The following is a 72,089-nucleotide window of genomic DNA, read 5'->3' as shown; positions in this document are numbered from 1 at the left end:
TGCAATTTTTCGGTGTCAGAATGACATATTCAAGAGCATTATTTATTATTTTATTATTATTATTTATTTGCAATCAGACTCAAAGTCCATAGAATTCAAATTTTTAACAGTCATCACACAAAATATCAGACTAACACAACATCAAGCAGGCTACATCAAACAACGTACAAAATACTGTTTTAGTGAATGTAAAATGTAGAATTAAAGTAGTCATCAGAAGACATAACATTGCGCAACAGTGGAGCCACAACCTTTCCATAATCACGAGTCAAAAACTAAATTCTTCAAAGTCTCACAAGATCACATCTCTCTATTCTGTGACATACTTTTTTTTATTTTATTTTTACTATGCAGCTATTGCAACATTCATTTCAACTTGGTTAAACAAACAATGTTATAAAAGATTAGATTTTTGTGCAAAAGGTCAGCATACCCAAAGCGATGATTGCAAATGAGCAGCTATTTACTATCTACTGAATGAGATACAAAACTATTCCACACAAAGACCGTTCAAACTTAAACCATTGCTTTGGAGTTAATGCTATCCCAAGTCTCTGTCCCAAGTTCTTCCAAATGCCTTCAACAAGATCCTACCTTTCAGAGAAGGGAGTGGTGTTTCTTGAAGGTTATTGAAACTTGGTTATTGAGACTCATCCAGCAATTGATGATGCGGTAACTCCACTGTTGTATACAATAAGCTTACATCACAATAACATACAATTTACCAACATAGATTTACTCTTTAAATACGCTTAGTGTTGAACAATTCAATCTGATTAGCTAGTAGCAGCGAAAGAACGTTTGTTCATCCAGAGTGACAATAAGTTTTTGATCTTTTTAGGCCTATATTGTATTAACAATGTGACCACTTTGAGCTATCCTCACTACTTTACAAAAGAAATAAAAACGATCAAGTGTCAAAATTGTTCTGAAACTTTGAAGTTATGTCAATTACAGAATAGCATTATTGACTTGAAAAGTGCAAATCTATTTGATAAAATTTTGCAAAAACACCTTGAGATCTGAGTTGGCGGTTAATTTATGCTCAGGATGTTATGCATTTAAGAAATTAAGGAATGTACCTCAGTGGGAGTGCAGTAGAAATTCATTCACTGAATAATTTTGTGATTGAATATTATACGCAGGTTAGACGTGGACTATCATGTGGTTGTACAGTATTGCCAAAAATTTTTTTCGTCGAAATTGAACAATGAAGAGCCCGTTTAAGTCACGTACACATGTGATACTTTGAGCCACGAAAATCTCCCAACTTTAAAATAGCGGATAGAAATCAGAAAATCTTCTTTTCTCCAGTTCCGAGCAATGCTCTAATCACTTTAGTTCTGAAAATAAATTTAAAATAGTGACCGCGTGTCCAAACGCACAGTTTGACAATTACAAAGCATTCCTCTTTTTCGAATGCGTCTGAATGAGCACCATTTGCATATAAGTCATAGAAACACTCCGTTCTTTTTGCACATAGCCTACAATCAAGCCCGTTGAGAGGATATTTTGGGGCCAGTACCAATGAGACTCTTAGGCCCCAGATCAAGATACTTTTAAGAAAAAATAAGATAAAAAAACACAAAAAATATAACATAATTAAAATAAACTCAAACGTTTTCGACACGTACGTGTATCTTCATCAGGAATTGCATATCTGCAACATACATCAAATGAAAAATCGTAAGATAAATTTGACTTTGCACTATCACTGTAACGGCACTCTGGACTGAAAAGCACAAACTGAATAAATGATACGAGAATGATTACGAGTAAATTATGCGGTGGGAAACAGATCACATGAGGTGTAAACTACAGGCATTGGACAAACAATTAGAACACACACAAAAGGAACGATGAGACACAGGCGAATAACTTCCGGTTGAGAGATAGATTGTTACGTTTGATTCTTAAGGCTTCCATGATACAGTTGTAGTACAAAGTCAAATTTATCTTACGATTTTTCATCTTGTGTATATTGCAGATTTAATTCCTGATGAGGACACACGTACGTGTCGAAAACGTTTGAATTTATTTTAATTATGTTATATTTTTTGTGTGTAAAAAAGTATCTTAAACCCGCTAAGGTTATTCTGTTTTATTTTTCTATGGTTTAACAAAGCAAACTCTCTATCAAAGCTTTATCAAAAGCTTATTTAATGCAAAATTTACCCAAATTTGATTCACGACGACATTCAGTTATGTTTTGTTGTTCTATTGAAAACTTCTGAAACCAAAAACGTCTTTTCACAATGTTATTACAGCTTTTATTACATTTCCTCTAATTACTATTTTCATTTTCTATCAAGTTTGGCTAGATATCATAGGAGAAAAAATAATTAGAATAAGCTACATTTTTGCATTTTCACCGATTGCATTTATTGTAATCTTTTATAGCTTTAGTGAAACCGGTTTCAGTGACGTGGTTGATGCTGCATCTTTTTGACAAGCTTTTTAATGCGTGAAACTGTTGTTGAAAGAACTTTGACTATTGTTGAAAGAAAGAACAAAGTAACCTACACACTGAACTTCCTTCAATGCCATTGGAAACGATACTGGTAAATCCATGTTTGACATAAGATTGCAAATAACTTTGCTTTTTTGTCATAGCGTAGTTACTGATTAACTTTAGTTCGCACAAAGCAACTTACAAGAACTAGGTGAAATATATTTAATGCTTTTCTATTGTTAAAGCTTCTGCAACGTCTGAAAGCTTGAACAACAGAATGAACTCGGGTCGAGGAATGGTCGATTGCAAAAAAACAGTTTTTAAACTTTTCTGGCAAAAAAGAATTTAAACCGATACACTGAGTGGATTCTCAGGCGTCTCGTGACCCCCTGAAAAACGACTTGCCACTCCCAGGTTGAAAACCCCTAAACCAGATCAAATAACAATATCCAATAAAACCCACTAAACCTTCCCACTATTATTTACTTCTAATAAACATTACATCATGATTACATCATCGCGAAATCTACAAGAGATAACACAGTGATGTAAACTTTAAGAGCAAAATAGCAAAATCCCATAAATGTCAATTGATGTTTTATAGCAGCGCTGCAAGCTGCAAAACTTGAAAGTCTGTGAGCCTGAAACTTGAATTAAAATCAATTTCGTTCGCCTTTTTGGCTCTAATTTCAAATGCTTTCAATTACTTTTGCCTTTATTTTTGCTAATTAACCTTTTTGCAGCACTTGTTTTAGATTATAATCGTTTGTGCACTTTACATTTTGAAGCATCACTGGAAAATTACACGAGTTTTCCACTGCTACTGCTTCCAAACATCGCTTAGGGAAATTTTAAACTATTTTTATTTGTTTGGTGAGCCGTAAGACTTGAATAGTTAATAGTTAATGACGTTAGTGATGCAGAAGATACATTGACTCGCCTGTGAATTGTTTGTTTTTTTTTCCAAAACCAAGGACACACTAAGTTTGACTTTCCACTGGAACTAGAGTTTGTTTTGTTTTTTGTAACTATAGCAACCGTTTGTTATGTTCTGAAGAATTGCTTATAGATAGGCCTATAATAGTAACGCTCGGTGGCAATTTGTTCAGTTGGTGTTTTAGGAAATGCCGACAGGACAGAATTTTGAAGACCGTTCTGAAAGCAGAAGATAATCGGATAAACGTTTTCAGTTTATGTCGTTCGTTGTTTCACGAACAATATGATTTTTTTTAAATTAAAATTTTTACAATCTTAAAAAATCTCTATCTCCCTTTCGAAATGCTAACTTTTGTGATGATTAATATTTTCAAGTGTTTTAACCGAAATCTCGCTTTCGTATTTTAAGTTGTCTGCGTAATTGATATGGGGTGGTTTTCCTGTAGACCAGAACATAAAATTAATCTAAGAAAAATCTTTCTATCTGCCAAAGTGATTTCTTGTTCACAACAGGTAAGATGGTTAATTGAAAGAACCTGCATTGCCTTCAGTTAGCATCTTTAATTTCATCTGGTTTGTATATCGAGGATTTAATATTTTTGCGATATTTCAAAGAGTGGGTGTACTCTTTGGTAGCTTTGCTGAATATTGTCACAACAAACAGAAAGCACGTTATTGCCAAAACTTGCTTCGACACAAAATTAATTAACTTGCAAATTGCAGTTTGACGAATATTTACAAGACATTTGTACTTTTCAAGCAACACTTGGTCTCCGTTGATTCAATCGACAAAATATTTTACTTTGAATAACTTTCGGTTGCAGTTGAGCTTGCGTCAAGAGAACTTAGAAGCATATGCGTGCAAGCCACAGATTGGATAAAGGGCAAGACAAAATCTTCTGGGCATTCGAGCTGAAAATGTTGTACAAACTTTAAACATATTAAAAAATAAATTGTAGATATATTCACATGCAAACCCAAGAATAAACATAAAATCGATTAATCAGCGATGCTCAGCAGCTTAGGTTAAATTTCACAACGTTTTCAGTATTTCTTTAATCGTTCGATTGCATATCAATAACTGGATCATTAAATCAAACATAGTTATTACTATCTGAAGCCTTTACAAATTGTTTCACCTAACGGATCATCAGAAGGTCTGTAAAAACATGCAAAAAAAGTAATGAATCGATAATTCCTGAAAAGATATTAAATATTACAACTGTAATTTAATCTGCAAAAAAATCTTTAAACCTGTACTTCCTGTTTTATTATTGTAATATTTAATATCTTTTCAGGAATTATCGATTCATTACTGTTTTTGCATGTTTTTCAGACCTTCTGATGATCCGTTAGGTGAAACAATTTGTAAAGGCTGCAGATAGTAATAACTATATTTGATTTAATTCGCTCTGCTTTGCCTTTTTGCTTAGCATTGAGCACTTTTTGTAGTATTAATATAGTTTTCATTGTTTTTAACTGGATCTTTATATATTTTATCATTCTCTTCAACACCGGGAAGCCAGAACAGAGGTTTAAAATCGTAAATTTGAATATTGCTACTCATAAGTTTAAATGTTGTGATAGGATAAATCTGAATTAAAGTTTTCCTATTTCGATTCCAAACGCCAGTTACAAATGAGCAAGTTTACATTAATGCGATCAAGGACTGAAATACGACGAACTTTAACATAGCAAGTTTTTGCAAGCAATTAACGGTACTCGACAAGTAAAAAGCGAAAGAGATGAGCGAAATTTGGGGAGGACAAATTTCAAGTGCAAAAGTTTGTATCAATGCTGAAAAAAATCATCAAATTGTTTTACTACATCATCGGCAAAGATGAATATCTTGCAACAACCGCATAACGTCTTTTTATCGTAAAAGTCTGCGGTAAAATGATTATGAAAATATTTATCGTTGGAATAAGAAAGCTTAATTCTGGTTGGTTCACATCATTTTAAACGGTTTGAACAACTACCGTAAACCCGGTTACCGACATGCTGATAGAGCTGCTGATAGAGCGAAAGTTATGCCGGTTGTTTTGACTGTTGCTGCACGCGAATAATTTCATCCACTAGGTGCCGCTGAGTGGTAAGCTGGTCAATGATCAACATTGGTCACATCCAGGCTTACCTCAGGTGGTCGAAGATTTAGATTAAGTGGACGAGAAGGCGAGGAAACCAATTTTCGTGTCCACCTTTAAGCATCCTTTAAGAGTCGTGCCAAAGACAAGCTTCATGCTTTTGAGCGGTGTCGAACCGGTGCTCTACCACTCCGTTATGTGTGCTCAACAAACGTATTGGTCGTAAGTCGAACCTTTCTCGTCTGATGACATGTTATAGTTTTGCAGATTAAAATGCTTGCTGGGTTGCAAAAGTAATTACTACCTATGGCACAATGAGAGAAATTTTCAGATTCCAGAACTTAGATGCCAGATGGCCACACTTTGTGGTAACATGTCAAATAAGAAAATAATGAATTAAACTAATAATAATCCGCTGAACTTCCTTATAAACTCAAAAAGAACGCGCACGATCATAAAATAGACAAGCAACTTATAATCTAACCTTATACTGTATCGTTTTTTTTTTTTTAATAATTTGGCTAGAAGTAAAACATCTTTTAGCCTCAGTAATTAGAAAGTTAATTGACAGTGTGCAATAATATGAGATTGATTCGATGTCATATAATTCTGCTTTGATGTAGGAAATATATATAAAAAAATATTGTATTATTGTAAACACATTGACAGACTTACAAGAAAGGCGTTAATCCAAAAATAAAGCGATGTTGGCCAGTTGAGTTAATTAACGAACGCATTCCGCAACTTATCTTTTGACTGACAAATCAAAAGGAGTAATCCTGTTCCGTCTTAACATTGGTTTTACAAGATTACAACCATGTTGCTTTTGTGAATGACATTCAGAGTGCACTTGTTATGAATAAAACATAATTCTCGCGAAAGCTTTCTTTAGTTTTGATTTTTGCCCTTTTTGCTTTGTCAGTGAACAGAAATTTAATGTTGGCATCGACACTTTGCAGGAATGGCAGGCGTTGTTGAATCGTTTGAGAGGAAAGAGTAAGGTAGACCCGGTCGAGCTGGGGATCCAGGAACCACTCAGTTACCTGCCTCCCCTAAAACAAAGAAAACAAAATGAACCAAGCAAAGTAAACAAATCAACTTTTTTTCAAATTGGCAAAATCGTATTTTTTACTTTTTGATAGCGTAGTGACCAAATGCACTCTTTAGATCTGCTATTGGAAATAGACCGTTACATTTTCTTCAGAAACGCAGTGGTTAAACAAAAGATCTGGGCTTAGCCCAGGGGTCACCAAACTTTTTTCTGTGAGGGCCGGATCGCTGCGAGATTAACAGCTGCGGGCCGGATGCAAATTGCGAAAAGATATACAACTAATTAGAATCTCCATTGACTTGAATTGAGCACAATAAATAACAAAGTCAGCGGTGGAATAGCAAAGTTGTGATGAAAATCGAAAGATTGCTTGAAAAGTTATCCCCTGCTGTGATACACTGATTGGCATTGTAGGCCTACTCTTGAAAAAACATTACATCTTTCCAAATTTGGCATAGGCTGTCTCTATTTGTGGTGGCCTAATGATAAAAGAAACCAAAGAAGAAGCAATATGGAAAAATCATTAGCAGGTTGTGTGTACTTGTTGCATAGTGCAGCTGTTACTTCCGCAGCACGTGGCGGGCCGGTTGAAATCAGTTCGCGGGCCGTAGTTTGGTGACCCCTGGGTTAGCCTAAGCCACAGACGTTTCTTAATTGTTCCTTTTAATTATGCCTTTTCTCTTGTACAATGCAATAAAGTTAACGCATACAAAATACTTTTTTTTTTAAAGGTTTGAAATAGTTTACATCGTTAGCAAAACAATAAGATTTTAACACAACATTGACAACTTCTAACTTGAAATATAATTTCTATTTTAAATCAAACAATTTCTGTGGTAAACAGACGATTCCTTTGGGTAAGATGGCAACGAGTGAATGAAAACGTAGGCCCACAGTAAATTCATATTGACGGCTGCCAACAATTTTAAGTGTCTAAGATTGTATCTGGTATAAGATAATGCGTAGTATTGTTGCATGCAGATCAGTGCTGTAACATGTTGAAACATACCAGAAAATACCTTAAAGCTTGTTTGCTGCAAAATAAGTAGGTTATGTCTATTTTTGATATTCACTGAACGTAGCTTGCGCCATAAACCATCAGTTCAACAAAATCGACAAAGAGAGCGCATGTCGTTCAACTCAGTCAGACTTTTTAAAAGAAATGCAAAAATTAATGTTTCTCGAATAAAGCGCACTGTCGTACTGTATATCAAGAAAAACTTTGCAAATCGGCAAAACATGTAAATTCTATCAAAAAGATCGGCAGCTACCAACTGACTTCAACCTAAACTCGACAATTGAAAACAAGATTTCTTTTGTCTAAAAGCTGTGTTGTCGGGTTCCAACATCACCATAGCTTACAAATCATCGATTGAATAACACGCTTTGTAGCTTCTTTGAGCCAATGACACTCTTTTCGTGTTTATGTCTTTTTGTACAAGTCATAGGCCGTCTGTAGCAATGCACAAAACATCCGCAGGTCTTGCCCAAGAGTGATTTTCAAAAATCGGCTTATATCAAAATACCATATCAAAATCTTTACTTAATTGCTTGCGAAAATCGTGTAAATGGAAGCGAAATAGGCTCCGTATATTATAAGAGTCTTAGTTAGTTTAGTAAAAACACGTAAAGATTGCAGTCGGCTATCTCTAACCAGACAATTTATTACCCCTGCGGGGAAAATGCTAAATTCCTCTTCGGTTGACCAGATTAGCAGATATACTTGGAACAGTTACAAACGCTTTGTCCAACTTAATTTCTCATTCATTGATCATGGAACGTTTTGCGGTTTACGTCACGGCTCTACGTCATAGAGCTTACGCAGAGTACGCGACGTGTGTCTCGCTTTTCAGACCGATTGCGTCATCATTGAAAAATGCCGGAACCGTATTTTTGTTTCTTCTTTTCATAATATTCAATCAATCGTCGAAATAAAATATGGATCTTATCCGATTCTGACTTTCCCAGCCTTATTAACTGTTGAGAAAGTTGTTTATGGTTTAATGCCGGTTTAACATAGAAGAAACAAGTAGGCTAATCTTTTTTTGATCCGAACAATTTTCCAGTCGTTTTTTTTTTTCTTGTAAAATATGTTCTTTATTCTTTTATCTTTCGTTTTTTTTTTTGGTAATTTTGCGCAATTGAAACACTTTCTAAAGAAACAAGTAGCCTACAGTCCTGCAGTTATCCATCTACTTCTTATGCACCTAAGTCCTAAGTGAAAGAATTTTCACAGTGAAACAATTTTCGTATCACATTTTAATTATTTGTAATTTTTAAAACTTGGTTTTTATACTCTGGTAGCACTGAGTGGCGACAATCAAACTGAGGTTAAGACATCCGCATTCGACCTTACAAACAGCGACGCTTAGAAAATATATTGGAATTCGATGTGATTATCAAATAAGCAAATTTTCTTATACATTGCGATAAATGCAAAGTAGCCTTCTGCAGGCTGCTTTGCATTGTGTAATTTATAAGAAAATTCAAAAAGTTCCAACTTGTTTTTGTAAGTTATAAGGGAAAAAATCCAAGAAATGTGCAATTTGCTTAGGAAAGTTAATTTTCTCAATCAAAAAAATTGTTTGTAAAAGTTAACTACATTTTTGTTGGGACTTAAATCGTATCACTTACTGTTCCCAGTTATTCTTGAATGATGAACAACCTAAATGCGCAAACAAACACATATCCAGAGGTTTGTCAGTCCCCCTATGTTTAAGACGTGTGTGACGTCATTGGAGTCCCCAATCTCTTTTTTACCCCGTCTAAGCAACCTGTAACAACCAAACCCAGTATCAGTGACGTAGCTATAAAGAAAATTTTAGGGGAAAAAATCAACCGTTGGAGGGCAAACGTCATTTATTGTAATAGTGTTAAAACATATTTTGGGAGGGCAAAATAAAACTTTGGAGGGGCGCGATTACCTTCCCAAGCCCCCTTGGCTACATCTCTATTGTCGTACTTCGTTTTACAACATTTGATAGGCTGCATCCCAAACCACAAATTTTGTTTCCCAACATCGGTGTAAAGACACTTTGAATGTCCATAAGAAGTTGTCTTGGAAGTATTTATGTTTTTTTCTCAATCATTATTTGGGTTTAAAGGAAATATTTGATTTTGATGCAAAATTCCATGTTTTAATTTTATTTCGAAGGCAAAGCGATTTTGTTTCGAATTGATATCGTTCACAACAATTTTGATACAATTCAGGCCTGTGTGTGTTAAGCGCAAACATATTTCAAGGTATTTTGTTTGGCTTTGGCATAAAACGCTTTGTCTTCACTTTGTTTCAAATTAAAATATTTGTGAGTAGTTTGTTGCGACCAAAACAATGGAGCTGCTTTAACGTTTGTAAGCCTGCAAGAAGCTAAAAGGCACCAGGACAGTTTATCGCCAGTACAGCAACCTTGCTTAGCACTACGTCAACCACCCAGCCAGCAAATTAGACTTTTCTTACATCGATTCAACGTCTACAAACAACCATTAACCAATTTTTGAATTTGCTACAAACCCGATTAATTGAATAGATACTGAAAAATAGTTTACCTTACCTCAAGGTTGATGAAAAAATATGTTTTTTATGAGTAAGATCCGTTCAAAACCACATTTAAACCACATTCTTTTAGAGTCGTGCGGGTAATCTTGCTAGCTCAGATGCTCAATGTTGACGGACACACTTTTGAGGGAAAGTATCATTCTTTGCGTTTGACACGATAGCATAAACAACAATAGAACATTCATCTACAAAGTTTTCATAGCCACCTGCTACTGATTACGCCGTTAGCATAACAACTAAACAAGAAGTTTAGAAAGAGCATGCCTGTGCTTGGAAAACTTTTTAAACATGAATTTAAAGAAAGACAAAGCAAGGTTTGAGGTGCCTGATCAATTTTCATAAAATAAACTCTACTTTTTCATAGCAGTAAGCAGAGCTACATATTAAACTGACGTGAGCAAGTTTTGTCTTTACACTTTGCTAGCTTGTTGGCCAGCACATTTTGTTGTTTACACACATGGTAAGGTGATTGATTAAATCGAATAACTTTTTGTTTCTTAATTTTTGCATTTTTTGCATAAAATTTACCGATTTTAGTCATTTAATCACTGGTATTTGAAAAATAAAAAGCTCTTGCATGTATAGGTACAAAGCACTGTAGTGTGAATACATTAGGTTACATTGTTAAAACGTTTAGTTTAACCTGACCTGGAATCAAATCTACTGTCACCAGAAGCAAAGCACAAATTAGTTATCTGGTTGGCAAAGCAATAAAGAAAACGCAAAGCAGAAAGATGAAAAAGTTTATCAAACTATATCATTTGCCACGGGCAGGAACTTGAGCAGTTGAATTTAGCTTCCAGGCGATTAAGGTCACCAGTGTACAGTTTCTTCATTCGCTTCAAGCGCTAGCAACAATCGGGCGCGTGAACTCATAAGTTCGAGAGGCGAGTAAAGAATCAGACGAAAGAAACAGTGATAGCGCCGAAGTTATTTTACACAATCAGAAACAACTTTGTAAACTTTTTACAAAGTTAGGTTTGTTTTTACATAGATTCAGTATCGTAGGAGTAGCATATGAAGATTGTAATATAACGCCTTGTCGTCATAATGCTAAATATTATTAGCGGCTCGTAAGGAACTGACAATCAAAACCATGAGACAGAGGATTTGCTAGATTGGTAACCTATATCGGAATTTAATGAAAATGATCAAAAATTCAGATCCAGGAGGCTTAATTCCATTACAGGCTAGTTACCACAATAACATGTGTTAGACAAGGTTTAACAATAAAAACAATAAGGTCGTTAGCAAATCTAAACTCGTGGTTCACTGAATGCTTTGTTTTTCGTAAATTGGTAAAGGTTGCGGACAGCCAACCATCTTGCAAAATACGTTATTTTGGATTAATTTAACGTCTGCTAAAAACTAAAGACTTTCGGTCAGCCACCCTTTCAGTCAGCCACCTGAAGATTCATCAGCTAACAAATCTCGTTTTTCGTTAATTCAATGTCGCTAGTTTTTAATAGATGTTGAATCAATGTAAAGAAACAAACTTTGCTAGGTTGATATTTCTTGAGCCAGTGCCTAAGTTGTTAATGCGTAAGATACCTCTGGTCCGTTTCCTATTCGGAATATTTTAATCAAGTTACGCCAGTCGTGTTTTCGATCTTTTACTGTTAACCATAGCGTTAGACAGTTGGCATTGAATCAAAACATCTCAAATCATTTCTAAGCCGGTACCGATTGATTTTTAATTAAGCCATAAAAGTTCAGGTATAAAAAAACGTTCCGGTAAAAAATACAATTTGGGGAGTTTAAATTAAAACCAAGTTATAATTTTGTCCACGTAGATGATTCGTGCGAGACGTTATCTTGTTTTGCGAATACATCATGCTAGTGTTGGTGGGGTAATAATTTTTGACAAATTTCATAACGTAGCTACTGAGCGGTTCATTGCAAATAATTGCTCAATGAAATTGAATAAATTTGCAATGCTTTAAGCTCACTTGTTCGACAATTACCACTGCTTAGCGCAAATGCAGCAAAAACCCATGTTGTCTTGGACTAAAAAATATACCGGGCTAGGCCTACTATGAATGACACAGTTTCGCCTAAAATTAGGTTAATTTTAATAATAATAACACGCCTTTGGGTCCTATTTTCACACATACCGGTGATTATCTCATTATCGAAACACGCGGCGATTGAAACAAGGAACGGACAACGTCCATAAAACACATTTTTTATCTTGTTTAATTTGTTCAATCAAAAAAAATTGCTATGAGAAGACCAAAGTGTGGTGATTAAGAGTTTTCGAAAAAAAAATGTTTTTTTTTTTGACGTAAAACTTTTTGTTGTGACTTTACCTTATTTGGAATATTTTTTTTTTTGAATAATTTATTTCGACCAGAAAACGCTTCGAACAGCTTTAATGGGCACCTTGACTGAAATAACCGCATGGTTTTTTCGATGGCCCCATGGTGTAGCTTCCAGCATATGAATAAAAATATTATGTTATATTTTTTGCTATTGCACATTGAAATGAATGTGGATTTATGCCAAAATAAATTTGATTGATTGATCATGACAACGCTTATGTTTTCATAGTCAGTTGGACAATATACAGTAAGTTGAGGTGATGTGGTATGGACGACAACATTGACCCGCACAAAATAGTCCGTTTCCAAAAATTGAACCTTTTCTTTAAGAGTGGAAAAAAGTAATCAGATTAGCAGATTAAGCAGCTGACAAAAGTTATGGGTTCGAATCTTCCCTTAGACGCGTATTGGTAGCAAAAATGGGATTCTTTTGACTGTTTTGTCATAACTAAGCTTGTGTCATTTTGTCTTCATCAACATTTGGCCGACTAGCCGCATAGTTGAATTAATAAAATCAGTGAGTTGTCTTATTTTGACACAAGTTATATTTTATCTTTATAATTTGTTTTGAAACAGCGTGTTTCGAATAGTTGTCCGTGTTTCGAATAGTTGTCCGTGTATCGGTTAGAATTTTGTAAAATTAAAATAACAATTTTATTGTTGGCGAGTGCTATGAGAAGGCACATAGATTTTTCAAGCAAACAAACACAACTTCAACTTCATTCTTGCACGTAGTATTGTATTCTGATGACTCCGAATAGAAGTGTAATGCCACATTTGCCTTATCTTCTGTATAGGAGTGTCTGGTCAACTTTCACTGCTTCGTAGAACCCTTATCAAGTGGAATAAAAGCTAAATGTTTTCCATTGTATCCAATGCAGAACTTTGGATCTTTATCAAAAAGGCGATAAAACTTTGTAGATTTAAACAGTTGAAACCTAAATTCAAATAGGAAGAATAATTGCAATGTAGTGAAACTATAGAAAACTATACGATCCAAAGCAGAGCGTGACAGCCTTGTTAATACGTTTGTTCAAACATGGGTTAGAGATTGTCTTAAGAAGGGTCAACCCATTATTGAGGGTAACTTCAATCCTCTCTGTTCCCTGAATAGTTTCTGTAACCGTGTGTTCTTGCTTGCATGTTCACATCATTATTCGAAACAGGCGTTACGACAAAGCAAATACTTATAGACGAAAGATGAATTGTAGAATTATGGTTGATGAATTACAGTTGATTGATTGAGTTATTAAAGTTTAATTTGTGAAGTATGTCGGGCAAAACAACTGCTTGTGTTTATGCACAAGTATCCCTTTCTATGTTTACAAATGTGCTTTGAACGACATGTTGGCTGTATACAGTAAATGATCTCACATTATAGTTCATTTGTGTTTGTAGTTGTCTCTTGTTTGCTATTGACATTATGAGGTGTTTTACTGGCCCGCGGAAGACTGTTCGACGAACGGCCTCTCATCAGCGCATTATTGTTGCCACCAGGGGTCCAGCATTAACAGGTTGCCAGCGTTGACAAGGGGTCCAATTTAAAGCCACGCTGGGAATTCTTTCGGCTAACCAGAATTCTTTCCGGGGGGCTCGAAAAATAACAAAACCATGTATATTCTTTGCAGTCTAGCTAATTTCTTCTATAGTGTCTTGTATGGAGGTCTGGGCTTTTTATTGGTAAAAGGACCAAATATCCTCGCAAAGGTCCCAGTTTCTATTGGGGCTACAAGAGACAAGCAAAGCCTTTGCTTTAGAAGGAACAAAACTTTTGCGTAAATACAAATCATTTTCCTGAGAACAATAAGAAAGGCCCTCCCACAATATTATCTGACCCAATCATATTGGAGTGCTATTTCTGTCGCGTTTCTTTTTCTAAAAACTCTTGACGATTGACGGCCAAATATTGTCACAATTGGTGAAGTATTGCCACCGCAATTGCTTCAGTGACTGTATATCTGCCGGCACGTGCCAGCAGTTAGCAACAACTGCGATGGACCAATAGTGTGCATTAAACTACTGTTAGTGATAATTGTAAGCAAAGCTAATGAAATGTACAAAAGATTTGTCAGAAAAGCTTCATAAAAAGGTTTTATCACCAATATAATTAAGCAACGACGTAGCCTATTCATAAAATGAGACTTAAAAGTTGATCTGAAGATGTGTTTATCTGGTAGATTTGCAAATGGATGCAGTCAACTAAGTTGCTGGAAACAAACCTTATTATGACAAATACAGAATATTTACTTTTTGTATGCAGTAATGGTATAATATGCTGTATATAGTTATTGTAGAGTACAGCATATTTGCAAATATACTAGTACTTGACAATAGATAGGCCTGCTTGATATTTATTCAAACGTACTGCAGATGGGGACAGTTTCTACCGCCTTACTTGTAAACAGGTCAATACATGCAATAGTATCGAGTAGGCCCATCAAGTAATCTAGTAAGTAAGAAGCAAGAAAAAGTAAGTAAGGAATCAATTAGCAAAAGTCACAGATAGCAAATTAGTTTTTTTAAGTATCAACGTCTGCAGACACTGAATCAACGCATAAAAGAAGGTTTTGCGATCTGAAATGTTCAAAACCAGACTGAGGCTCCGTATTCAAATGTAGCAAAGTGATTAACCGAACATGGTAGTCAGAATCCAGTCAATGTGGTCGGAAATAAACATTCGTAAAGTGGATGGAATGTCAGAAATTCGTGTCAACAATGCGAAGCGGGTCTTTTCAACTATGAACAATCTAACGATAAAGGAAAACTATTTCACCTGTCACGATTCAACGCAGCAACAGGATAAATAAAAAGGCGTAAAAACACAAACACTAACAAAACAATACCAAAGCTAGCGATTGATTGACCACCGCCTTCTGTGTCGTCTGAAATTTGAGTCAATCGAATTACGTCACGATAATCTGGCGGGATAGACGTTAGGGTTGAGGATTGGATAACCAGATTGAAAAACAAGAGCTTGTTCAAATAACTTCAAAGAATGTACCAAAACAAAACCTTTATAAAGAAAATTTCTTTGTATTAGTGAATAGAATGAACAAATCACCTAATATAGTTATTCCCATTCCTCACTGAACAGTTTTCCAAGGGTTTTATTGCGCTCTATGTGGGCTTCCCTACTTTATTTTGTGGATTTTATTGAAACTTTTAATGTATAAAGAGCCACACACTAAGAAAACAACAATTGTATCACCATCATTAAACTGATGCTTCTGTTCCATATGCAAGCTCTCTCTTCACTGCGTAAGTACAAAATGTTTTCAATAGGAATGCATTCAGAAATCTCACAAAAATTTATTACCTGTTGATTAACTCTGATTTGAACTTAAAACTTTAAAAAATGACCTTTCCTTGAATCTTTTAGTTGTTTACTGGTAAAGTTTTTTTTAATGTAGCGTTCACCTTTTATACAAAATCGTGTTATCGACTGGATGAAATACTGCTTGCAAGATATTAGTATAAAAAGTATTTTCAAGATGTCGTTTTTTCAGTCTGTATGAGTTAAATCGCCCGGCGAGGTTTGCAGACAAGATTACAAGGTAAATTAACATTCAAACAAATTAGATTAAAAAAAAATAAGAAACAAATCTACAGCATTAGTTAGCGACGAAACTAAACCTGACATTTGTCTTGCCGATAACTATAGCAGACTTTTGAAGTTTAAACAATGTATCAATTCAAAGGTAACTTTATAGTTGGACTGCGTCAAGGTTAACCTAACAATAGGTTTTCATCTAAGTCCATTTTTAGAGAAGTCAACAATGTCTCGAAACTAGCTACACAAGCATTGACAGGTTTATTACTGATTCAAGTTGAAAGTTCCTTCGTATAAATTGAACTGTTTTTTGTCTGTGTTAAAAATAACCTAAAAGTTGTGTTTTAGTGGTACTGTATCACACTTACATTGTTATAGCATATTAGTTTATAAGTTGAAGCATTTTTTACGGACTAGGATTGGTGTTTTCGAGCCATACGGATACAGCAATAACAAATACACTATTTTTTATTGCAGTTTTATTATTTGTACACACTTAGCCGCCCGCTTCGAAAATGGGTGATTTTTGTTTAACAAGAGAGTTATATTTTTTGTCGAGATTTGATTAGCCTTGTTCAAAGAGTTCTTCAAATTAAAGCAACTGTTCTCTGGCACACTTCGCCTGCTGCTGTGAACATAATGAGTGCTGTTGTGCACTGGATTCTTTTGTCTGTTATGGCAAATGCAATCCGAATTATTTCCTGTTTAAGCATTCCTTCATCTGGCCAGCTGGATTTGGATTCCACCAACTTTTTTTCATCATCACGTGACGTCACAATTGGTCAAAGGCAAGCGTTGACATCGCAACAGAACAGAGAAAACAAAGACTTTAAACATGTTAGACAGCGAAAGGATTTTGAATCGATTGAAAGTATTATAAATGTTTATTCAGAGCTGTTGACGTCTTCAAACAAGCCAATGCAGCAACGTTTAAGAAACGAACATTCCAGAAGTCTCAGTAACAATGTTTCGACTGTGACATCACAAACTTTGTCGAACGCTAAACTTACAAAAAATGTGAAACCACTGTTTTTTTTCAACGAGCGAAACTCTTTACTTCAAAAGTCCCAAACTAATTTTAAACCGAAAACAAAATTAAAGTTATTACAGAAAATGCTTTTGCGGTTCGACGATTCAAGATTCTCTGAGCAAGAGTCAAGAACTTTCGCCGACCTTTTGAGCTATCCTTCTGAGCAACTGTTTTCTTTGCAAAAGTCAAAAAAAGTTGTTACTTCTGGAAATAAATTGTCAGTTAAATCTTCAATTACCGGTACTTTTTGTCAATGGTTTATCAACCTGGCCAAAAAATTGAAGTCGTCTAGCCCCACTTCAAATCGTGTCAAACGGGGTGCTAACGAAATACCCCTGACTTGGGACACCTTAACAAATCGTGCACCGGCACAAGAATTGAACCCCAAATTAAAAGACGAACTGCAACTGATGTACCACGACTACGGAAGATTTCTTCGTATTTCTGGGGAAGGAAAAATCCATACAGTCCTAAAAGCAAACCTTGATGTGTTTTGTAAGTGCGAAAGTTTATTTTTGCATTATTTGATTTAAAAGTTGTTTTATATTAAATGATTCTGTAAATGTGGATTCTGATCTACAAGTTTCTGGGGAAAGCAATTGATCCCCAATATTTTATCTTACCCGTTAAAATGTGTTTTAATGTAATTACGTTTTAATGACATTTTAGTGTAAGTTGAATGACGCTTTATAAATGTTTGCCTGCCCTCAGTAGCTATAATTTTAAACAAGCTCTTTATTTCGAATATTAAAATATCCCCCCCCCCCCCAAAACGTTTTCATTGCCCCCTAAATTTTTCTTTCTAGTTGCGTCACTAATTCACACAGTAGCAAGCAATAAAATTTCTTTATGATTACGTTCTTTTGCTACGTTACAATTCCAGACAGCGATAGGAAAATAGCCTAATCTGATTAATTAGTGTTGCCAAAATAACGTGTCCATCATTTTTTGCTTTAAGTTTGCCCTATATTAGTCTACGTTGCAACGTTTACAAAACTTACGATAGGTATACGCCGTGCTTTAAGTATAATTATGTGAAACCAGATATTGGTTTAACGTCGAGATAAATATCACAAAGTTGCTGAAACTGATAACGGCTACATAATTATATACAATCCGTGATAAATCAACCACCATTTGAGTCACAGCTTCTGATAAACAGCTTGAATCTGTAGCTTGCCTTGCTTTTGGACAAATAACAAGTTTTGTTTGTCACCAAAAGCAAATTCCAGAGCATTGGGAGTAATGTAGTTTGGATCAAGGTGATATCACGCCACCAACCTACGAAACTAGCAATTTGAAATTTGCAGCATTTGTGAGAACATATTGGTGATTGTGATATCGATTGACTGCGACAGTAGGGTGACTTACTTCAGGGCTTGTCTCCCAAACTTTGGGTCGCGACCCCAAGCGGGATCGCAAATCGCAACTTAAGGGCCGCCAATCAAATTAAAAGTAAGTCTACATTGTGAACTGCCACCAAGGGGTGGCATAGAAACAGTATATTTTGAAACTGGGCCTCATAATAAAAATAAGTTTGAAAAGCCCTGACTTAGTCTCAGTGCATTCGAACGTTGGAGAATTTAAATTTCTTGTCAGTATTTAAAAAAATATATTGTACGTAATCAAAAATGCAACTCTGGGTTAGTAAAGGTAAGGAATACAAGACTCCTAAAATGGTGGGAAATCACCTTTGTTGGGCCTTAATTTGTGCCCATACTAATCACCAATCTGTTGTCGTGAAGTCCATTTCGACAATATAACATCGACAATCACGTTATGTTCTGCGATAACATTTTGCTCATAGAGCCGACTTGAAATTTAGCCTGAAGGGTCGAAAATGATCGTCTGCAATAAGTATGACCTGGTATGTGTTATAAGGTGAAACACGTTGGCCTCGGCTCATTGGATCAACTGTCCCAAATAAACTATCGCAAAATTTGAAGATAATATCAGGTTATCTGGCACGTGAGAAATTCTTTCATTCAAAGCTTTCAATAGATTGCATAAGCGAATAGTTAGAAACTATTCAGCAGCGAATTTCCTTTTGCATGAGAGACCGACAGCTACTGTGGTACCTCTTCGCTTCTCCGAACTCTTACGTAAACCACGTCATAGCAGTTTATTTTTGATAGACGACCAAGGTCTTCGATCATAATCGCATTGAAAGCATGTTGACCATTTGTTGCGAGGTTGGCGACTATGTGTGGCATTGCAAATGGTCAATACTTTCCGGCAATTTGTGAAAATTGATTGGACTTATATTTCTTGTTGCACAATGTTTATGTTTTCTTTATGAACATGTCTCACATTTATTTCAGTTTCGAAAATTAGCTGCTTTTACATTGATCAATGAAGACGTTGAAACAATGTAAAAGTAATTAGATCACTTTTGCTGTCTAGATTATGAGAAGTTTTGAAAAAATACATAACAAAACTAAATTAATCTTTTCTTCAAATAATTGTGAAGTCATAAAGTAAATAATCATATTATCTTTTACCATTCTTGGTATTTTTACAGTTTATTAAAAAAAATTCATATGAGGTACCCATTGTTTGAAGGGCACTCATTGATTGACTAAAACGTCTGTTTATTTCATTTTGCTGGCCTGAAGGAGTTATGCTTCATGGCCACAAATATTCCATCTAACAGCAATTGATTGCCGATTGGAATTAGCTAAAAACAGTTTTGAATAAGCAGCCTATAAATGTAACTTCGGTTTCAGTGAATCAAATTAAAAATGCTGTGAAGTAACATATCAGTAAACTTATTTTTTCTCAATCAGCATTGAAAAAATGTTGCTGACTCCATTACGCCGAGTAGAAGGCTACCCAGATCAATTGTTATTCTGTATGCAACAAGCATGATTTGCAATGATATAAAAAAGTATTTTGTTGATACAAAAAGTAAGCAAGGCATTGATCAAATCAAAGGTTTTTGGAATTTACTTTGGAATGTCGTTTATGATTAATCGCAAGACGTTGCGAAAAACCATCTACATGACCTTTACTACGATTACAAAACTGTATTTCCCACTCAATGTGAATCAGAAGTCTTGGGCTTCGCTTTAACCGGCGACGGTTTCAGACATGTCATAAACTGGTGTGTGCTTTGATCACAAGCGGCTTTGTATTTTTGTCACTCTATATTGGGTTCAAAGTATCACTTTTCGTTCTTAAAATCTGTCACCAGCTTTTCTGGTGTTTTTATCGTAAAGGCTCGAAGCGCGCGGTTTAAAAATTTTGTGCTTTAAGTGAAGTCAGATAGAATTGATGAAAATAAAAATGATTTTTTTTCGACGTTTCTTTATGAGTATGTTTTGTTGACGTATAAAAAAGCGTTATCCTAGTGTTTTTCAAGTTTCAATTGCTTACTGTTTATTAGCACGGCAATCGTTAAGCCACAGCCAATGGTTACATTTTTATCGTCATAACACCCATGTCTATGACATACGACATCGTTTCACCTGGCCAGGGAGTGCTTCAGCTAATGAAGTATCTTGTGAGTGGTTCACACTACATATCGACTTAAAACTAAGTAATACTTTGAAGTGTGTGTCGTCTGAATACATTTCAATAACTTACGCTTAAGTGTGTGATGTCGGCCTGTAAATTTAAAGCCTTTGTTCGCTGAAATATGAAGATTTTGTTAAAAGTGGCATGAGTGTTTAAGTTAAGCGCACCTTTGCAGCCCACGGTAAACTTTAGCTCGAAAATTATTATGCTTAAATGTTTTTTGTACCAATTTGATCGCATGAGATGGTAAGTATGCCATTGTGCACGTTTATTGTACTGCCTGTACACACCATTCCGACTGTGTTCGAAAAAGTTTTGTTTTTATTCCCAATTCATAATCAGTTTGCGAACCTTCAAAACCAGTGGCGAAACGTCACGTAGACTTTTATGACGTTTTTAACGTCTTTTGTACGTCCAGCATACCGGTACTTGACAATAATTGGTCTGTATGTTTATCTAAGCTTTCAGGAATACCGTGCCTCCCTTGTCCCTTTCTAAAACAGAACCCTGGTCTAAGCAAACCCTGGGTGAAGAGAATCTTTAAAAATTGCGGCTGATAAAGCTGAATATTGGCTTTAGTTGCATTCATTGCATGGTAGAAACCTAAAGTTGCCTACTTAGATTACCCAGATGATTTCACCGGAGATTATTTTAATCAAAATGTTCATCTACATGCGTGGGTGATTTAATGGTTTGTCAAACCTTGAATATTTTTTAAACTTTTGTTGAATGTTTGAGAAAGCTGAAAAAGTAGCTTAAAATTAAAGCACAAAGTTTTTACTTGAGATTGTACGTAAACGCCGACCAAGACCTTGTAATTTTTCATTGAATAAAGAATTTGGCTTAACTACGTCAGGTTTAAATAAAGATCTTGGATGAAAGGTGAAAGTGTTGATCTCTGGTGTAGAGAAGCAACCACAACGTAAATAAAATCAGCTCTGCAATATCACTTTTCTTTTTCGTTGTTTTGTGTTTTGTGAGATAGCGTAAACACAAGTTTTCCCATGGCTAAAAATTGCCTTCACAAACTTCAAGGGCTTTGCGGTGATATGATCTCTCACCCGGTAAGGCAATGCTTTTTTACCACATTCAACGTCTGCAGACGTTGCAATAATGCAAAAGGAATTGATTGGCTGGATGGGTGGTGCCATCGCGTAGCAGTCGAAGTTCAATTGATTGTCGTTTTGCGAAATTAAATTGGGATTTTAAGGTTGTTTTTACAGCTTTGAAATTGTAGTACAAAAGCATTATATAGTGTTATGACACACAGATAAGAATATTAGTTATATGTATCATTGCGCCTCTAAGCTAAAGCCTAAGCAATTTTCACTAGCCATTAGAGGAAGTCTTCAAAATATTTTGTATTGCGTTATAAATTAAAATTCAAAACCAACTTGTACAGCAGCCTAGAACAAACATGTCCCATGCCGTAATCTAATACGTAACACACAAGAAATACTAATTTATGCAGTCGAATGCAAAGTTGACAGCTGTTCTGTGGTCATTCGATATCTACGCCATGTTTGCAATGATTTGGGCAGTTCTAAGGGTTTTGATGTTGATACTGTAGTCACGTGACACTGTAGGAGGGGCGGAGAATGTTTGAACAGTTCGGGTTGCCATTTCCTTTTTAAACATTCGATCTTGCCCTCAAACCATGGGAACAGAATTTGCCAATCACTTTTACAAAATCGATTTGTTTGAAACGTATCAGATTGTCCGCACTTGCAGAATTAAACAGCTGTTTCCTTTCAGTTTAATTCTTGCTTCACTGTTTATTTACTTTCTACGCAGGTATCATCAAGGCAAAAACAGTCGAACATAAGACCACACAAAATCACAACGAAACAGAAATTATTTTTAAACTCAAAGGGGAATGGACAGGCTTTTATCTTGCAATGAACTCAGATGGTTATTTGTATGCCACAGTAAGTGATTTTTCATCTCGTAGTCATGTAGTATTCATTAAAAAATAAACTTGGAGTGTATATTCGTGAGACGTCATCGATACCCTGTTCAGACAAAACAATCGAAGACGAACAAGAATTAGTAAAATCTAATTTTCTTTGCTGTACTGTAAATTTCGGTTACAATTAAATTCGAATACAAAGGTAGTCAAATGAATACGAATACAAAGGCAAATGGAGTAAGATGGTATGGACATGTGATAAGGAGGGAGGAAGGAAGTTTTCTTAGAAAGGCACTAGATCTAAAGGTGGATGGGAAGAGGAAACGCGGTCGTCCAAGAAGAACGTGGAAACAACAAGTGAAGGATGAGTTTAAAAAAGTCGGACTGAAGGAGGAAGATGCAAGGGACAGGGTGAAATGGAGAAAAGGGATTAAGACAATTGCTGCGCGGAAACAATCGGCCACCCCCACTAGTGGGGAATAAACCGACGATGGATTATGATGATGATGAAAGGAATTTATTTTCACACGAAAATAAAATTCGTGAGAAAATAAATTCCTTTGCATTACAAGACATGTAACCGAGTCGTTCATATCAAGCATTGTTGTGGGTTTGACACCTGTTAGAAGATATTTCATTTTCTTGACAACTAAATTCGATGGTTTGTTTAAGATCTTCCAAGATTTAATTTTCCCAATAATTCTATTATTTTATGATTATTATTATTATACATGTAGGCTACTATTGTTAGGCTATTACCTTCCTGCAGTAGCGGATTTAGGGGTCACTTGGACACGTGCACCTTACCCCAAGAAAAAACATGTAATTTTTACGTTGTTCATTTTCCTATAGAGTTCTGGTTTAGTGGAAACTCTGGTGCTCGCAAGTATACACAAGTTTAGTTCACTGTTTCAACACACACTTCCTGAATTATATGCTTGAGCGCTAAGCAGAAGCGTAACTTACAAAAGAAAAGGTGGTAAAATTCCAGTAGCTTGCAAGCTACATAAACCAAATATTCCCTTTCTTTTTGTATTCGTACGAAATCGTATTTAGAAACTCGGCCCATTTTGACAAATTTGACGCCTCGTTCCGGCCCTAAATTGTAAATTCACCTCAATGGTAGCATATGATGTACACTGCACAGTCTACTTCTTTACTGTATATTGTTGTGAGAGCTCAGAACTGTTTTACAAGCTTGCAAAATTCGTTTGGTGTTGATAGCACTCGTGACCATGTCAAGTTAATCAAGTGACTTTCAAGCAACTTATTGCTTTGCAGACAGATGGCAGTGATCCCAATACCGAATTCGTTCAAATATACCACTCCCACTCCCATGATGCTTATAAATCCATTCACAAGTCTTACATTGCTTTTGATGAAAACGGAGTACCCATTCTGACGAGGATAATGTCTGACAAACCTAAAAGCACACATTTCCTTTTTCGCGAAATTGAAACGCACAGCAAGACTCTCCGAAGTCAATTGAAAGATAAAAGACCGAGATTTCACATCACAACAACTACAAAAAGGCCTCCAACTACAACTACAAGCGGTGTAGTTACATCACGTGATGCAACTCTTTCAACAACGTCATCATCAGGTACGAGTAGGCTACAATTAAATATATTTTTAATCCAAGTTGTTAGTACAGTATTCTTTGTTCTAGCTGCATTTTTCCTTTGCATGATTTATTGCTCTTCCAAAAAATCTAGACATAAAGTGAGTGCAAGAGAAAACATGGCTTAGAGATAATTAAATTTGTCAACTGCAGAATGTAGAGCTGAGTGGTTAAAACCCCGTTAAGACGCTAGAAAAAAGCGGCGGTTTGACACCGCTCAAGAGCATTTGGCTGTGTCTTTGGCAAGGCACTTGAAGTGTCTGAAGGTGAACGTGAAGATTGCCTTTCCGTGAAGATTGCCTTTTTTGCCTTTCCGTGTACTACTGCTTAATTAATCAATCCTAGAGCTACTTTAATATGCTTTTTATCGTTGCTTATTTTACGAATTATGAAATTGAACCTCCATTAAATTAAAAGATTAAAATTGGATGAAGCAATTTTGTGTTTTAAATATTTAATTTGAAGCTGTTTTGACATTGCGCGTGCTGTGTGTGTCTTTTACAAAAGATTATAAGCAAATTTACAACAGTTTGATTCGAAAAGAACGCTTTCTAATTTTTACTTTTAAAAGTTTATCTTCCAGCAATCAATCAATTTCTTTGTATTTCAGAAGTTTCTTCCTCAAGCACAAGGATGCAAGCCACTGTGAAGTCACCTTCTAAACGGAAAAACGGAAAAAGTAAAGGAAATGGGAAAAAAAGAAAACGAAAAAAAAAACGTTGCAAAGGTCTGAAAAAACGCAAAAGACAACGCTGTCAGAGGGAAAAGGAAGAACACAAAAGACGCCAAAGGAAAAGAAAGAAAAAGGACAAAAAACGAAGAAGAAATCGAAAACATGGTAGACATAGAAAAAGCAAAAACAAAAAACACAAATCAACAGAAACACAGAGAATACACAGAAAAAAATCAAATAGAAAAAGAAAAACTCGATCTATTAACTTAATAAATAATAATCGAATTTTAGAACAAAGAACTTCAAAAACATTTGATTTTATTAATTCAAGCAGTGATTTAGACAAATATGTCTACGTTTCTTCAAGTTGCAGAAAAAGTCTCATGAACAGACTTAGAGGCAAATGTCAAACTTCATCTTCATTTGCATCTGCCATTGTCACGTGACAAATGTTTTTGTTGTTGATGATGACGTAACAAAAGACCTGTTTGTGAGAAGAGCTCAACTTCTGAAAAGTTGTTTCTAAACAAGTTGGTAGCAAAGTTTGGTTATCAATTGACATTTGCCTTGTTTCGTGTGTTACTTTGATAATGCTGCTACCCGACTGACAAATTCCTTTGCAAACAACTGCAATCCTATATGTTTCAATTTCTTTTTTGTCAGTTCATTCAGTGTTCTATTTATTTACCGTACTATTCGTTCCTTACACGTCTTTGTGATTGTTGTTGGAGGTTTGACATATGTCACATCTTCATGATGGAATGATTGTTTGAAATTTAGGATTTTTTTAAGTATTTACATCATTCAGTAGGCTCTACAACTACAAGAAGCAAGAACTTTAAATGATTCGTTATCCTAGCACCTCCACCATTGTTGATCTTGTTTCGTCTATTGATGCCACATTTGTAAAAACAGATAAGGTATACTAAAAGATATAATAATCATTGTTTATCAACCTGCTGAGTTTCGGTGCTTCGAAACTATACTCAATTTTCATTCGTAATAGGCTACCTGCAAAAAAGGACGTGCTTGTTTTTATGAAATTACAAATTACAAAAATTATTACTTTTCTTACTTTTGATTCAATTACCTTGATACCAGACTCAATGGGTGGGGCAGGGCCGTTGAAAGAATAATTTGGGCCCAGTACCTCATTTTCGGGCCTCAAATCAAAACACTTCTAAGAAAAATGCATTATATCCTAAGAATGCCCGGCGGTTTTTTCAATTTCTAGAGCCCCTTGAAAAGTATCCGGGCCCTTAAAATTATCTCGGCCCAGATCTATAAGTACCCTATGGACCCCCTTATCATCGCTACTGAAGTGGGAAATTAAAGTTCATAACCCCTTCTACTTTTGCTGTTTTCATTCTGTAGCACCAAGCCCAAAAAGTTGTAAATGTAAAGTAATTACTAGAGGACTTCATTGAAAAATAAAACCAAAAATAGTTCACTGCACCTTGCATCTGCTCCACCAGTAGCTTTCCTACGTATATACCCAGTGGTGGGATTCCATCTAGTTAGCAACCGGTTTGATTTGACCAAACTTAGCCACATATGGCAACCTTGGGTACTGTGATTAAATGAGGTTCACTAGAAAAATTGGCGAGGTACAGGCTGTACAAACATTTTTATTTTTATGTAGATTTTGTTCGAACCCTGCAAACTGGCTAAATCCCACCACTGTATGTACCATGTCAGTCGCCATTACAACTTTCAGATAGAGCAACACCAGTTGAACCGAAAACGATTTGTGACTGGCCGTGTTTCACGTCATCAACTCGGGTTTTAGTCGTTTCTTGGTTAGTTTTGTGCAGCGACGTATTATGCTTTTTTTTCATAAAAAATATGTATATTTTTATATGGCTATTTCATTTTTATGTATTATTATCCTACAACTTGTTAGTTGCATCACTTCAAACTATTTTCGAATGTCGCATTTTACAAATTGTTCAGCTTCGACTTTTGTGTCGAAGAGGCAAATCTCTCAAATGAAAATTTGGATCAAATTTCAGTATTCCAAAAAAACAACCTATTCCCGATACTGTTGTTTGTGTTTAGTCTAACATGAAGCAATGTTTGTTTGCTATGATGTTGCATCTTTTGAAAATAAGTTAAAAAATAGGCGAAGTTCGTATGACAATTTTAGTCAACATCATTTTCATCCACATCTTGAGATTGTGTAAAAGCTATGCTGATTCTATGTATGATTAAACCATTTGCCTTCAACTTTTTATTCAATCTACTCAATGAAATCAAAGATAATGTTCAAGAAGAAGTTGAACGTTTATCCCCTGGGTGACTGACATCATTAATATGGGTCCTCTGGCTGAAATTTTTTTAATAGAATTCCAATTTAATACTGGAATTTAATATTGCCCGTTTTGAAACTTCTATTACATATTTTGAACGGAACACTTATTCTCCTGCATCAACAGCGAATGCGTTTATTTCGTCAGGGAGATCACCAAGCTCTCAGGGTTGATAAAATGCCTCGGTAGAAGCTGTTGTCTTTGCCTTCGTTAGCCTGCTTTTAATGGGCTAGCAAGGTATACTGTAGCTTAAACTATACATCATTCCACTGCGCTTGCTTTACTGAAAAGAAAGTCATATTTACTGCTTATTCATCGGGCAAAAGTAAAACAAAGTGAAAAACGTTTATGTGTATTTAATTACTGATATATGTATTGTGTACCCTGCCCAATCTTCATCTATTTTCGCATTTATACTGTTACCTACCTTTTTTAAGTACGGCAAAACTTTATGTGCTTGTGTTCGCAATGTTGTATCATTGAAATAAAAGGGTATGTGAATATTTGTCAATTTTGCATTTATATATTATTTTGTCAGCTGTTTCAACTTTTCGAAAACGTTGAGTATCAATTTCTACAAGAATGTATATAAAGAATAAAAAGAATGATACAGAAGACTAAAATTTAAGCCGCAGATCAAAGAAAGCCACCCGTAAGTGATGCATTAATACTGGGTACGGTTACCTGTTGTGTTTCGATTTCCATATAATTTTACATACCTTACTAGCTTTTGTGGGCTCTTATCTAAATGTGATCTATTTTACTCTGTAGGCCTAATTGTTTATCTTTGCAATCTTCCCACGACAACATTATTTGTTGTGGTTAAGTTCTCTTCTGTAACACCGGCTTAAGCTAGCAGCTAACATACGATTACATGGATTGGGTGGGTAAACGTCTAAATGTTGTTGGTGATCGTAATGTAAAAATACCTGTGTTGTGGGCTATGCATTGCTCAAACGATGCTGTTAGTAGGCGATTACGTGTGTTACAAAGGTATTCCTGGGTTTGTTTTGTTGCTTTTATGTGCTCATCAATCAGCTTTGAATAAAAACAAACAAACTCATCTGATAAAGATGTTTGTAAATTATATTATCTTTATGCTTTGCAAATATTTTCTTCACTAACATTCAAACATTATCAAAAATCGATTAGGTAATGCGATTCAAAAGACCTGTATGTTTCTAAATACCGTAATAATTATGTAATAATACTGTATTTTTTTCTTTTTGTCAAGCTCAACGTCGTGGTGCCTTATTTAAAGTAATTAATGTGTTTGTCATATCGTCACCCTCATAACAAAACTGCCTAACTCATTTTTTTAGCTTTTGAGAAAACCACAAAAAACTTCCGCAAAGATAATGTTTTTATTAACGAATTTTTGCAAAAAAAAGTAGCCTACAGTGCTTTTTAGTGAGTGTGAAACGTCTTGACCATTTTTCCAGGCATCACTAAAGTTAAAACCAGTGACTTGGGCTGAAAATCTCAAAATTGTCAAAAAGTGAGTTAGGCAGTTTTGTTACGAGGGTGACGATATGTTTGTTTTTTTAAGTTGACTTTACAAGAATAATATTAATGTTATGTTTTTTATTTGTTGTGACTTTTTCACAACCGGGTGTGGATCATATGCAGAAAGCCTCTTGCTTTAACTAAACATGGTTCAAGTGAAAAACATTAACTCTACATAGTTTAACAGGGATCGGCACTGAAGCACCATGCGGTGCAAATAACATCAGGCTACTTGTTTATCATGTTTAAGTGAGAGCACTTTGCGAGTATTAAGCCGTCAGGCTTTTCAATGACGTATCATACTCGCAATGTGAACACATCAGGCTTATTCTACAAGATTTATTCATACCATTGTTGCAAGAAACAAATTCGGTGCCAATGAAAAAATCTTATTCTGTGACCAGACAGGAAATAGAACCCAGACCAATAACCAATCTTATTATAACCTTCACATTGCGAACGTTCAAAACTAAGTCTAGAAACATAAAGAATTTCTTTAAAAACGTAATGGTTTCGCATTACTTCATTTTTACAGTGCATGCGTAGGCCTATTGCTACATATCCACGGTAAGTCTTGTGTGTGTAGCCTTTCCCTCCGATTCACAAACTTTTTGCTCTGCTAATCGACTCGTAATAGGCAGTTAGGCATATAACGTCAAGAAAGACCATACAAGCATAAAAAATAAATATAAAAATGTAGCTGTTCAATTCAAACTCCATCCATTTGTTTCCATTGTCTAACAATGGACTGGAGGCAACAACAGCGAACCTTTTTTGGGACCAATTAAGCTCATCGATTAATTCAATGGTCGAGATTCGACTGGCTCAAACTTCATCAGTGGATCAATAATAATAATCACCGTTTACTGGAGATACTATATTAAAGACAAATATATAAATTGTAGGCTACATCACAGCTGGACCTTAGCTCTCAGAAATCGCAGTATTTCGTGAGTTTGCATTAATTGCTATCGTCCAATATGAATTGCTTAAACTCACCTGCCTCAGAATAAGTTATCGTGCCTAAGTTTCAAGAGACAAGTTTTTAAAGTAACAGTTTTATGTGAACAATTTTTTGAACATTTTTTAATAAAAAGTTTACACTGTCACTCAAAATAAAATAATTTTTACCATTGTTCTAGGATGGCAGATAAACTCCAAAAAGTCACCGGAGTTATCTCCCATTCTTAGGATGCAGAAAAACAAGAATGGACAATAAATAGCTTAAATGAAACAAAAAGATAAGAGCGCAGCAGGTCAGTACAACCTGTGGCTATTGATGTAGCATGTAGGCATGACTACCGTGTTTAATTTTTTTTTTTATAATTATTGAAAGATAAGGAATTTGTCAGTAGTTGTAACATCGTGTTTTATGTGTCAACAAATATTGTTTGTTGCCTCATAAAAACTGCACAGCTAAGTGTTGGGCAAACACAAACGAAAAAATGGCAACCTTTCTATGTTTATAACTATAGTTAAGGGTGAACTTTGAAAAAGCAGATTGTTATTTTTGGTGTGCGCAGCAGTAGGCCTTTTGTAATTAAAACAAACAATAACATCTCCATAACATTGTTGATATAATGAGTTGTTACTTCATGCTTGTTTTACTATTCTGCTTATCAGATGTGGCATTTGTTACTAAAAATAAACAGTGAGTGCCCAAAAAGGGGCGCAGTCCAATAAAAAACTTTTCAAGCGGCAAAACACAAACTTGGGTGAATTTGTGGGAAGAATTCGATCAGTGGGGCGTGGAACAAACAGTAGGATTCAAGGAGTAGCCTACTTTTGGATCCTGTCCGTCGTGATTTTAGGGGCCATAACCTTTCCAAGGGGCCTGTAAAATTAAAAAAACCACCGCGTATTCTTTGAATATAGTGCATTTTTCTTAAAATTGCCTTGATTTGGGCCGGATAATCTTATTGGTACCGGGCCCAAATTTTTCTTTCAACGGCCCTGGAAATAAATACGATAAATTCAACACATAACCAATAGACAAAATGTATCGATACAATTACGTTACGTTTTGTTTTTTGTTTTTCATATGTTTATCCTGCATTGCGGGAAAGCGGACTTGAGCGCTATGCATTGGTGTACGCCTTCCGACGTAGGCCTACACCTGACTCACGCTGCAGCCGACGGCAATGTCTGTTTCCGGTTGTCTACTCTACTTATGACCAGGGCCGGATTAAGGGTACTGTAGGCCTAAGGCTGTTTACTAGAGAAGAGCCTATTTTTGCAAACCAAGCTACAAAAAGTAATAAAAATACACAAATAAAAAATAAAATTGAAATTATTTACTGTAAAATAACATAAACTTAACAGAAAAATGGCTACTGATGGCGCATAATTGGTTTTGAAAACAAACACAATCAGTGAAGCAGATGGAACAGGTTTTGGAAAGAAAGAAATGGATAGTAGGTACCTATGATAATACTTTACCTAATGACACTCTAAACCAGGAGTTTTCAACCTTTTTTCCACCGCAACCCCCTCGAGCAATCAATGTAGTATTGCGCCCCCCCCCCCATAAAACTATTGTTCCAACGTAAACTTCAACGAAAAACGTTTTTTGCGATGTTATCACGGCTTTTATTACATTTCCTCCGATTGTTATTTCCATTTTCTATCAAGCTTAGCTAGACAATAAGAGAAAAAAATAATGAGAATAATCTACGTTTTCGCACTTTCACCGGTTGAATTTATTGCAATCTTTTATGGATTTATTTAAATCAGTTTCAGTGAGATGGTTGGTGCTGCATATTTTTAACTAAGTATATTAAATTTGTCAATGCGTGCACCTGTTATTGAAAGAACTTTCAAACAAAATAGCCGACACTAATTTTTTTCAATGCATTGAAAACGATACTGAGAAATCTATAGTTTGCATAGGATTCTACATAATTTTGCTTTTTTACCATAGCATTGTTACCGTAGCCTACTGGTTAAGTTTAGTCTGCATAAAACAACGTACCGTAGGCCTATACATTCCTACAAGAACTTGGTGAAAAATATCGAATGCTTTCCTATAGTTAAAGCCTTTGCAATGTCTGAGAGCTTAAACAATATATTGTAATGGATGCAACCTAGTTCGTACCCTGAACAGTTCGTACCCTCAATTCGTACCCTGAAAAGATCGAGAGAAAAAATTAAAAAGCGGAAGTCGCTGATCGCTGTTTCCGCAAACATCTTAAAATTCCCCCCCTGAAAAGATCGAGAGAAAGATAGCACAAAGCCGAAGTCGCTGATCGCAGTTTCCGCTAACCCTCACCAGGGATTGTAGATATCCCTGACCCTCACCCTAACGCTAACCCTCGCCAATTGCAGTTTCCGCAAAATTTTTTTTGCACTTTCCGTTAACCCTAACCAGTGCCGGTCTTAGGGTATTTCGGGCCCTGTGCGGAATATGATTTGCGGGCCCCAATGACAATGATCCAACTCAGTAGCGTAGCTGGGGAGGCCTATTTTGAAAGGGGAGGGGGTGGTTTGACGGTCGGCGGCGAAGCCTGACACCCAGCGGCGGGGGGTCTGGGGGGCCTCCCCCAGAAAATTTTGAAATATTATTTTGAATTTGGGGCATTCTGAGAGCATGTTCAAAATTTGGGTATGAATATTATCCTACTGTAAAATGGTCCTGTCCGGTGGCATAGCAAAAGAATAAGATCATGCATTCTTGGGCGTTTTTTGGAAATAAAGCTATGTTGAGTCTAGATGCAACCTATTTCGTCCCCTGAAAAATTCGTACCCCGATTTCGTACCCTGAAATCGGCGTTAACAAAATCAAATTTCGTCCCCTGAAAAGATCGAGAGAAATTTGAAATGTTTGCGGCAACTCCGATCAGCAACTTCGGCCATGTTGTTTTTTTTTCTTGATCTTTTCAGGGGACGAAATAGGTTGCATCCATTGAGTCTTTCTTGTTGCTAATTCCTTTGTTGAATTCACTTGTTGAATTTTTCCATTGGAAATGACAAAATTACTGCATTTTCTGAGTAAATTGCGGGCCCCCTAATTTGCGGGCCCTGTGCGATCGCACGGTTTGCACACCCCAAAGACCGGCACTGCCCTAACCATAGACTAATCTATGCTCTAACCCTAACGCTCACTGATCGCAGTTTTTGCAAACATTTTTCCGTAGTTTCCGCTAACCGCAGTTTCCGCTAACCCTTACCCTAACCTTAGAGTTATCTATGCTCTAACCCTAACCCTCGCTAATTGCAGTTTTCGCAAACATTTTTCCGCAGTTTCCGCTAACCGCAGTTTCCGCTTACCCTAACTCTAACCATCGAGAAATCTATGCTCTCTAACCCTAACCCTCGCTGATCGCAGTTTCCGCAAATATTTTTCCGCAGTTTCCGCTAACCGCAGTTTCCGCAAACCCTAACCCTCGAGTTGTTTGCGGAAACTCCGATCAGCGACTTCGGCTTTGTGCTATTAAACTGCGATCAGCGACTTCGGCTTTTTTTAATTTTTTTCTCGATCTTTTTAGGGTACGAACTGAGAGTACGAACTGTTCAGGGTACGAACCAGGTTGCAGCCTATTGTAATAACCTCAAGTAGAGGAATGGGCGATTGCAAAAAAAACACAGTTTTTAATTTTTTCTGGCAAAAAAAGAATTGAAAACAATACACTAGAATTCAAGCGCCTCGGGAACCTCCGAAAAACGGCTCGCGACCCCCAGGTTGAAAAGCCCAGCTCTAAACTCAATTTCGGTAAACGTGGCGCCTACGCGGTTTTGGAAATGGGCTCTTCATATGTATTAACTCGACTCAGTCATTCGTTTTTAAGCAAAAACTATACTGTACTGGTATTGGATCTGTATCACTATCAGCCTTACAAAAATTGAGGGCCGAATTTTCCAGGGCCTACTGGTTAATCCGGCCCTGCTTATGACATAAAACTTGGTATTACCCATTACTCAAAATCAATCACTGGGTAGAGGCAATTATCGTAAAGTTTCTTGCCCAGAGAAACAACAGCAAGTGCGGGTGGCTGGAGTCGAACATGCAGGCTCTCGACTGCGAGCCCAACGCGCTAACCACTCGGCCACTGCTGCATAATTTACGTTTGGTTTGGTTGGTTTTGAATCATTATTCTCGGACTGACAAAGCCTTAATAGGTTATTCCTTGTAGTTTCGCATACTTGTAGAGCAGTGGTTTTCAACCAGGGTTCCGCGGAACCCCAAGGTTCCGCCATCAGTAGCCTAAGTCTAGGGGTTCCGCAAGTTTACATTCACATACGAGAGTCTATTTTATTATTATATGCATATTGTTTAAATATAATCAAATATTGATTAGGTTTGCCACTATTAATAAATTTGCTACACTTTAACAAGTTCGCTGCGATCCCGAATTTTCGTTGTTTTCTTGTGGTGCGATTACCTTTAACTTTCTGCTTTCCCGCCAAATTTCGTCGACATGTTTTCTTCGCTTCAAGGAGTTCTTTCAAACAGTTTAATCGGAGAAGGAGTTCTTTCAAACAGTTTAATCGAACTTCTGGAACGAAGAAGCTTCAAAATCAAGCGGCGCTGGTTCGACTCTCGGAGTGTGCGCTTGAGCAACGCACGTTAAAGACTGCTCTCCATTCAGCGGCATCTAATGGATGGAACAGTTCCCCGGCAACAAGACTTCAACAATCGGAGACTTCACTCTGTCAATCTCGGTGACCGGGCCTGCGTCAGTGATCCAAAGCCTCTACAAGTGTGCGAAACTGCCAGGATTAAGCTCTGCAAGAAGCTTTCCCAGTCCGTGGATAAAGATTCAATCAATCAATGTACATCGGTGGAACGTGTTAAAGATCATTTTGTTTTGCCAGTAGTCTATTAGGTTTTTCACAGTTTGTAGGCTATTTTTATTGTACCGTACATAAATAAATCTGAACATGAGTATTTTAATTTAATTTTATTAATCAAATGATGTTTTTTGCATAAAGCAATTAAATTATTGAACAGGGGTTCCTCGAAATTTTGGGATGTTTCATTGGCTTCCGTTCCACCAAAAAGGTTGAAAACTACTGTTGTAAGGCTTTGCAACGTTACATTTGTTATCTTTACTTCCTTTGTTTTCAAACAAAGGTTTTTCACTGAGGAAGTTTGTCTGGTTTTCCTTCCAACCTGAAACCAAAACTAAATACAGGTTACGAGGATCCCAGAACTAGAAATGTGGTAGGTACCGAAACCCACTCTGCGAAACGTATAGCCTACGCGAATCAGCTGATTTCAGTCATGTGACTCAGCACGTGATAGCCTATTCTGATCGTCTTTCTCGAAAGATATTGATACAAAGAAATTTAACTGAATGCATCGCCACAACCAGCGAGGCCTAATGGCTTAGTCCTAGAACTACAATCTGATTGTTCGGTCTGTGGAATCGTATACAAAGCGAAAATATGCTTCCCGGAAACTATTTTTTGCCTTCATGCTCTTTAGCTCCTCAAGAAAAGTATTTTTGGTTAACTTATACTTGTACGCTGATAGTTTCCGCGGGCCGCACATAACAGCGTGTCGAGCCGCATGCGGCCATTGGGTCGCCAGTAGGCAGCCGTGGCCGAGTGGTTAGCGCGTTGGGCTCGCAGTCGAGAGCCTGCATGTTCGACTCCAGCCACCCGCACATGCTGTTGTTTCTCTGGGCAAGAAACTTAACGATAATTGCCTCTACCTAGTGATCGATTTCGAGTAATGGGTAGTACCAAATTTAAGTCATAAGTAAAGTAGACAACCGGAAACAGACATTGCAGTCGGCTGCAGCGTGGGTCAGGTGTACGTCGGAAGGCGTACACCGATGCATAGCGCTCAAGTCCGCTTTCCCGCAATGCAGGATAAAGATAAACAAACAAACAAAAAACACAAAAAGGTGACCCCTGCTCTAAGTTATGTTTTTATGGTTAAAACAATGGTATCATTACATAATTATGCAGTTATGCACGTACCTACTGTAGGCTATAGCCTAGTAAATAATGCTGCAGATTATTCCTCCCAGCCTCCCAGGTGGTAGCCTATTATAAGTGTGTGTATTCTTGCCTTTTTATTTGTGTGTACATCGCCATATTTTGTACAGCGCTAAACAGCAATTTAACAATTTTGTAATTTTTTTGGCCAAATCGGGCCCGAAAATGGAAAATTTTTGCTTGTTGGCACGAAAGGCTATCACGAAAACACAATGTAGCCCACAGAATAAACGATTTGAAGTATTACGAATGCAACAATGTTATGGGGGTCTGGGGGGCGGAGCCCCCCAGAAGTTGGATTGACTTTGACAGCTGCGCCTCTGGGCCAACCTAGCCTACTGTTAAAATGCTTCCTCCATGCCTGCAACTATTACTAGCCTATATTAGGCTACGTACAACAGTATAGTTTTTGAAAATGTTAGATTCCTGTGTTGGATTAAAACAAATATAGTTAGGCTACAATCATTTGATTGAGTAAGTCGCTTGACTCAGTGGCGTAGCCAGGAAAAAAATTTGGGGCGGCCAAATATTTGATGAGTTGAAGAGAACAACAAAGTGATTTAAGTCAAGACATCGCCACCTGGTGTGCAGTGGGGTATCTTGGTGGCTTGAGCAAGAGAAGCAATAAAACTGGTGGGGTTAGAGCGTGCCGAAGGCACGCGTATTCTAGGGGGTCCGGGGGCATGATCCCCCGGAAAATTTTTGCAAAATTACACTTAAATGATGGATTATAGCGCTTTCTGGAAACACTTTTAGGGTAATATTTGTATGAAATTTATTAGCAGATATACAGCTATTAACTTTTTAAAGGTAACTCTTACACACGAACAGGCAAAATCTGTGTCTAAAATTAGAGAACACCAAAAACTCAGCTACACAAAAACCCAACAGAGTAAGCCATTCTAAAATTGCTTCCACAAATTAGTTAAAAGAAGCGTAAATCGAGTAAATTTTGCGCGATTTACAATTTGCAAAATTTATTGGTGTCTTTCTGTGTGTCTAAAACAAGTCCTTGGGGGTGTTAATAGCCAGATGTCTTGGAAAACGTTATAAATTTCTACAAATTTTATTATATTTTCATCAAAGTGTTCAACTTTGGTACCAAACTTTAAAAATTTGGGGGGGGCCATGGCCCCTTTCGCTCCCCCTGGCTACGCCTATGGCTTGACTGCTACGTATTTGATTAAACCTAAGCACTTTGACATCCGCACTTATAACCCCCCCCCCCCCCAATAGCTCAGTTAGTCAAGTGCCTGACTTTGCAAACAAAAAAACTGCAACATCAAGAGGCACTGGGATTGTGCGCATGAGCAACGCACATCAAGAATAGCTTTCCGTTCAGAGGCACCTGATAAATGGCATAATTCACAGACAACAACTTTCGGAAATTTGATTGATTGAATCTTTATCCTCTGACTGGGAAAGCTTCTTGCAGAGCTTAATCCTGGCAGTTTCGCATACTTGTAGAGGCTTTGAATCACTGACGCAGGCCCGGTCACCGAGATTGACAGAGTGAAGTTTCCGATTGTTGAAGTCTTGTTGCCGGGGAACTGTTCCATCCATTAGATGCCGCTGAATGGAGAGCAGTCCTTAACGTAGTTTGTATGTAAATTTTAACTTCAACAACAAAAAGCGGAAACTTCATTCTCTCAAACCAACAGTCAAACTCGGTAACCGAGTCTGCGTCGGTGCTTCAAAGCCTCTACAACTATGCAAAACTGCTGGGATTAAGGTTTGAAAGAAGATTTCTCAGTGCGTGGATAATGAATCTTGGAGAGCTTAACCGTTTGTTCAAAACAAAAACTTTGAAGTGTAATTTGGAGCCAGAGTTTCTTTAAAACAAAGTGCGAAATTTGCCTCAAATATCTGTCAAAACCGTGAAAGTGAAAACAATTTTTACTTTCTTTTTAATGTGTTTGAAAATGTCGAATGCCTACGTTATTTGATCAGTTTAATATAACTTTTATTTCAGAAAATTAAATCAAAAATTTTACCGTTAACGATCTTATAAACATCTCGAATGTGGTCATACAATTGGTATAAATCAGTGAAGTAAACTAAGAAATGATTTATTTCATTTTACTTCTTTATGGAAATGGATCATATTCATGGTATTATACTTTTTTAATCTTATAAAAAATTAAAATGTGATGTATAGTTTTAGTATTTATCTCTACGAGCATTTTTTCATTTGAAGTTGTAACAACTTATTTTATATGCAAACGTTGCCCTTGTGCGAACTGAAAATTATTCTAAAATGTTTGGCAACACAGAAATTTTTGGGCCGGATACCAGAAAAACAGTTTCAGCCTTTTCACTGCGAAGCTTAGAAGGAGGTAGGTATTGGTGTATTTTGTCAGAATATTTATCTTTATACATCAGAATAAGTTTGTCACCTGGCTCTGTAATTTTGTGATGCCAAGTTTCCAAAGAAGTATGTAAATTTTTTTAACAATGTTGATATGCGCTAGCGGAGTCGCATCATGATCAACACAAATTTGTAAACGCAGCTTCGCAGCACTTACATTTCATCTAAGTAAAACTTCCATACTACAATAACCAACATAACTATTTTTAGATAGGAGGGATGAAATTTTTGCTGAATATGATTGGGTTGTGTATATGGCTTTTTAAATGGGTTTCGTCTATTACTAAAACATGTAGTTGTACAGTCAGGTCTTTTGTGTTTGCTGTGGCTATTCTTACCATATACGGAAAATTTATTTGCTAACCTTTTAATAACAAAGGAAAGCTAGATTTAATTGCCCTGTTTTATAATAGATTTAGTAGAAACTAGATGGCACATACACAGTTACACACCTCTGGGTCAAAGAGATGCAACCTAGTTCGTACCATGAACAGTTCGTACCTTGAAAAGATCGAGAAAAAAAAACAAAAAAAGCCGAAGTCGCTGATCGCAGTTTTCGCAATCGCTTTAAAATTTTCCCCCTGAAAAGATCGAGAGAAAAAATAGCTCAAAGCCGAAGTCCGCTGATCGCAGTTTCCGCAAACATTTTTCCGCTAACCATAGAGTACTCTATGCTCTAACCCTCGCTGATCGCAGTTTCCACAAAAATTTTTCCGCAGTTTCCGTTGCCCCTTACCCTAATTCTAATTTCTAACCATAAAGTAATCTATGCTCTAACCCTCGCTGATCGCAGTTTCCGCAAACATTTTTCTGCAGTTTCCGCTGTCACCCTAACCATAGAGTAATCTATGCTCTAACCCTTGCTGATCGCAGTTTCCGCTAACATTTTTTCGCAGTTTCCGCTTACCCTAACTCTAACCATAGAGTAATCTATGCTCTAAACCTAACCCTAGATCGCAGTTTCCACAAACATTTTCCCGCAGTTTCGCAATTTCCGCTAACCACAGTTTCCGCTAACCCTCGAGTTTGTTTCAAATTGTTTGGGGAAACTCCCATCAGCGACTTCGGCTTTGTGCTATTAAACTGCAATCAGCAACTTCGGCTTTTTTTAATTTTTTCTCTCGATCTTTTCAGGGTACGAACTGACTGTACAAATGGTTCAAGGTACGAACTAGGTTGCACCCGGGTCAAAGCCACTTTTATCTCCAATCAAGTCCAGAGGTTGTTTGCAGTGATATACGCGCATACAAAAAATATTGACACCGTCAGCGTAAATGCAAACGTTCGAAAAACCATACGCCGTATGCGTCAACGTAACTTGTAAAATAAGTTGGCGGCGTCAGCGCATACACTAGCGTAAACTCATTTTGTTTGCTAGGTGCCAAACATTCACACGGTATAAACCACTTGAAACAAACAAGTTTTATTTTGAATTTTCACAAAGAAAGAAGCATCTGAAAGTGTTCATCTAACATTTTGCTGCGTTTTGGTTTCAATATGTCTTAGCTCATTGAAAACATTCAACTGCAGCGCTGGAATGGGTGTGTTGTAGCGAAAAAAAGACGTTAAAAAGTATGCGTTGACGCTATGCGCTAAAAAGCGCGAAAACTTTATGGCATAGCCTCAAGCAACAACTATCCAAAAAATGTAAGCGTTAGTGGCTAGCGCAAACAAAAAGTCTACGGTGTAGCATTTGCGGCGTATACGTATATCTCTGGTTTTTTGTCACCAATTAAATGTACTTTTGCATTCAGGTAAATCATGCCGAGAAAGGTAAGAGCAGAAAGAACTGATGAAGTTGTGCAACTTGGTCCTCAAGTTGCAGAAGGCGAAAATGTTTTTGGAGTAGCTCATATATATGCTTCCTTCAATGATACCTTTGTTCATGTCACTGACTTGTCTGGAAAGTAAGTAAATTTCTATAATGGGATTTTAAAAGTGATGTGTGGAGTGTAATTTATACAAACTGTTTTTCATTGCAAGCTGTACTTTCGATTTAGAAAGGTATTTATGTATGGTATATTTTCAGTTGGTATGGACAACATATAAGGAAACAATGGCTTAGCCTGTGATTCCAATCAGGGTTTCTTTTTTTTGGGTGCAACCTAGTTGTACCCTCAGTTTGTACCCTGAAAAGATCGAGAGAAACAATTAAAAAATGCCGAAGTCGCTGATCGCAGTTTAACAGCACAAAGCCGAAGTCGCTGATTGGAGTTTCCGCAAACAAACTCGAGGATTAGGGTTAGCGGAAACTGCGGAAAAATATTTGCGGAAACTGCGAACAGTTAGGGTTAGAGCATAGATTACTCTGTTAGGGTAAAGGTTAGCGCAAACTGCGATCAGTTAGGGTTAGAGAGCATAGATTACTCGATTGTTAGAGCCGAGTTAGGGTAAGCGGAAACTGCAGGAAAATGTTTGCGGAAACTGCGATCAACGAGGGTTAGAGCATAGATTACTCTATGGTTAGGGTAAAGGTTAGCGGAAACTACGAAAAAATGTTTGCGGAAACTGTGATCAGCGAAGGTTAGGGTTAGAGCATAGATTAGTGATTAGTCTAGGGTTAGCGGAAACTGCGGAAAAATGTTTGCGGAAACTGCAATGAGCGAGGGTTACGGTTAGCGGAAACTGCGATCAGCAACTTTGTGCTATCTTTCTTTCGATCTTTACAGGGGGAAAATTTTAAAATGTTTGCGGAAACTGCGATCAGCGACTTCCGCTTTTTTTAATTTTTTCTCTCGATCTTTTCAGGGTACGAACTGAGGGTACAAACTGTTCAGGGTACGAACTAGGTTGCATCCCTTTTTTTTAGCTGCTTGAGTTGCAGATTTTTTCACAAAGACAAATAATATCACTTTGTTTCATTTTTATGTTTTTTGGATCAAGGTTGTTTTTTTCTGTTGTTTTGAAATGTAAGAAAAGAAACAAGATTGCTACATGAACTTAAATGGCTATTAACCACTTGAGGACGGAAATTAGTTTTATTTTGCTTAGTATGCCGGACAGAATTAATTTCAAAGAATATTTTCACTTTTACTGGAATTTTGTTTTCGAATGGTTTTCAGTTCGGTGGTTTCCCCAGTGTACACTAGGGTGGAGTGAAAAAAATTTTTTTTTTTCAAATCAAAAAATCAGATTAACCAAAAGTGGCGTATGGACCTAAAACCAACTTCTGAGAAGGTTTTGGGTTTGTGCCACCTACACCCAGGTGGCCCATAATTTTTAAAGGTCATCCCAGGGTCAAATTTCATGAAAATCCCATAACTGGGAAACCGGTTAAGCTAGAAAGTTGGTTTTTGGCTTAAAGTTTCCAGAAGGTCCATGTTTATATATGCTCTAATGCAACTTTTGTCTCTATTTTAACTACATAAGCTGATAATAATAAAAAACAACGTTTTAATTTGAAAGCTATATAACGTGAAGAAGTGAAAATGTTATGTTTGAACTATTTGCACCAATAGTTATGTGTTAAGGCATAATAGGTACAAACTGACTGAGTACTGCTTAAAATACTTTCTAAGTAGTTGGTACAAAGGATATGCAAGCAACAATCATGGATATGTGACAAAAAAACTCAATCCCAAAAATAAGTAGCAAAGACTCATATGCAATAATGTTACTATGCTGTTTGACATTCAGTTTCAAAATTTACATCTTTACTTTCCATGAAATTTATAAAAAACTACTTACAATCAGGGTCGCATTATAAAAATTATCATGTGGTAAAAAATATTGAAAACCTTCAACCTGAAAACATCAAGACAATCAAAGTCAGAAAAAATATATTTCGACCCTGATCCATTGCAAATTTGGGCAAGGCTGACTGGGCTTTGGTAAAGACCCTTGCCAACCTTAATCCACCACTGTTTGCAATGAGTGTTACAGAAACCATGACATCAACTCATATATAATTACACGTATCCAATAGCAATACACAACCAGGGGCTACGAGAAGGGGGGGAAGTCGGGCAACTTTCTCCCCTAGCATAACATTATAATGGAAAAACGAGTAGTTTTTTGTTTTTTCCACGTTTGAGAGGGCCCATTTTTGCCACTAAAATGATAGTGTACCAACTTAAAATAAACAAATTTTTGAATGAAATAGGCAGTTCCAAGTATTTTTCGTAGTATTCAGTAGATCAATTACTCCAAAAATGATGTGACCCCCAGAGTCAAACCAGCGCTGCGGGATCTTGAGCCGGACGAGTAACCACTGAGCTAACAGGGCGGACTTACGCGTGGCCAACGCAGTTTTTGAAGTCAAGGTTCCGTTGGTCAAGCAAAAATAGTAGGCTACACGCTTAGCCAAATGCAGCAGCACCAGTTTTCAAGTTAAAACAATAGAAAATTGATGATGCAGAAATCAGTAGTCTTAACATTATCAAATTTTACGTCTTGAAGCAGTTTAACATTGCCTACCTTAATACGAGAATGATTCGTTCTTGATGCGATACATTTGAAGTTACATAATACTATGATCGAAAAATACTTGGAACTGCCTATTTCATTCAAAAATTTGTTTATTTTAAGTTGGTACACTATCATTTTAGTGGCAAAAATGGGCCCTCTCAAACGTGGAAAAAACAAAAAACTACTCGTTTTTCCTTTACAATGTTATGCTAGGGAGGAAAGTTGCCCGACTTCCCTCCCTTCTCGTAGCCCCTGGTTGTGTATTGCTATTGGATACGTGTAATTATATATGAGTTGATGTCATGGTTTCTGTAACACTCGTTGCAAACAGTGGTGGATTAAGGTTGGCAAGGGTCTTTACCAAAGCCCAGTCAGCCTTGCCCAAATTTGCAATGGATCAGAGTCGAAATATATTTTTTCTGACTTTGATTGTCTTGATGTTTTCAGGTTGAAGGTTTTCAATATTTTTTACCACATGATAATTTTTATAATGCGACCCTGATTGTAAGTAGTTTTTTATAAATTTCATGGAAAGTTAAGGTGTAAATTTTGAAACTGAATGTCAAACAGCATAGTAACATTATTGCATACGAGTCTTTGCTACTTATTTTTGGGATTGAGTTTTTTGTCATATATCCATGATTGTTGCTTGCATATCCTTTGTACTAACTACTTAGAAAGTATTTTAAGCAGTACTTAGTCAGTTTGTACCTATTATGCCTTAACACATAACTATTGGTGCAAATAGTTCAAATATAGCATTTTCACTTAATCTTCACGTTATATAGCTTTCAAACTAAAACGTCGTTTTTTATTATTATCAGCTTATGTAGTTAAAATAGAGACAAAAGTTGCATTAGAGCTAGAGATGTACCGATACCAATATTTTGGCCGATACCGATCCCGATACCGATATCACTTTTTTAGGCCGATACCGATACTGATACCGATATTTTGGCCGATACTTTGGTGTTACAAAAAGAAGCAATTTTGGTATTTGCAAGGAATTATATCAAATGCTAAGTTTTACCTTACTTGCATAAAACTATTAAAAAAAGCTTTCAATTGGCATAATTCATTAAAGATTTAAGAATCCAATCTCAACCGCATTGTTGTGTCATAATAGTAGGTTTTAGTAATGAAAGGCCACCATAATTGAGGATTGGGGTATAAGGGAAGAAACATTACATCATAATTGGGGTTTCTGAAAAAAAAGTGTTTGCGCAAACTCTCCAAATAGGCTAATCATAATTGATAATAAGATGTAAAATGTAAACCAAGTGATTTGTGTAGTCGTACAAAAACTATTCGACAAGTAATGTGCAACTTAAGGGCTCTTGTCGTTTGGTTGAAAAACTTTTGCCAGGCCAAGACTACCCAGGTAGCAAAAACACACAATTCTGCATCGCTCTCACCCCGCCAAACACTCAAAAAACCTGTGCAACTCGGCTGCCCCTAGCAAGCCGGCTCCACCAGTCGGCGATTCAACTTCCACCCTTAGCCGCAACAAACTCACCAGCCCAAACAATGTCGTGGCAGAATAAGTAGGCCCAAAAAGAAAACAATGGGACCACAAATCTTTTAGGCGGAGCAAGTCTTTTAGGCGCAGACAGTTAGGCGCCGGTCAAATAGGTGCGCACACTGTGGCATCTAGATATTTAGGTGCGGAGCACTGTGGCGCCCGTTCATTTAGGTGCTATTCCTAGTAAAGTCTGCAGATTGTATCAGCTTGGCAGGTAAGGCAATGCTTTTCACACAAAATGTTACCACAGAGTGCGCGCCTATCTGCCCGGCGCCTAACTGTCTGCACCTAAAAGACGTGGACCCAAGATAACAACCTCATTGCGAAGAAAGGAGCGTCCCCCCGGCCACCAGCACAAGGCTGAGCAGTGAGCACTCACCAGCACAGCGAGCTGCCGCGACCCGCCAACCACAACGGTGCAGCTTCCACACTAGCCATTTCAATTCTTGTCGATGTCAATTATTGCTACAAAACGGCTGCCGAGAAACATATAGTTGATTGGATGGTCTAAATGGCTAGCATGGAAGCTACACCGTTATGGCCAGCGAATCGCAACAGCCCGTCGCACCAGTGAGCGCCCAGCCCTGTGCCGACAGCGGGGAAGGACACTCCCCCCCACAATGAGGCCGCCATCCCAGGCGCAACAAGACCACTTATTGATTAGATCAGTGAAGATTCGCAGTCCCACCGACCCCACCCACTCCGCCACGACATTGTTCAAGCCTGGTGAGTCCACCACAACGAAAGGCGGAAACCAAACCATAAACTGACAGAACCAGCCCACCAAAACAACCAAGCCACACTGGTCCATCAAACGTCCAGCAACGCAAAAACGATGCAAAACTACACATCCCGCCACCTGGGTAGTCTTGGCCTGGTTTTATCCTCTGCTGAAAGTAAAAAAGAAACACAAATGATAAATATTGGAGAAATCGAGTCTCCTTCACAACTTAAGAATCAAACAACGCAAAACTGCTGAAGCAAAACGTTTTGTTTGAATGAAAGAATCACTGTAAGCAAACAATGCTTGAAGTCATGGGAGTGTGAGGTATCAAAAATTTGAACAGGTTGTTATTTTTCTACTTCAATGTGACGTTAGTTACTACTTTAAAAAATCTATTATATATCTTTGCTTCTGCAGAAAATCCGCAGCAAACGCCTTTTTTTTACATGTTTAGTATCGGCCACAGTATCGGCCAAATTTTGCCGATACCGATGCCGATACCGATACTCAAAAAATGGCCGATATCACCGATACCGATGCCGATACCGATATATCGGTACATCTCTAATTAGAGCATATATAAACATGGACCTTCTGGAAACTTTAAGCCAAAAACCAACTTTCTAGCTTAACCGGTTTCCAAGTTATGGAATTTTCATGAAATTTGACCCTCGGATGACCTTTAAAAATTGTGGGCCACCTGGGTGTAGGTGGCACAAATCCAAAACCTTCTCAGAAGTTGGTTTTAGGTCCATACGCCACTTTTGGTTAATCTTATTTTTTAATTTGAAAAAAAAAAATTTTTTTCACTCCACCCTAGTGTACACTGTACATTTGTACAACATAATAATGTGGCCAATATTAAAATAAATAATTGCTGAAAGTTTTGTGTATATAAATGGCACCTGTGTTGTCAACTGTAAAAATGTGTATATTTACGTCATCCGTCCACAAGTGAATTATATATATATATAATCAAAATAAATTAACCAAAGCAGTGTCTTATATCATTTGCATTTAACGCTGCAGTTCAAGAAATTTATGATTGCTGTTAATTTCCTTTATCCATTCTAAAGTCATAAAAGGCTCTGGCTTAAGTTTCGGGAATGTTATGTTTCATAAAAAGCATTAGCTTTATTTTCTGAAACATCATTTTTTACTTGACTATAATTTAAAGAATTTATGTTTAGAGAAACCATTGTGCGAATTACTGGAGGTATGAAAGTCAAGGCTGACAGAGATGAGGCATCACCTTATGCTGCTATGTTGGCTGCCCAGGATGTTGCTGTTAGGTTTGTGGCTTGATTCTTGTGCTGGTCATTATCGAAGCCAGTTTTCTGCTGCACCCAGATAACTGGTCAAAACTTGACCAAAATTGAAGAGTTTCTGAACGGTCGTTAACAATTGTTGTTGTTGGCATTTACCACAGAAACTAACACTGAAAAATGCACATTTTGGTAGTTGTGTTAATCAACCTAAAGGAACCCATTGAAAATGCAGTCATTGGACCACTGAGCATGTGATAACTAAGCAAGTACATTTCAGCTACAGTGCCAGCGGCCCAGCGAAAAAGTGTTTAAATTCATTTGGCAAAAAAATATTTTCACAAAATCCATTCATAAAATTCGTATGGTGTGATATATTTCCGTATAAGCATCGCATACAAAAAATGCTTAGTTACAGGATAATAGACTGTCAGACTTGTCTTCACCTCACAGCTTTGATGCCTCGTTTTGTGTCACATAATGGTGAATAAGTAGGTCAGTGAAATTGAACTATTATTTTCATTTTCCTGAAATTTTAAGGACTTAAAAAAAGTTTATCAAAAGCCAAAATGGGTGGAAAGAAAATGCCAATGGAAGAACAACCTTGTGCCTTGACTTTAGTTAGAAAAGGGACATTCTGCAATTAGTATGTCGAGAGTTATTGATGTTTCAAGAGAGGCAGTTTAAGAGATTGGGGAGTTTTTGCCACCCTGTATGGTACTGAAAATAAAGTTGGTCTCAGGAGTGCTTCTTTTTTCATTTAACTGCATTTACATATAAACGGATGTGAAGTATTTTGTAATGGGATGTCTATGGCAAAACAGTGGGTTAACACACACATACATTTTTTACCTAAGGATTGTTTTGCCAACTTTGTAATGGCCAAGTCAGGAAATGAGATTTTCAGTTAACATCGGACTTGCTTGGTCATCGCTCGCTAAACTGGATTTGCTGACTTGTAGGAGACTCTGAAAATGCTTATCAAGGTTTAAATTAATGTCCGATTTACCTTCAACATCAGAATAACTAACAGGGTATCAATAGGTCTACGTGACACTTTGAGAGAGTATGTGTTGGGAAGACACTCAGACACAAATGTTCTTTACCTTTTCAGTTAAAACGAGCATAAGACGACCAAAAAAAGCCAGAAGAAAACTCAATTTAAAAGTTCTTCTGCAGAGACCAACTATAGTTTTGTAATTGCTTTAAATATAATTTTATCATTGACAGATGCAAAGAACTTGGTATCAATGCTCTTCATATAAAGCTGCGTGCCACGGGTGGAACCAAAACAAAGACTCCAGGACCAGGTGCACAAAGTGCTCTGCGAGCTCTTGCAAGAGCTGGAATGAAGATTGGGCGCATAGGTAATGACAATTTTATAATGGAGTAGCTACTTTTGAGAGAAGATCATGCTTTTATCATTTTGCCGCACTTGTTTCCACAAAGGTCGAGCCAAACTCGTCTTTATGTAGATTCAACGTCAGCAGACTTTGTGTTATTTGAACAATTTGTTTCGTCGTGAAGTCTCCTTTTTTGTTAAAATTAAAAGTTGAAAGCTGTGAAGCATTAGCATGCATTACAATCGTTCTGACAAAATGGAAAAGTTTTTATGCCATTGTAAAAATGGCCCCTGTATCTTCAGAGCATCGGGATATTTTTAACATCTTCTTCTTCAACAGATTGATCATGTTTGATCAGCTGTGATCTCCCTTATGAACTGCCTCCATTTTGTTCTGTCTTTTGTTTTTTTTAGTGCTTCCGGCATGCTTTTTATTCCTGTAATTTGCTTGATATTGTCAAAATATTTCATTTTTTGTCGTCCTTTTGTTCGTTTGCCTTGCACCATCCCAGTTAACATTAAATTTTCCAACGAGTTGCTTCTTGCAATGTGTGCAAAATATCTCAATTTTCTAAGGTTAATGTTGTTTATCAGACTCCATTATCGTTTATTTGTTGGAAAACAATTTCATTTGTTTTTCTTTCCATCCAGCTGATACGTAATAGCCTTCTGTGACACCACATTTCAAAACTTTTTAATGTCACGTTTTTTGCATGTCCAAATTTCACATCGGGAAAACGAGAGTTCGCAGCAATCTTAATTTTGTGTTTTCACCAATTGATTTCTGTTTCCACGCGTTGTAAGTGATGTCACAGCTGTTTTTGCCATAGCAATTCGCCTTCTAATTTCCGTGCTATCATCATAAGTGTCTGTTATGACACTGCCAAGATAGCAGTGTCATAACTGCCAAGATAGCAGAAATTACTTGCACTTTCAACAACATGACCACCAATGTATAAGCTTGGACAAATTTCATCTTTTTTACTTTTGGCCATCACTTTTGTTTTTGTGGGATGTAATTGCAAACCATATTCTTCACTTCTTGACTTGATCCTATTCAAAAGTTCTTGCAGTTCCGTTACACTTCCACTGACCAACACTATGTCGTCAGCATATCGAAAGTTGGTTACCACTTTTCCTCCAATTTTCACAGAGCCATCAAAATTCTCCAAAACTTTTCTCATTATGTGTTCAGTATAAAGATTGAAAAGATATGGTGACAATATGCATCCCTGTCTGACACCTTTTCCAATGGAAAACCACTCGGTGAGGCCACTTCCAGTTCTTACTGCTGCTTTTTGAGCAGTGTACTGTACAGGCTTCGGATTAAATTGATCAGATGTGTAGGAAAGCCATAACCTTTTAGAATTGTCCACAATTGTTGATGCTTCACTGAATCAAAAGCCTTTCGATAGTCTAGAAAACATAAATGAGTTGAAAGGTTCCGTTCTCTTCGTTTCTCTATCAGCATTATAAGATTGAATATTGCGTCTTTTGTTCCTTTGCGGGGTCTATAACCAGCCTGTTCAGGAGCTAATTCGTATTCAATTTTGTTTTCTAGTCTTTTTAATTATTGTTAACATTACCTTGCTGGCATGGCTAATTAAAGCAATTGTTCGGTTGTTGCTGCATTCCGTTATATCGCCTTTTTTTGGTAATAGGACAAATATTGGCAGTGTCATAACTGATAATAGTCTTGCAGATTTTAACATAGCTCCCCATATTTAGCTGGCATGCTGACTTACGTCATAAATGCAGCATTTTATGATATCACATTTAAAAAGATAAAACCTGTGCTGTTTCTGTAACAAATTCACCGAGGATCACTTCGAACATGACGTGTATTGTGGTGACCAATTTTTTCCATGCAGCGACTAATTTTTACTTAGAAATTCTAATGTTTTTGTTTCCTTTCTGCAGAGGATGTTACACCCATTCCTTCTGACAGCACAAGACGAAAGGGTGGCCGAAGAGGTCGACGATTGTAGGCGGTAGCTTACGAAGGTTGTCTGAAAATTTCTTCGACAATAAAAATCTTTCTATCTTGTTTCAATTATGTTTTATGCGAGGGTGCAACAGCTTGTGGTGTGAAAAGGTATTTTGGATGTTGGCAGCCAGTGCCGAGTTTAGCAAGAGAAGGAATGTTATATTAAACTGTTAAAATGATAAGTAGTAGTCCAGTTTCAATCCGATGATGTCCAGGTCACCGTGAGTGGCCGGATTCACCTCCAAGTGCCGCAATCGCCTTCACACCCTGCCTCCTCACCGATCTGTATAACGCAGTGGTTCTCAACCTTTTTTCTTTCGTGGCCCATTTTTGTTAGCATAAAAGTTCTGTGGCCCATTCAGTTTTTATGTAAGAAAAAAAATTACAAAAAGGTTTATTAAAAAAAAAGCAGCAGAACAGTGCCTTTGGAATGTTGCTAGAATCCCCTTGTTGAATCCTGACGCTTCACACTATCTTCTATTCGTTTAAAAAAAGTTCACATCTTCATCCTTGTAATTTGGATGAACTTTTTCCAGGTGAAGTTTCAGTTTTGATGGTCTCAATGAATGATGACAAAGAACTTTACAACATAGGCCTAATACACAATGTGTATTACACATTGTCCTTTTTCTTCTCTGTTTTCAAAAATTGATGTAGGCCTACATACTGAGTGTAATTTTTATCAAACTTAAAGCTTCCAGTATTGTCAATTCCTTCCCAAAATAATCCACAAAATAAAATGCTGCACGTACTAAAAAGCGGATCTGCAGAAGTTCAACAAAGTTACCGCTTATATAAAGATGGCTTAATTGTAATCACAAATTAGTCTATTACATCATAAAGTGTTGTAAAAACTGAGTTAAAGTAAAACTGTATGCCACTTTGTACCTAAAAACAGCAGCATCATTCATTGTAACTAAACAAACACACAAGTGTAAAATTGACTATAGTGACAAAAATGAATCAAAATCTTTCAATTTTTTAAATATGTCTGTGGCCCACCTCAAAATGCTTCTATGGCCCACTGGTTGAGAACCGCTGGTCTAACGCATCCTCTCTTGTCAAGCCCACCTTGCTGCTTTCCTCCTCAACTTGCCTTTTCCACGCTTTCTCGAGTTTTTCTGGTCGAAGAAGTTCTATCACGAGCGAAGCCATTTCAATTGCAACGCACCAGGACTTACATAGCTTAATTGGACGATAAAAAGCAGAAACAACATCATCTTCCTGCGGAAATTCAATTTTACCAAGGGAAGTTATGTCTTGCCGATATCAAGCTTGTTTTTACGTGGATAGAGCGATAATTTAAAGATGTAGCAGCATGTCACAGTGATATTGGGTTATGCGTTAGACCGAAAAAGTAATCCAATTCGGCATATTACGTTGAAAAAAGTATTAGACAAACAATGGCACGACAATCAATTCCAAAATATCCAATTGGTTGAAGAAGGTTTGGTTTGGTTTGGTTTTGAATCTTTATCCTCGGACTGACAAAGCCTTGATAGGTTATTCCTGGTACTTGTTCGCATACTTGTAGAGGCACTTGACGCAGGGCCGGTTACCGAGATTGGCAGAGTGAAGTTTTCCGATTGTTGAAGTCTTGTTGCCGAGAAATTATTCCATTCACTAGGTGCCGCTGAATGGAGAGCAGTCCTGAAATGCGTTGCTCAAACGCACACCCCGAGAGTCGAACCAGCGCCGTGTGATCTTGAGCCCGGCGCGTAACCACTGAGCTATCGGGGCGGACAATGTAAAGAAGATGTAAAGACTTCCGCAACAAGAGCCAGTAGGAGTATCTACAATCTTTCTGTTTTGCAAATAATTCCACACACGTAGGCCTATCTTTGCAGGGAAATGGAATATTATTAGGCTGTGTTTGGTGTATGCCCAATTGCCCATTGCCCACAGGCTGGACAGTGCTTATTTGTTTTTTATTATTTGTATTCGCATCTGACTCTAGATGGTCCATAATACAGTCACACATAAAATGCTTTCGAACTTTTTATTTTAGAAATAAAAACAAACTGAACTGAGGCTACGGTATTGTTTGCTTGTGTTAACACTGCAATATAGCTGTTGGAATATATGGAGAGTTACTACCGCACAATATTGGTCCCTTCCTCAAGCTACAATATGCGAAACTAAGGCCTGGTGCGTTGCGTTTTGAAATGGATTTGCCCGTGGTAGGATTTCTTACAGGGATTTTCTTTGCCTTCCTTGCTCTTCTCTTTATAATGAGCTAACCCATCAAGAGTGTTCACCTCAAGACCGTCAGCACTTTTGATGACCCACCAAGGTTGATTAATATACGGTAACAACTGTCTTATTGGTACTACTATTTTGCATTCATCAAATGCTGGCATTTGCACAACAATCTAACCTCTTCAGCTAGCACACGTAAAAAAGAAAATTTAAAAAATACGTAAAACGAACAAATAAAGCAAACTCCGATATTATCAACATGCATAAAAATTCTATTTCAAAAGCTGCAAGCCTAAATCTGAAACTGGTGTTCTGCCACGATTTCCAACTATGTGCTGGTACAAAATTCAAGAAATACATGAACATATATCATCTATCTAGTAAATTACAACAGTTCAACAAGACGAATACAAAAAAAACGCAATTTAGTTTCAGTCCATTGCCATAAGTTTACATTGATATAACGTCAAAAAAGAATAAGTGTGAATGGGCATGGTTCATTGTTGTTCATATAAATTGCTAAAAACATCAACTCGCTAAGTAACCGATTGACGCTTTTTTCCAATGCATTCTTAAAGGTGATTGGGTCATTGTTCATTATAAGCCGCCCCCCGTTTGTTCTGATCGGCGAATACTGCCTCCACCAAATTCATTACAACCAATTCATTTGTAGATGCAGTATCGTAGGCTACTTTCCATTGATAGTAAAATTGTTAAAATCCTATCAGAAATGAGAAAGCTACAGCACATTTGATGGAGGTACTATGAAACATTTTTGAAAAATCCATATCCATTCCGCTTCATCACTTCTATTCCGCCGTTTTTCTCCTTCTTCCCAAAAGTAGTTGCGCCTTTTTGTATGACGTCACGTCGTGTGATTACATCATGACAAAAGAAAAAATGACCAAGGCGGCCAATCTATAATTAAGAGCACCATTGCACAGAAACTATGTTGTGGGCGCATACGACTTGCATATTTGAGACCATCTCCTTGAAGTTACTAAGGTGTAAACTGTAAACTGTTGAAGGGCATTGGTAGTTGAAAAGTTCATGTGAAATAGAATTGACTACATAATTTTTCATGCAGGCACGTTTTAAACCTTTCAAGGTTTTGCCACCCTTTCCCGGTCCCACGAATTACCCATAAGTACCCATAAGCACCATAAGTACCCATAAGCCCCATAAGTCGCGTCGAATTACCCATAAGTACCCATAAGTCGCGTCGAATTACCCATACGCCCCATAAGTCGCGTCGAATTACCCATAAGCCCCATAAGTCGCGTCGAATTACCCATAAGCCCCGTAAGTCGCGTCGAATTACCCATAAGCCCCATAAGTCGCGTCGAATTACCCATAGGCACCATAAGTAGCATTGAATTACCTAGAAGTAACGTCGAATTACCCATAAGCCTGTATAGTGTAGAGTGAAGTCTATAGCCGTCTAGAAGCCTAGTAGTCGGTTGCATAGCCGAGTGGTGAGGAGCACTGGCTGGGCGTTCCAAAATATAGTTCTACACCGCTCAAGAGCAGGACACTTGAAGGCATGTCTAAAGGTGGACACAAAGATTGGCTTCGTTGCCTTCCCGTCCGCTTATGTGTAATCTGCAGTTTGCTGCAGCAGATGGAGTGTTTTGTCCGATAAAACACCTTAACATTGGACAATTTTCCCTATGAACCAGGTGACTGCAGCATAGCAATCGTTCTCGCACTCAGCCAAAGACTTAATTCTTGCTTTAAACTTGATAATTAAAGAAAAAAAAGAATAATGGCAAGGGTGGGAATCAAACCCGTGTCACCAAATTCAATAGCCTTTGCCTTAACCACTCAGCCACGCAAGAGCTCGTGAAATCTTCGCTTAATTTGTTTATATCGGTAATGTTTCGAAAACGCTCACAATATTATCAGTTTAGTTTGTTTTTATTTCTGACCATCACAACGAAAAAACAATACACGACAAACTTAGCACAGATCTATAAAAGGTAGAAGCGACAAAACGCGGACGTTATAACGTGCACAATACCAAAGCCTGCAGATTACATATACGCTGACATGAGGCGTAAGTAATTCCACGTTGCTTATGGGTAATTCGACGCGACTTATGGGGCATTTGGGTAATTCGACGCGACTTACGGGGCTTATGGGTAATTCGACGCGACTTATGGGGCTTATGGGTAATTCGACTCGCGTCGAATTACCCATAAGTCGCGTCGAATAACCCATAAGCAACGTGGAATTACTTACGCCTTCATGTCAGCGTATATGCAATCTGCAAGTCGCTGTTGCGACTTGCGATCGTGTCACTTAAACTGATTGTCCTGCTTTGGTATCATGCACGTTATAACGTCCGCGTTTTGTCGCTTCTACCTTTTATAGACCTCTGCTAAGTTTGTCGTATATTGTTTTTTCGTTGTGATGGTCAGAAATAAAAACAAACTAAACTGATAATATTGTGAGCGTTCTCGAAACATTACCGATATAAACCAAATTAAGCGAAGATTTCACGAGCTCTTGCGTGGCTGAGTGGTTAAGGCAAAGGTTATTGAATTTGGTGACACGGGTTTGATTCCCACCCTTGCCATTATTCTTTTTTTCTTTAATTATCAAGTTCAAAGCAAGAATTAAGTCTCTAGTTGAGTGCGAGAACGATTGCTATGCTGCAGTCACCTGGTTCATAGGTCTATAAAAGGTAGAAGCGACAAAACGCGGACGTTATAACGTGCATGATACCAAAGCAGGACAATCAGTTTAAGACAAACAAACAAACAAACAAACAAACAAACAAGTGACACGATCGCAAGTCGCAACAGCGACTTGCAGATTACATATACGCTGACATGAAAGCGTAAGTAATTCCACGTTGCTTATGGGTAATTCGACGCGACTTATGGGTAATTCGACGCGTGTCGAATTACCCATAAGCTCCATAAGTCGCGTCGAATTACCCAAATGCCCCATAAGTAGGGTTGCCAGATTTTTTTCCTCAAAATAGTGAACATTTTGAAAGCGCGTGACCGCATCCTCAATGTTCTCAAAGCAGTGGCGTAGCCAGGAATTGTGAAAGGGGGAGGGGTTGACGGCCGGCGGGCGAGGCCCGACGGCGTCTTTGCCAAAGGCGACACCCAGTGGCGGGGGGTCTGGGGGGCCTCCCCCAGAAAATTTTGAAAAATGACTTTGAATTTGGTGCATTCTGAGAGCATTTTCAACCAAAATGTGGGTATGAATATTCCTGTAAAATGGTGCTGTCTGGTGGCATAGAAAAAGGATAAGATCATTATTTCTTGGGCATTTTTCGGTAATAGAGCTATGTCTCTATGTTTTCTTGTTGCTAATTCCCAGCTGAGATATTTAAATGTTTGGTATTGGCAAAACTCGCTCTTTTAATGCAGTTTCGTTTAAAATTAGGCAAACTTTGTTTTGAGGCATAGAGACTGAAAGCATCATTCTCAATATGTCACACGCGTGACAAAGGTGGGGAGGGGTAGTAACCCCCAAAACACTCCCTCTTGGCTACGCCACTGCGCTCATCTGTCCATATGTTACCCATAACACTGAAAATTCTCTCAACATTGGCATTAAATACAGGGATAGACATTGTATACTGGACAAATTTTAACAATTTAGGTACAGTTTCTTTCTGAAAGAAGTTAGTCCACTTTTCCAGCGATGATCTTAATTCTTAACTTATTAGCCACATCACACATGATTGAGTAGCTGGCCTACACACTCTATAAACAAACAGTTAAATGGCCAAACTTCTAGGCTGTTAGTTGCTCAGGCTAGTGGCTTTCAGTTTGTCAGCTACCTAGGCTGTACAGTGTACACTCCACTGTTGGACTTCGTGCTGGCCAAGCCTGGCTTTGGCGAAATTACACTGGGGTAGCATATTAGGGGTTTTTCCTCAAAGCACCAGACTCATGTGCTTTTACTTTCTAAGCAGCAGAAGTGTATAGTGACTGGTTAATCCATGGCTATTGGCTAAAATATATTGACAGAATTGTAGACAAAAATTAATTGTCAAAAAAGTGAACATGTTCACTATCACTATAAGCAAAATCGTTTACAGTGAACATTTTCTTAAAATAGTGATTTGTTCACTAAAATAGTGAACATCTGGCAACCCTACGGCCATAAGTCGCGTCGAATTACCCATAAGCAACGTGGAATTACTTACGCCTCATGTCAGCGTATATGTAATCTGCAGGCTTTGGTATTGTGCACGTTATAACGTCCGCGTTTTGTCGCTTCTACCTTTTATAGATCTGTGCTAAGTTTGTCGTGTATTGTTTTTTCGTTGTGATGGTCAGAAATAAAAACAAACTAAACTGATAATATTGTGAGCGTTCTCGAAACATTACCCATATAAACAAATTAAGCGAAGATTTCACGAGCTCTTGCGTGGCTGAGTGGTTAAGGCAAAGGTTATTGAATTTGGTGACACGGGTTTGATTCCCACCCTTGCCATTATTCTTTTTTTTCTTTATTATCAAGTTCAAAGCAAGAATTAAGTCTCTAGCTGAGTGCGAGAACGATTGCTATGCTGCAGTCACCTGGTTCATAGGGAAAATTTTCCAATGTTAAGGTGTTTTATCGGACAAAACACTCCATCTGCTGCAGCAAACTGCAGATTACACATAAGCGGACGGGAAGGCAACGAAGCCAATCTTCGTGTCCACCTTTAGGCATGCCTTCAAGTGTCCTGCTCTTGAGCGGTGTCGAACTATATTTTGGAACGTCCAGCCCGTGCTCCTCACCACTCGGCTATGCAGTCGACTACTAGGCTTCTAGACGGCTATAGACTACACTCTACACTATACAGGCTTATGGGTAATTCGACGTTACTTCTATGTAATTCAATGCTACTTATGGTGCCTATGGGTAATTCGACGCGACTTATGGGGCTTATGGGTAATTCGACGCGACTTACGGGGCTTATGGGTAATTCGACGCGACTTACGGGGCTTATGGGTAATTCGACGCGACTTATGGGGCTTATGGGTAATTCGACGCGACTTATGGGGCTTATGGGTAATTCGACGCTACTTATGGGGCTTATGGGTAATTCGACGCGACTTATGGGGCTTATGGGTAATTCGACGCGACTTATGGGTAATTCGACGCGACTTATGGTGCTTATGGGTACTTATGGGTACTTATGGGGCTTATGGGTAATTCGTGGGACCCCCTTTTCCCGTTCGTTAACGTACTGGTAGGTTTATATCGATTTTTGTAGTTAGTATCTTTTTCGTCCCGGACGCGTTAATGACGAAAAATAAAATGATTGATTGTAATCAAAGAATTTATGAAGTAGCTGCACATGGGAAAATTTGTTTACTCACTTCTTGGTTGGTTTTTGAATCTTTATCCTCGGACTGACAAAGCCTTGATTGGTTATTCCTGGTGGTTTCGCATACTTGTAGAGGCTCTTGATACAGGGCCGGTTATAGAGATTGGCAGAGTGAAGTTTTCCGTTTGTTGAAGTGTTGTTGCTGGGGAATAATTCCATTCACTAGGTGCCTTCTGGCAACATCGACACACTGCCTAGCTTATAAACTGTAAGCCTACAAACATAAGTTTAATAACATCAGCAGTGGTCATATTTTATTGTCCATGATCAGATCATGAAGATTGGGAATTTTTTTTTGTACTACATGTTATTAGAGCAGTTTTTGAAATTTTAGATATCACCAGTTTTTTTACACTTTTAGATATCACCCTTGGCCTTATTTCAAGTTTACATATCTTGTTTATCAATTGCATTTTTAAGTGTGTTTCTGTACATTTAATTTGTAATGTCTTCATATACTTTCCATGTTGCAACATAAATGAACTTTCAGCAGCATTCTCCTTCATCTGTTGACAAAGTTTTATTTCCAAGTACGTATGACTAGTCGTTTCCAAACATGTCTATGGTTGAATATTAAATATCTAACTATTCTACAGTGGTGGCGTAGTTATGACTTCATAAATTGCATGTTTGCTATTAGTTTGTTTATTTTAATGTTACAACATAATTTAAATGTTAAAAATCCTACACACTCATCAAAAATATATTTTTCTAGTATAGCGTGGATATACGCAGCCTATTCACATCAAGGGTCAAATCTGTGTTCTTAAAGTTTTCTATTTCATTGCTTAATTTTTTGCCCAGTTGTGATTTGTGCAAAATTTGGATTATTTTTTCTTTGCATTCATATCTTGATACCATTTTAATGTACGGCACTAATTGTTCCAATGACACCAGGTCCAGAAAATTTGGCAATATTACTGTAAATGGTTATTAGCGAATATGATTATAATCAATATTTTTAGTGTTGGTAAATTCTTTATGGAGTGGTTTTGTTGTCGTTTTTTACATTGATTCAATGTCTGCGAGTTGTCAAGTTGTACTAAAAATGCTCAGCTCAGGTTTTCTAATTTTGCCTTTTAAAGTGGACCAACTGTTGACACTTTCACTTATCTAATTCTAACTGCTTTGCTCTGGTTGTGTTTATTGCACAGTTGAATGGTGAGAGCCCTGGTACAACCTTTGAAAAGGTGCCAGTTCAACACTGCTAAAAACATTCCACTGTGTCTGCTCCATAGCAAGGTGTTTACTGTTTAAGTGCATGCCTGAAGGTGGACATGAAGATTGACTTTGTTGCCTTTCTGTCCAGTGTCCACTTGATCTACATCTTCAACAACTAGGCATATGTTTGCATATGAGAATATAGCCCTGAAGGTTTATTTGCAATTTGATGGATTTTGAATGCACATTTATACCCACGCATCAAGTTAAGATTTATCTTCAAAAAAGTGGTGATTGTGTCAAAGATATGATTCAGAATTGTAGCATTTATGGCAAATATGTGGAATGAACATCAGTAGTGAAGTTGAGCATTTAATTTCTATAATACAATTTTGTCAAAAAATTGTAATGTGGTTTCAATTTATTTCAGCGAAACATTAGATATCATATTTTGTAGTGGAAATGGCCGAGTCTCCTTTATCTACTTCTAATAAGCTGTTACAAAACTCCTCCAGCAGTGATAAGGTAACATCGATATATATATGTACTGAAAATTTGTTCGGTGATTTTTAAGATTTCACGTTTTATAAGTTAATTTTTATATTGCTAGTACCGGTACTGTTAATGTACTTTTTTACTACTGTATTATTGAAAAAGTTAGTACTGTACAGTTTTAATGTTGTAAGTATTGTACCGTACATCTACTATATATTATAAGTCTCTAATTGTTAGTAAACTACTTTCATTTTTCTAAGCACAGCGATAAATAATATTTGTGAAATTTTATTAAAAAAATTAAAATCTTAAATCAATGTTTTGACAGTTTTAGAAGACAAATATATTTTTAACATGTCTTTCAATTTAAGATTTTTCTGAAATTAATAAGAGTGAACGGACAAACCCATATCTTCAATTTCACTCCACCTACTTCTGCATCTGACATCGCAAAACATGTTTTTGAAAACTGGCCTGAAGGTAAGTACTGTCACTGTTTTTATTTGTGAAGTATTTCGTTGAACAAATTGACATTGCATATTTTCTGTTTTGTTGCATTTTAATTGATTGACTTGCACCTTCCAGACATGGTAATATTTGTATATATAATCAATGTCTTCAAATATAGTTATTACTATCTGAAGCCTTTACAAATTGTTTCACCTAATGGATCATCAGAAGGTCTTATTCAAATACAATAAGACTAATTCAATTATAATTATTAATAGAATTAATAGATAATTAATAATTAATAGAATAAGACTAATTCAATTCAATAAGACAATTCTATTTGAATAAGACCTTCTGATGATCCATTAGGTGAAACAATTTGTAAAGGCTTCAGATAGTAATAACTATATTTGATTTAATTTGCTCTGCTTTGCTTTTTTGCTTAGCATTGAGCACTTTTTTGTAGTATTGATAGTTTTCATTGTTTTAATCAATGTCTTCTATGTCCAAAATATCACAAATTCATTTACCAGCTTTAATTAAACCAATTTTGAAGTATACAACTATTATGTTTGTATTATTGACAATAACAAGTCAGTAATAGTTCTAAAAATATCTACAGAGATTAATAAAAAATATATGGAATAATATTTTTATACGTATTATGATCATATTGCCAGTTCTCACACATGATATTTGCTTTGAAAGGTATAATATTTTCCTAAGACCTAATGTAATTAGTAGTAATCCAAATAACTTTTCTGATAAAGATTATTGTTCTCATAAAGATATTTGTTTTGGACCAGAGACTTTAAGATACATTCTCTGCTTTTGATAGTTTTTATGTACAAGTAGATTGAACCATGGGTGTAAAATTGTGTAGATCATAACATTTCTTCTGTTAATTAGATTGGACCGAGGACACTGTTGATACGCCTGCCGTATTAAGACTAATCTATCAGGGAAGATTTCTACATGAGAATGCAACTCTTGGTGGTAGGTTTGTTAGCTTGAACATTTGCTTGAGTGTTGTTGCCGTATTTAAAATGACTGCTTATAAGAAAACGTGAAATTACAAAAAGTATTACCTCTTATGATCGGGAAGCGTTGTAAAATTGTTTTTGTATAACATTATTTTTATGTTTATTTTTGTCATATGTTCCTTATCGACCTGAGTTTTATGGAAAAGGATGTGGTCTCATAACTTTTGTTTATGTAGGTTTAAAAATTCCTGTCGGTAAAACAACCGGAATGCATTTAGTATCAAGAGAAACCTTGCCAAAACCAAACCCAGAAGGTATGACCAAATGCCTGGTTTATCATTAATTTTTGGTATGACAATAGATGTGTGTGAACTTCACATTATGAAGGCTATCTGAATGTCAAATCTGCTTGAAATGAAACTTGTTTGAATTCAATCCACAATTGTATACTGTATATATTTTTTTATTATTATTTGTGTACAGTTACATAACAAATGATTTTGCATACAACATGACTTATGTCTCACTAATGTTGGGTTGGGCATAGTTTAAAAAAGTATATTTCAGACCCTTGTTTACTCAATTTCATCATCATTTAAATAATATTTTGGAGCATAGATTTTCCAGCCGGATGCCCTTCCTGACGCTAACCACAGTTATTGGCGGTGGGCCTAGCCTTTACTTAAAAAAGTATTTCCTGCAAGGCAGCAGGATTTCTAACAAGTTTTAGCCAACCAGTCGAGGTTGTTGCCCATGAGGTGGGACCTGGACCCACTTGTTAGTTTGGTGTGTGATCAAGACCAGTGTTCCCCGAGACCCATGGTGTAACAATCCATGGCGACTGCCCAGGGTTCAAAGGTGCTACTTGTACCACACACCTACCTCACCCACACACCTACCTCTAAGTTTTCTTTAACACACTTGCGCATTGACACGATAAAAAATAAATGCTTTTTAAACATTATTGTACAAAAACTCCACAGTTTTATGTTTAGTAACCCATTGTTTTCACAAACCATTTACAAATTATAAGGTAGCAAAAGATTGTTTAAGTTTAGTCTTTCTAGCATGGATCGTTTGAGGACAGTAGCATAGCTTGTTTCTTATGATGCACTTTTATCTTATTGACCAAAAATGTTGCACCAAATGTTTACATGTTGTTTCCCGAAGTACTGTTTCCCCCCTTTCTTCTGCTACATCCCTTCTTTTGGTCCATTGTAATGTACAGCGGACTGCAACCTGTGACGTCTGTCTCGTACCATGAATCTAACTTAACGTAGAGTAACACTTTTTTGTTGTTAAAATTTCATGAGCTCTTCTGGTGACTAAACCATTAGTCCTCGACTAAATGGTCGTTTGTTACTTGGTTATTACTCAAGCGCAGTTTACATAAAACATTAAAGCGCAATTGATTCTTATTTGTATTTTTTAATGGAAAGGCATTAGAGTAAGTGCCATAATATTGATTGAAATGGGATGGTCATAGCTCTTTTTGAGAATGTTTCCTTTAATTTTAAAACGCGTTTAATAATTTTGGCTTCACAATAACTGTGATATTGATTTTGGAAAGGAATTAGTAGTTCCAGTATGAAGTACTGGCAAACTTATTTCGCAATTACATTCTCAGAACGAGTAAGGTTGAGATCAGTATGGTCAAGGACTTGCTTCATCTGTGGTTTTTGCGCGCAAAAAGTGGACTGCTTGTGCGTGGTTTACATCTTTACTTCAAAACCTTTGTACACTTGTACGATGTAGTAGTGGAAACGTTTTTTGCAAATGTCTGCCATAAAAATTAATTGGCTTTTTTATTTTTAAGGTTTGTTTTAGCTTCAACTTTTTCTTCGAATTTTTAGCAAAACAATTCTTCTTCCGAGGTCACTTGATGATTTGTTTTAAAATTTATATAACTGTCTGTTAGTGTTAACGGAGAAATTCTTTCCACCTTTTCCTCTTCAAGCAAATAAACGATTCACTGGGGAGCAGTTGGTTATTTACACAGCACATCAAATATTTGCTTACCGTTTACCAAATTGGTTATCTTGTTGCAATAGTTGAGTTATCTTTGTTGCTTGTTTACAAAGAAACAATGGACGCAACCGACAATGCTTTGTTGTGTTTCTTATTTGCATCAAAATTAGTGATGAAACAACCTCCTGTTTCGGCTGAACTCCGGGTTTGGGGTGATAGTGGCTCAGAGCCGGAGGAGTGTATGCCAACTGTGTGTGTGGCTATGGTCAAGTGCATGACCTTGGATAAATGTGACTTTATGTATTATTGTGGTATTGTAGTATAAGAATACACAATTACACATGTTAGCTGTAACTTTGGTCTTAAATGTACATGTAAGATTGAAAATAGCTTCAAGTAAGTCAATAAAAATCTTCAATATCGTAAAAATAATTCTACATCGGGTGGGTAGAAAACACAGCCCAATTTGAAATCTACCCAAATGTTTAATCTTGAATGAAATAACCCTTTTGAAGGACTGTAAGCATTGCCATAAAGCAATTTCTTTAAGAGTACTTGGTTATCGCTTCACTGCTTGTGGCGTAGTGTACCAACAATCAGGGCCGTTGAGAGGATAATTTGGGCCCAGTATCAATGAGACTCTCAGGTCCTAAGTTTAAACACTTCTAAGAAAAACGCACCATCCATACCCAACATTCCAACAACTACGAGGTGGTTTCTTCAAGTTCTCGAGCCCCTTGGAATGGTTACAGCTCTTAAAACCATCCGGGTTCAAAAATACTCTCTAGACCACCTTGTCAACGCTACTGCCAACAACTGCTTGATTTTCGATACTATTTGTTATCATTTTATACTTTGATAACTGGTTAGTTTTACTGGCAGATTCTCTTTGGAGTAAAAATGTTTGTAAAAAAAAACAGTCATGGCAATTTGTTTGGTGATGTAAGAGACTTTTGTTTGATTGAATGAGCAAATTGTGATGAAAAAGTCGATGAATAAATGAGCAAAGCCAATACATGGATTTTTTTGTTTGTCGTATCCAGGCTTACACCCGGTGGTTGAAGATTAGATTAAGTGGACGGGAAGGCAAGGAAGCCAATCTTCGTGTCCACCTTCAGGCATGCCTTTAAGTGTCCTGCCAGAGACACAGCCGCATGCTCTTGAGCGGTGTCGAACCAGCACCCTTTCGAGTGCCGCTCCAGGGCTCTCACCACTCGGCTATGCAGTCGACCGAATACATGGATGACCGATGATTATGGAATAAAAACGTTCTTCCACATACACTAAGTCAGTTTCATTACAATTTGGTTTGGCTTCCTCAAACTTTACCAGTTTTACATCTTACAGGTGTCCAAGTTGAACGGTGTTTTTCCATGTTTGTGTTTGCATTGTAAACCCATACTGACGATAGTTTTTTCAAGGAAATATTGACGGCTATACTTGGAACACGTTACTGTAACGACATAGGCTTTTTTTCACTAAATTTTTACGACTTGTTTTTTCTCTCGTAACCTTACTCAAACATGTTTCCTTTCCCCAGACTGTAAAATTAACGGATGTTTCTGTCTGGGTCGTCATCGATTTTACTCAAAACACAAAGCTTTACCCTTTTGTTATTTGTCCACTAAATGAATCGAAATCTGAGCTTGAATTTAGTGAACCAAAAGCACTTTTCTCGATTGTTTTTTCTTCCTTCCCATTGTACATTTATAGTCACAGTTTTCACAAGGTAGACGTTTTAATTATTACCCGACAAGTATAATTGGTTTAGTTTTTGAATCTTTATCCTCAGGCTGACAAAGCCTTGATAGGTTATTTCTAGTAGTTTCACATACTTGTAGAGTAGAGACTTTTGACTCAGGGCTGGTTACCGAGATTGGCAGAGTGAAGTTTTCCGATTGTTAAAGTGCTATTGCGGGGAATTATTCCATCCGCTGGGTTGCGTTGAATGGAGAGCAGTCCTGAAATGCGTCGCTTAAGCGCACACCCCGAGAGCCAAGCCACCGCCGCGTGATCTTGAGTCGAGTGCGTAACCACTGCGCTAACTGGGCGTTGGGATGAAGTTCATTTAACGCTTGAGTGCCTAAAGCACCAATCTGTACTGATGAGGTTCTCAAATAGAAGGTGGTTATCTCCATGTAGCAGAGGAAAATTGGCTTTCAATGGGCGAATTTTATACAAACAAGAAAGACTATGGTTATGCTAAATCTGCATTCTTTGATCCAGAAGTTGCTACCACTGGTAATTTCTGGTTTTCATGTTAGACAGACTATCAAATAGCTGGATATTCAATTACTGCCATTCGTACAGTGAATTAACCCATGCAGGCTTTCGGTGTTGGCGTGATCTGACTGGTAGTCATCCTTCATCGAAAAATCAGCAAGCAGTCACTTTGCCGCTCGTGAATAAACTTCATCACGTCACTTGGTTAACAACGCGAAACCGGATCACTGCATGTCCTGTAGGTTTCTCGGTCCATGCGGGTCATTGGATTAGTCATGCGGCTAAGTACATCGCTCAAAGACACGATGAACGTTTGCATGTCAAAAACAAGCTTGGTAAAGAACCAACCGCGCCAGTAAATAAGCTACTGTTTTCACTGTGCTGATAACCTTATCAATATACTACTGGGTACTACGACAGTTTATCGAAACCACAGTTTATCGAAACGACAATTAATCGAACGACAGTTTATCGAAACGACAGTTTATCGAACGACAATTTATCGAACGACAGTTAATCGAAAACCTTTTCCCCTAAAACCCTAACCACTAACCCCTAACCATAATCCTAACCATTAACCCCTAGCTCCTAACCCCTAACCATTAACCCCTAGCCCCTAACCCCTAAGTATTCCATTGTATATGTGCTTCGTCGTTCGATAAACTGTCGTTTTGATAAACAGTCGTTTCGATAAACAGTCGTTTTGATGAACTGTCGTTTCGATAAATTGTCGTTCGATGAACTGTCTTTCGATAAACTGTCGTTCGATGAACTGTCGTTCGATAAATTGTCTTTCGATAAATTGTCGCGTCACGATACTACTGTGCATGTTACCAAATCTTGATGATTTTATTTACTTTAAAAACTATTGAATCTTGACTAAATCCATAGTTGCAGACAGCGATAGAAGTTACTTTTCTTTTGTGACAGATCAAAGCTCCAAAGAAAAATCAGAAGGCACTCGATGTGGACGCTGTTGCTGTATATTGTGATGCAAGATGATGAACTAACTGGTACATCACTGTCTTACAACGAAGGCTCTTGATTAACATCCAGCGAAATCTGAAGCTTTCTGTACTTTTATTTATGGATGTTTTTATACAAGATGAACTAAAAGCAACGTTGTCTTTTTGTTGTTTAGTAGAGATTTTCTCTGTTTTACTTCGCGTATGAATTTTAGCTATTCCTGCAACGTAAAAAAGATCTTTGTAAATGTCGTTTCTAATAGTTTTTGTTATCGTGCGCCTTTGATGTAAAGTAAAGCTTGCGGAACATTACGAAGAAATCGAATCAACTTCTTCAACCGTATCGTAAACTGGTTTGTGCTACTTTTCTACTGCGTGATATTTATGGATGTTACAGAGATTTTGATCGATAAAGAGCAAAGCCTAATCCAACGAAACACTAATCCAGTAAAGTATGGATTGCAACAAAGGAGAGATTTACAAATCAATCTAAACTGTTCAAAAAGACCTTACAATGAGAACAACGGATTTAGAACAATAGGCCGCTAACGTAAAATTATCTGTGATAATATTGTGACAACTGTGGTCACCCCACAGTACCACCGTGACACTGGTGGTTACAGAAAACGAAAACCTTAACGTTCACAGCTCATTTCATACCATGGTGATATAAATTTCTTCAATTCATCGTGAAAACACCTATGAAATGTGCTGTATGCAGCAAGTCCTAAACTTTTTGCTTTTTTAATCATTTTTAATAAATGAACCCCCAAGTTTAAAACCAATGTAGATCACGATTTTGAGCTTGTGTCGCTTTGTGATCAGAGCATGTTAATGAAAGAAAAAATATTTGCAAACAGTTGGTTTTGTCAAACTAACTCGTGAATCTCCACAGAACCTTAGTATTTTTTTATCAAAAACTTTCGTGATTTAAGTAGTTTTTAAACTTAAGTCTTCAAATGAAAATGAGGCGTTTATTTTGTTGTTTGTGTCATCATAGCTGTGTATTGTGCAATAAAACTTTTAGTAACACAATATCTAGTCAACTGTGTTTCAAGATATGCTTGTCAGTTTATAGTTTCCCTCGGTTGAAAATCGTACTGCATCAGTAACACGTGTTCCATCAGGCCCGTGCCACCCAAACTGCGAGACCATGTGCTGGCACCTGTCTGATAAAGCAATTTATTTCATTTGTTAATGCGTTGAGTACGAACATTAAAATACCAACTACAATATACCAGCACTCCAATGTACGAGAGTGTACGCAAGTTTGTATAGTTTAAAACCGGCATGAATAACTTGGCCAGTAAAGTAATTTGTGGCCAAAACCTGGCTTTGGTGTTATATGATTTCAAGTTAATCTAAAAGCACCCTACGTTTTGAAATATCATCAGTTTTGATGCCTTGATTCTTAGCGCTTATTTTTTGCAACTTGTGAATTCTTGGCTACTTTAAAGTTGTACACATTACGCTAATTTTTTAATGGCAGGCCTAGTTTTGCTTGGAATGAACATCTGGCAACGCTGCATATGTGATCTTTCAGTTGCCCATTTTTAGCTTCATTGATCTTGTTTGTTTCGGTTCCAAGTCTGTAGTGTATTCTTTCACTCTGTAAGAGCCACATTTCCCGAACTTTGCCAAATTTGATATTAGTTTGTAGGCCATGAGTTACCGTACCTTGATTCTCCTCGGCATTCGTATCAAGCAGCTCTTTGATTATAAAGAGACTGATATGGCTACATGCTGTTTCAATGTAACTGTCTGGGTATCATAATGGGCTTGACTGGTGTCACATGTTCTGAAAATCGCTTTCAAAATGTTTTGTTCCTCATGTTGGTGAATTCAATATGAAGTACCCCATCAATTCACGTTTGTGCTTGTGTTCTTTTTGTCATTTTTTAATATTTGTTCTTTTAGAGACTTTTAGCTGTTTGTTTTTCTCCCTTCACACACTTGTTGGTACAAATTTAACTCTTGACAAAGGTTGGAGACCACAGGTTTGTCTCTGTGTGAGAAAATCTAGAAGTGGTTTACTCAGTCACCATCATGTTTCACGTCTGTAGTATGTTTTTAGACATTTGCAGTGTCTTGTTCACTCTTGTGAAAGATATCGCTCTTTTCTGTGAATAAATAAAGAGAACGAATGAAGAAAAAGTCTAAAAGCCAATAATAATATAAAGCTGAATAACAATTATTTAGGAAAATTAATATCAAGAAAAGAAAATTTTTAAATAATTTCATCAAGTAAATGTTTTTCTTCGTGAAGTTTTTCTTTCTTTTGATATCTTTAATTATGAGTAAGGGAAGTAAATTACGAATGCAAATTCATGATAACTGATGCCCTTTCGTCGTGCCAACGGCTTCGTGGTCACTTTTCAGTGTTTTTCAAGTTGCAAAGTTTTATTTTATCCAATTTCGTTGTCGTGTTTTACGTAGAAATTGTATTTTATGTATTTTTGCATTATTTTATCATACTTTGTAAATTTAAGTCCAAAATGTGTGTACACAGCTTTGAAGAACTCGTCCCAGCATGTGCATTTTCTTTGGGACAAAACAATCTTTCAACCAATGCCTACTTAGCTAGCGAACCAGTTCTTTTATACATTGACTGTTTTCTCAGAAACGTAGCCAAGGATGAGGGACAATTGCCCCCCCCCCTCCCCCAATATGTTTTTATAGTCTACTGTTACAATTCATGTTAAAGAACATTTTCCCCTCCAACAGTTGCTTTTGCCTCGCTGAAAAATTCTGGCTACGTCACTGCGTTTTATGTCAAACTTGCAAGTAACGAAAAAGGAATTGATTGGCTTGCTCTGTAGCGACAAATATTTGCTTCCATTTGTGACACAATTCGTGTGTTCCATTGCCCGTGGCGTATTTGTTTTCAACTTTTATCAACTGTTGTTCCGCAGCTACATTAAAGTAACTTGTATCATCAATTGAATAAAATTCATGAAATTTTTTTATAGGACTTCGCATGGAGCAAAATAATGAGTGATGCGGTGTGCACAGAATGTGCATATCACTTTCTACTGCATCAGCTGATTCATCATCAACTAATTTTGATTATACAGTAGGGTGTTTCATTTTTTCACCATTTTTGAAATTCAAAATGCCTGGGGTCCTATCTGGTGGTATTTGGGGAAAAAATTTTACACTCCAAATTTTTTTCAATTATGACGTCATATTAAGGTGGTCCACAAGGTTTGAAATTTTTGGGCCTCAAAATCTCGAAATTTGGCCGTATCTCCGGAACCGCTCATCATAGATCGACAAAATTAGTATCAAAATGCGCAGAATGGTCGGTTTCCTATACCTGATGTAGAGAACATTAAGGTCTATCTGCTTCAGAAAAAAAGTTATTTCAAAAAATCTGATTTTCGGTCTATTTTCTCCTGATTAACAGAGATCAGGTGATCAAGATGAAAGTTTTTCTGTATTTTTCTACTCTTGGAAGCTGTTATTGCGTAAGAATAGTTGGTGTTAAGGTTTCAGTACTGGGCTTGTCTAGTCTTGCTATCTGGTTAAGCAAAGCCCCGTCTTGCATTGCTCCGGGACTCTTCTTGGCGCCGTCCACAAAAGAAATGACATGAGAAAGATATATTTCGTTTATGTGGAACATGCATTAAAGGGTATGAATATCATGACCAACTTTATCATTAAAATAATTGACCAGTCGAGTATTGACTCCGGACTTTTTTCCTGTGTTGAGAGCAGTCGTATCAGCCATGACTGAATATACTTGGGATAGGTGAACTCTGCAAGCCTCGTGGATGATGGTGCCAAAAATCAGTTCTGCAGTGACCGACACACTTTTGGGAAAAGATTTAACAGCAAGCACACTTTCGTGCTTCATGCCATTATCATCAACAAGTTGGCTCAAGAAAACGTATCGATCTATTTTATCGACAACGCCCCCATCGTAACATAACTGCATGGCAGAAGCTGAGTTGAGAAGGTTCTCACTTTCTATCAGAGATTTTTCTCTCGTTTTTTGTCGTTGGCGGTATACTTAGGTGATGCAGCATTGCAGCATGGAAGGTGGTGCAGCATTGCAGCCACTTGATCTTTTCCAAGAACCGACCTCATAAGATCTGACTGCTGGCGTACCAAAGTCATCCTACGATCAGCAAGTACATAGCTTCTATCATTTATTGAAAAAGAATGTACTTTCTTGTACACTTTTTCCTAACAGCTGGTTTCAGAGGCTCGTATTCCTTATCATGTTCCCAATTCATATCACCATCAGAGTCGCTTTCGCTACTGTGTAGACATCTAACTACTTCATTTCTCTTTCTCTGTTTCAAACATAGTAGTGCCGATGCTTTGGCAGATTGTATGCCAGAAGTGCTAGGTTTTTCTGTTTGCTAAGCACTGGAAGACCAGCTTTGTTCCACATGCCAGCTACATCTTTCAGCAGTTCATCTTTCAAATCTTTGAAATGGGGTATTTTCTTCAAAAACTTAGGATTAGCTTCGGCTACTTTCTTCCTCAAGTAAAAATAGTGACTGACTATATCTGAATTAAGGGGAAGCACATTTCTCCAATTCCTTGAAGTTTGGCATCGACTTACTAATACCTGACCTTAATGCCATAATGACACTTAATCAAAAGCAGGTGAGCACTGAGCAGCATACCTCTTCCTCAACGGTTACATTAACTTATAATAGTAATACCTTCAAATTACCATTTCATCTCTTGCAAAACGAACAAGGACTATTATTACGCAATAGCAGCTTCTAAGGTGGAAAAATACAGCAAAACTTCTTATCTTGATCACCTGATCTCTGTTCATCAGGAGAAAATAGACCGAAAATCAGATTTTTTGAAGTAACTTTTTTTCTGAAGCACATAGACCTTAATATTCGCTACATCAGGTATAGAAAATCGACCCTTCTGCGCATTTTGATACTAGTTTTGTCGATCTATGATGAGTGGTTTCGGAGATACAGCCAAATTTCGAGATTTTGAGGCCTAAAAATTTCAAACCTCGTGGACCACCTCAATATGACGTCATAATTGAAAAATATTTGGGGTGTAAACTTTTTACCCCAAATACCACCAGATGGGACCCCAGGCATTTTGAATTTCAAAAATGGTGAAAAAATGAAACACCCTATTATACAGGCCTTGAATCAATCCTCATGTTGAGGGTGTGGCCTGTCTTTCTAGAGCGAAGTCTTTCTCACACTTCATGGTTCATTGGTTTGGCAGAGACCATGTTCAGGGTTACAAGGTCACGCTTAACAAGATTGTGACATTACTTGTCATGTAATTCCTCATCATCTGTTTTCAAAAAAAGTTCTATTGTGGAAATTTCATTCCTTAAAGTGGTGTATCGAGAACAGGATCGAGAGGCATGTGGTGACGGGTGAGGAACCTTCTCGTCACTTGTGTCATGTAAATGTAATCTAGGCTGATATTTAATTAACACCAGGAGAGACATTTAGCTTGCCGTTGGAGAGTGTGCTGCTTGTGGCTTATTGGTTGGTTGGTTTTGAATCTTTGTCCTCGGACTGACAAAGCCTTGATTGGTTATTCCTGGTAGTTTCGTAGACTTGTGGAGGCTCTTGACGCAGGGCCGATTACCGAGATTGATGGAGTGAAGTTTCAGATTGTTGAAATGTTGCTGGGGAATTATTCCATCCATTAGGTGCCGCTGAATGGAGAGCAGTCATTAGAATGCGTTGATCAAGTGCACACCCCGAGAGTCGACCAGCGCCTCTTGATCTTGAAGCTTCTTTGTTCACGAAGTCACACGCTCACCAACTGAGTTATCGGGGCGGACATTGCATCAAGTTAAAGAGTATAAAAACGGCTCTACCACATGCGCAGTGGGTTGTATTGCTGACTGAAAAAATGATTTTGAGTATTGGCAGGTCGTAGCATACCAGCTTAGTTGCATGTGAAATGTTTAGAAGCTTGGCTACAGATTGTACTCAATTAGTAACTTATGGACCTACATTTACTGCAGCAGTTTATGAATATCTGTGTCATAAGAAGCCAAGAAAAATAGATGACAGGAAGAAGATGTGTATAATAAGTGATGAATGAAATAGCGCCAGTAATGAAAAATAAAATTGATGATGGGCTTCATTTTTCAAAACCAAGATAAACATTAAATCTTAAAGGGATGGTAAGTTATGAGTATTTTTTAATAATTGCACTCCTCAAGCGCCTACCTTGGGAGTCGCATCACTAAAGTTAACTTAGTTAATTTTCCAACTGAGCTGTCTGCTCGATAGCTTAATAAACTCTGGAGTCTTTCTAACCACCGACAAGACTCTTTACCCAGACTCAGTCCGCCCCGTTAGCTCAGCGATTAGCCTACTGGCTAGACTAAGATCACGCGGCGCTGGTTCGGCTCTCGGGGCGTACGCTTGAGCAACGCAATCTAAAGACTGCTCTCCATTCAGTGGCACCCAATGGATGGAATAATTTCTCGGCAACAACATTTCAACAATCAAAAACTTCACTCAGTCAATCTCGATAACCGGCTTTGCTTCAAAAGCCTCTAGGCCTATAAGTAGCCTATGTGAAACTACCGCAGGAATAATCTATCAAGGATTTGTCAGCTCGAGGGAAAAGATTCAAAACCAAACCAGCCTACGTCAGTGCACAAAACTTTGGCTACTGTACGCCAAAAAGAAATCAGTTATGAGCAGTAGCGTAGCCAGGAGTTTTGAAAGGGGGGGGGCTTTGACGACCCAGCGGCGGGGGGTCTGGGGGACCTCCCCCAAAATATTTTGAAAAATTACTTTGAATTTGGTGCATTCTGAGAGTATTTTCAACAAAATGTGGGTATGAATATTCCTGTAAAATGGTGCTGTCCAGTGGCATAGCAAAAGGATAAGATCATGTTTTCTTCGGCATTTTTCGGAAATAAAGATAAGTCTCTCTCTATGTTTTCTTGTTGCTAATTCCTGGCTGAGATGTTTGAATGTTTGGTATTGGCAAAACTCGCTCTTTTAATGCAGTTTTGTATAAAATTAGGCAATTTTTTTTAAACTGAAAGCATCAATCTCAATATCGTGACGTTACACACGTGCCAAAGGGGGAGAGGTTGTAACCCCCAACCCTCCCCCTCCCCCCCTTGGCTAAGCCAGTGGTCTCCAACCTTTTTAAGAAGCGACCTCAATTTAATTGAAAATGGAATTAGCATTTACATGCGGCCCCATTTTGTTTTGTACAAAACAGAGAAAAATATAGACAGACAATCGATAACAACTT

At 37.3% G+C, this 72,089-nt stretch overlaps 3 protein-coding genes across 4 annotated transcripts; all 3 read left to right on the top strand.

Annotated features, from left to right (window-relative positions):
* Positions 1-16,873: 16,873 nt before the first annotated feature.
* Positions 16,874-27,536, top strand: LOC145783330 (uncharacterized). Of its 2 annotated transcripts, none has more exons than XM_082595175.1 (4): positions 16,874-17,475; positions 22,291-22,424; positions 23,687-24,008; positions 24,637-27,536. In XM_082595175.1, the coding sequence occupies exons 1-4, from the start codon at positions 17,064-17,066 to the stop codon at positions 25,143-25,145; spliced, it is 1,377 nt and encodes a 458-aa protein (XP_082451301.1). In that variant the 5' UTR covers positions 16,874-17,063; the 3' UTR covers positions 25,146-27,536. The 2 variants fall into 2 exon arrangements, with proteins under 2 accessions (XP_082451301.1, XP_082451302.1); XM_082595176.1 differs by lacking the exon at positions 16,874-17,475 and adding an exon at positions 18,542-18,633.
* Positions 27,537-37,744: 10,208 nt separating this feature from the next.
* On the top strand, positions 37,745-49,131 carry LOC145783103 (small ribosomal subunit protein uS11). Its single transcript, XM_082594877.1, has 5 exons — positions 37,745-37,792; positions 39,579-39,731; positions 45,668-45,769; positions 46,973-47,109; positions 49,005-49,131. Exons 2-5 carry the CDS (start codon positions 39,586-39,588, stop codon positions 49,070-49,072), a joined length of 453 nt encoding a protein of 150 aa, XP_082451003.1. The 5' UTR covers positions 37,745-37,792; positions 39,579-39,585; the 3' UTR covers positions 49,073-49,131.
* A 7,857-nt stretch (positions 49,132-56,988) lies between these two features.
* LOC145783167 (ubiquitin-like protein 3) lies at positions 56,989-67,815 on the top strand. Its single transcript, XM_082594960.1, has 6 exons — positions 56,989-57,144; positions 58,206-58,300; positions 58,642-58,750; positions 59,630-59,716; positions 59,940-60,017; positions 64,825-67,815. Exons 2-6 carry the CDS (start codon positions 58,238-58,240, stop codon positions 64,884-64,886), a joined length of 399 nt encoding a protein of 132 aa, XP_082451086.1. The 5' UTR covers positions 56,989-57,144; positions 58,206-58,237; the 3' UTR covers positions 64,887-67,815.
* The last annotated feature ends 4,274 nt before the right edge of the window (positions 67,816-72,089 follow it).

This window comes from Aplidium turbinatum, chromosome 14, assembly GCF_918807975.1.
Source record: "Aplidium turbinatum chromosome 14, kaAplTurb1.1, whole genome shotgun sequence".
Classification (NCBI taxonomy): domain Eukaryota; kingdom Metazoa; phylum Chordata; class Ascidiacea; order Aplousobranchia; family Polyclinidae; genus Aplidium; species Aplidium turbinatum.
This window is presented reverse-complemented; position numbering and strand designations above follow the sequence as displayed.

Coding starts and splice junctions, on each gene's coding strand:
- LOC145783330 (XM_082595175.1), top strand. CDS start 17,064: ATGCTTTTGCGGTTCGACGATTCAAGATTCTCTGAGCAAGAGTCAAGA. Junction 17,476..22,290: donor AGCAAACCTTGATGTGTTTT/GTAAGTGCGAAA, acceptor CTTTCTACGCAG/GTATCATCAAGGCAAAAACA. Junction 22,425..23,686: donor ATGGTTATTTGTATGCCACA/GTAAGTGATTTT, acceptor ATTGCTTTGCAG/ACAGATGGCAGTGATCCCAA.
- LOC145783167 (XM_082594960.1), top strand. CDS start 58,238: ATGGCCGAGTCTCCTTTATCTACTTCTAATAAGCTGTTACAAAACTCC. Junction 58,751..59,629: donor TTTTGAAAACTGGCCTGAAG/GTAAGTACTGTC, acceptor TCTGTTAATTAG/ATTGGACCGAGGACACTGTT. Junction 60,018..64,824: donor GCCAAAACCAAACCCAGAAG/GTATGACCAAAT, acceptor CTTTTGTGACAG/ATCAAAGCTCCAAAGAAAAA.
- LOC145783103 (XM_082594877.1), top strand. CDS start 39,586: ATGCCGAGAAAGGTAAGAGCAGAAAGAACTGATGAAGTTGTGCAACTT. Junction 39,732..45,667: donor GTCACTGACTTGTCTGGAAA/GTAAGTAAATTT, acceptor ATTTATGTTTAG/AGAAACCATTGTGCGAATTA. Junction 45,770..46,972: donor GCCCAGGATGTTGCTGTTAG/GTTTGTGGCTTG, acceptor TATCATTGACAG/ATGCAAAGAACTTGGTATCA.